General features: G+C 45.1%; 2 protein-coding genes across 2 annotated transcripts in view; both read right to left on the bottom strand.

Moving 5' to 3' along the window:
• STK33 (serine/threonine kinase 33) overlaps positions 1-3,554 on the bottom strand; it is a 217,579-nt gene extending 214,025 nt beyond the window's left edge. The window contains exon 1 of the mRNA XM_026454003.1: positions 3,347-3,554. The gene's annotated coding sequence lies outside the window, so the exon portion shown is untranslated. The remainder of the gene's footprint in view (positions 1-3,346) is intronic.
• An 18,740-nt stretch (positions 3,555-22,294) lies between these two features.
• TRIM66 (tripartite motif containing 66) lies at positions 22,295-69,236 on the bottom strand. Its single transcript, XM_023189810.1, has 20 exons — positions 69,137-69,236; positions 62,485-62,588; positions 60,398-60,545; positions 59,076-59,208; positions 58,630-58,746; positions 57,136-57,250; positions 56,444-56,590; positions 53,730-53,847; positions 50,657-51,561; positions 48,860-49,021; positions 34,964-35,483; positions 34,614-34,709; positions 33,084-33,144; positions 32,011-32,185; positions 31,397-31,686; positions 30,813-30,939; positions 30,205-30,279; positions 29,638-29,790; positions 28,997-29,215; positions 22,295-28,251 (listed from the first exon to the last, which is right to left on the bottom strand). Exons 2-20 carry the CDS (start codon positions 62,491-62,493, stop codon positions 28,192-28,194), a joined length of 3,630 nt encoding a protein of 1,209 aa, XP_023045578.1. The 5' UTR covers positions 62,494-62,588; positions 69,137-69,236; the 3' UTR covers positions 22,295-28,191.
• Between the last annotated feature and the right edge of the window lie 2,689 nt (positions 69,237-71,925).

Genomic DNA, 71,925 nt, shown 5'->3' with positions numbered 1-71,925 from the left:
CCACACCTGGCTAATTTTTTGTATTTTTAGTAGAGACGGGGTTTCACCGTGTTAGCCAGGATGGTCTTGATCTCCTGATCTTGTGATCTGCCCACCTCGGCCTCCCAGAGTGTTGGGATTACAGGTGTGAGCCACCACGCCCAGCCAGGATGTGCCATTTTTATCTGTGAAATTAGCAAAGTTTTTAAAATAATAATGCTAATATGGATGTCATAAAACTGACGGTGGCAATGCAAATTGGCATAATCTTTCTGAAAAACAGTATGGCAATGTTTCGATGTTTTGAGAGCATTCACAATGTCCCTGCCCTTTGACCTCCCTATAATTTCATTTTTGGGAACTGATTTTTTTTTTTTTTTTTTTTAGACAGGGTCTCACTCCCTTGTCCAGGCTGGAATGCAGTGGCAAGTTCACTGTAGCCTCAGACTCCTGGGTCAAAGAGATCCTCCCACCTCAGCCTCCTGAGCATTAGGGGCTGGCTACAGGTGCATGCCACCACACCTGGCTAATTTTTTTTTTTAGAGATAGGGTCTTGCTATGTTGCCCAGACTGGTCTCAAACTCCTGGCCTCAGTGATCCTCCCACCTCAGCCTCCAAAAGTGCTGGTTTTACATGCATGTGTCCCCATGCCCAGCCTAGGAACTGACCTGAAGTAATCAAAAATGTAGCAAAAAGATTTAAGTGTAAAGACATCCATTATTACATTTTGTACCTGAAGTCTAAAAATTCAACAATAAGTAAATTGCAAATAAATTATGTTTCATCCATACTGTGGGTTACTACTGAGCTAATAAAAATGATATGAGAACTGACCTTTTTATAGTACTGATGAAGGACCATTCCCTGTTCTACACAGTTAACATGTACTAACTCATTTACTTCTCAAAAGAGCATGACATGGAGCCTGTGACATAGGCAGGTACTAGTATCATCTCCATTTTACAGCTGAGGAATCTGAGGCCAGAGGAGTTAAATGATTGGCTCAAGGTTACACTAAAGCAGAATCACATCTGAAATTCTCATCCTCATCTGAAATTCTAAAACCCAAAAATCTCAGAAAATCAAGTGTTTTCTTTTTTTTTTTTTTCTTTTTTTTTTTTCCTTTTTTTCAGAGACAGGGTCTCACTCTGTCACCCAGACTGGACTGCAGTGGTGCAATCATAGCTCACTGCAGCCTGGGGTTTGCTCTGGGGCTCAAGAGATCCTCCCACCTCAGCCTTCTGAGTAGCTGGGACCACAGATGCACACCACCACGCCCGGCTAATTTTTAAAAAGTTTTGTAGAGATGGGTCTTATTATGCTACCAAAGCTGGTATCAAACTCTTAGCCTCAAGCGATCCTCCCACCTAGGCTTCCAACAAGAGTCAAGTGTTTCCATAAACCTGTGGCAAACTCATTTGCAAAACGACATCTAAACTGACAATGAAACAATGTATTATCTCTGTCCTACTTAGGGCGAATTCATTTTACTAAAGAGAAGTTAATGTGTTTGATTACAAGGTGCTGCCCCAGACCCCACTAGACATGATACAGTGTCTATACCATGTCATCTTCCGATAAAGTGAAAATTCTGAATTTTAAAACACAACTAGCATCATAAGTTTTCAGATAAGGAATTGTGACAGAGCTGGGATTCAGATCTAAGCTGTCCGCCTGTGCTCCTAACCACTATGTGACATTTTCAGAGACTGTTTAATGACACAAGAAAAGGCTTATCATTCAAGTATTTACACAGACAAATTTTAAATTGCGATTGTGATTAAGTGCTACTAAGGAAAAATCACTGGTGTCAGAAGAACCTATGTTAAGCAGGTTTGTCCTAGACAGTCAGAAGCAGTTTTCCTGAGGAAATATTTGATCTGAGATGTGAATAAGAGTTAGAAGAGAAGAAGGAAGAGCACATCTGCCAGGGAGACTATCATATGCAACAGCCCTGTGTAGGAGGGAAAGTGGCACAAAAGTCTGAAAAGAAGCCAATATAGAATAACCATTTGCCTCAGTTTGCCTGACAGAGACCCAGGTTAGACTTTTTGTCCTAGTATAAATAATAACTTTTTTTTTTTTTTTTTTTTTTGAGACAAAGTCTCACTCTGTTGCCCAGGCTGGAGTGCAGTGGCATGATCTCGGCTCGCTGCAACCTCTGCCTCCCGGGTTCAAGCGATTCTCAGACTGCCTCAGCCTCCTGGGAAGCTGGGATTACAGGCCTGCGCCACCACACCCAGCTAATTTTTGTATTTTTTAGTAGGGACAGAGTTTCACCATGTTGGTCAGGCTGGTACTTTCTATTACTCTCAAAAATATCTTGGTCTGGATGGTCATGTACATGGTCACCCAACTTCTAGGCCACATTAAGAGTTTTGTCTTCATCCTAAGAATAACGAGAAGCCATGATGGATTTTGAGCTAGAGGAGCGGTGGAGGTAGCATAATCAAATTTTAGTTGTTAAAACACTACTGCTGCTGCAGGGCAAAGAATGGATGGGAATATTGAAAGGAAAGGGTAAATACCTTTAGATTAGTTAAGAGGCTACTACTGGACAACAGATAACGGTAGACTGGTCTAGGGTGATAGTAGCAGAGACACAGATACTCAGATAGACTTGAGATTTGGTTTGAAGATAAAATGAATAGAACTTGACGATTGTTTAGATATGGAAAGGAAGAAAGTACAAGGTATCAAGGATGAGGCCAAGATTTCTGATTTGCAAACTAGATAGAGGTTGGTATGACTCATTGAGAGTGCAACTGAGATTTACACAAGCTAAAAATTTCAATGTGCGATATATCTGCATATCCATCACAGCCTAAAGGCATGGGCCTGGAGAACAAGGAACGAGTTTGGGTTCAAAACTTCTTGATGTTCCTTTCCATTCACAGAGCCCTCTTCCAAGGCAGGACCATCCTATTTTCTGGTTGGATATTGGAGTCATTTGGTGGTCAAAAAAGAAGGTCCTCCTTAGCTGGTGATATGGGACGGGGAGCACCAGACCACTTTTAGCATGCAAATATCCCTTACAACTAATGCTCAAGTGCTTTTTACATGTACGGTTCACAAAAGAGCGTCACATATAGGTTCACTGAAACCCACGACCTTATGAGAAATTATAATCTACATTTAGGAAGCTGAGGGAGAGTGCTTAAATTACCTGTCCACACAGCCAGTACGGGACCGCTTTATGTCATCCTATCACCTCCTATGTGCATCCTCTAGGTGTAAGAGACTATCTTAAGGGCAACAAGAAACCTACCATATAATGAGGTCCTACTTAGGTACCAGGCTCTAGGAGATTTAAAAAAAGAAAGAAACACACCTTCAGAAGTTCTAAGGATGTTTCCCACACACTTACCCTACAGTAAGTTCGCTTTATACTTTCAAAAAGTTTCACGTCCCAAGATGGGGTGGAGGTGAGACGGTGGAGATGAACTGGGGCAGAGACCACCCCAAATACCGGACCCGGGGGAAATGGGGTCCCAACGGCTGGGTCCCGGGAGACACTCGGAGGGGTCCGCGGGTTCAGCCCGGTCCGACCGCTGGGAGGTCGCCAGCCGACCGGCAGCGAGAGACCCTGAGGCCCGTTTGCCCACCACGTTGCCATAGCAACGGCCTGGGCCGGCTGCGCCCCGGGCCACCCGCCCCATCCCTCGGGCCCGCCCTAAGCTGGGACTCCAGGGACCACTCACCGCGGCCGGCGGACGGGCGGGTCTCCTACAGGTGCGCACACTTGGCGCAGGCTGTCGCTGAGCCCGGAATTCTGCACCGGGAGAAACTTTTCGGTCCGCAGAGCAGCCGCAGGCCGGTGGACGGGGGCCGCGCGGGGACAAAGAGCGGCGGCGTGTGCAAAGCCCCTTCTCCAAGCCGCGGGGCTGGCCCAGAGGTGCCGGCTGCACAACGGCGCCCACGTGCCCCGAGTGCAGCCCCAGGCGCGCCCAAGGGCAGCTCCCCTTGGAAACGGACCTAATATCCCGTCTGGGGCACAGAGGAGCAGCCATATGTTACGTAAAATAAAGCTTTGTAGTAGGAACATCACGGTACTGAGGTGATTGATGCTCAGGCCACTCTTCTCACTCGGGGTCAAGCCCTCAACCCCCAGCCCGTTGGAGCTAGGGCTGCAAACCTTGAACTGCAGTGGGTGGGGAGCTGGCCTAAAAAGACGGGAAAATGCTGGGGGGAGGATGTTTGTCCCCACGCAGGGGCTGAGAAGACTCCTGACAGATCAAATGACGATTCTCAGGGATATGTTTTAGCTACAAACCTATGAGAATTATCTGAATGCCTGCCCCTTGCAACAGAGGGGCCAGCTGTATGCTAATGCATTTATCGGCCTGAACTAGGAATGGCTTCTGTGGTCCTGGGTCCTACTCTCTAGCAGCTGTGGGGAAGAAATTCAACTCTCCTAATACTAGCCTAGTTATTTGAGGCAGATGTTCTCTAAAATTAGACTGATTGGTAGCAAGTAACTTAATACGGCAGGTGGATTCCTTGTATTGTTTGCGGGGAGGGTACATTTGGCAACTAGTTCATCCAGTCCTTTTCATCAAAAAACTCAAAATGGTCATAATAGGTGACTGGTAACTTCAAACTTCAAACTTCAAACCACTGGACTAGGCCGGGCACAGTGGCTCACACCGATAATCTCAGCACTTTGGGAGGCCGAAGCAGGAAGATTGCTAGAACCCAGAACTTCAAGACCAGCCTGGGTAACACTGGGGGACCCCCGTCTCTACAAAATTAGAAACTACCTGGCCACCAAAGGGCTGCAAGAAACCTACCATATAATGACGTACTACTAGGTACTAGGCTCTAGGAGATTAAAAAAGATCTTCTAGGACAGCCTCCCCCATCTTAAGGGCATTAGTCACATCTGTAAAGTGCCCTTTGTATATAAGGTAACATATTCACAGGTTCCAGCCTGGGTGACATAGCCAGCCCTGACTCTAACAGCAAAAACAACCACTGGACTATGTTTTGCCCTGGATTAAACCAAACCATCAAAAAACTGTATATTTGTACCACTTTGTCTTCACCATTGCAACATTGCCTGCACCAAGTCATGTTTAGCACTATGCCATTTGCTTATATTAAGAGATGCTGTTTAAAAAATATTCATGATACCTCTACATTTGCTAGAGGGATTACTTGAAGAATGTTATTTATTACATCTCTGTAGCAGAATCCTACCAGCTTGTCCAGTCCAGAGCTTTTCAAACTTTTTTGAGCACAATCCATCAAAATAAATATGTTTTACATTATCACTCAATATACATGTACTCATATATTTAATAACTGAAACAAGTTTTATAAAACATTACCTGCATCACATGCTATGCACCCTGATACTTTTAATCTCTTTTGAAGACTAGTGTCTACCCACTGATGGTTTCTTGACCTTCAATGCAAGTTGCATTTTAAAAACAGCAGTATAACCAGATGTGTTTTTCTGGAAACTAGCCCTGGATCCTCAGACAAGGTAACCAGGCCACCTGGCTACAGTTGATTGCTCCAATAGTAGGGACCTGACTCAAGATAAGGCAATCATATCCCTCTCTCCCAGGAATTTGGAATTAGGATGGAGAGATTTCAGTCTTTCTCTAGGAAGCTAATGTGGAAACATAGAAACATTTTTAAAATAGAAAATCAGAGGCTGTCAACAGACTTACTTTCCCGCCATGTGGCCAAAAGAAATGCAGAAAACCAGGCTGCGGGGAAAATGAGAAATGAACAGGAAGGTTGAAAAAGATATACAGAGAGAAGAGACCAAAAGAGTTCTCACAGCTTTCTATTCCTAGTCATGGTATTTTCTGAAATGAATTGTATTCCTGCCTTTGAATTCCACATAGTATTTCCAAGTCTTTGGAGTTGGGAGGAGGGGCCTACCACACTAATGTAATCACCTATATGCCCTGTTTAAGAGGGTCAATGCAAGAAATATATTTCAATCCTGAGTGCCAGAAAACGATACTTTCCCTAGAGACACTGACATGACTTTTCTTTATAAAGAAAGCAGACCATGAGATTGATCACATTTCCCTTTCACCTTGACTTCTAGAAAGATAGTACCCAAATTTGCAACTCAATTTTAATAACTTTGTCAAACTACGGTTTGCATATCTGCATCACAACTTTCTCCTGTTCTCTTTCATTTCCCCTCATTCCTACTTTTATCTTTTTGTATGTTTTTGTTGTATTGACTATTATTTTAAACTGCTTCAAATATTTGTACTAGCTGTTTCCTCTTTCTGTAAGGCTCTGCCCCTGTAGCTCCTCAAGCCTGGTTCCTTCTCATCATTCAGATCTCAGCTCACTTGCCACCTCCTCAGAGAAGCCTTCCTTGATCTTCCTACCTAAAATAGCCCCACACCACAGTCTATCACATCACCCTGCTTTGTTATCTTAGAGGACTTAACACCATCTAAATCAAGCTGCTTATTTTCTTTGTTTCCTCACCAGAAGCTAAGTTCCAAGACAGCAGGGACCTGGCCTCTTTGTTTATTGCTTGTTCCTAGTGCCTGGGAACAATGCCTGGAACTTAGTAGCTAGTTAGTAAACATTATGGAATTAATAAATAAAAGAATTAATAGAAGAAAGGAAGGGAGGGAAGAAGGAAGGGAAGGAAGGAGGGAGGGGGAGGAGAGAGGAGGGAAAGGGAGGGGAGGGGTGAAGGAAAGAGACTTTGTTGAACATGGTAAGATATAGATGGATAGGTAAATAGGTGGATAGATAGACTGACAAATAGACAAATATTCATTTCCAGTGTGCAAATGTCACTATTATTTATAGAGAGGAACCAGAGGAACTATACAAGAAAGTAAAATGTACTTGATTCCCTAAAATATATACACGAAGATCCTCAGTTTCCTTGGGTAACTCTTGACATAATGCCTTAGACCATTTTTTTAAGCATTCAAGTTGCTCAAGGCAGCTGCATTAAATATTAGGGCTAGTAACCATAGCTGAAGTCATCAATTCTCGTTGAGATAATAGATTGCAACACCGTGACCATTAACATGACAAATTCTTAACACTGCCAAGGAACTCAGTCTATTCTAGGGGTCATTACTACACAACAATCTGCTCTCATTCTATTCCTGTAATTATTAATGTCACCACTAGCAACAAGTGTTATTTATATGTTATTTACTTAAACACGCTATGGTAACATTATTGTTACAATGCAATATCAAACTGCTTGACATTTAAGGAAGAGAAGCCAGAATTGAAGTTTGTCAATAAAACAAAATACAGAAGCAATTAGCACAGTTTATCTCAGGGTTTGCTGACCCTGTTGTAAAAATACCAGAATTTGTGGGGTGAGTGGAGGATTTCAGTTTTCTTAAGTCAAGAAGCAGTGGATTTATACATGTAATAAGGTTATCTCTGCTATTCAAAAAATTTTAAGAGACTCTATATAAGAAAAAAAACCCTATAATTTTTTCGTTCCCTAAAACAAATTAAGAGATGCTTAGATTATTATGTGTTATATTAAGATTTCTCCCTTCCTTCCCTCTCTCCCTCCCTTTCTCTCTCTCTCTCTCTCTCTCTTCCTTTCTTTCTTTCTCTTTCTTTTTCTTTCTTTTCTTTGAGACAGGATCTCACTCTGTCACCCAGGCTAGAGTGCAGTGGCACGATCTCAGCTCACTACAGCCTCAACCTCCCGGGCTCAAGCAATCCTCCCACCTCAGTCTCCCAAGTAGCTGGGACCACAGTTATGCACCACCACGATTGGCTAATGTTTGTATTTTCTATAGAGACAGGGTTTCTTCATGTTGCCCAGGCTGGTCTTGAATGCCTGAACTCATGCAATCCACCCACCTCTGCCTCCCAAAGTGCTGGGATTACAGGTGTGACCCACCGTTCCTGGCAAGATTTCTTAAATGGGAACATATCTTTGAGAAGTATATATTACAAAGTGTAACTTTTTCCTGTTGAGATCTTTCTCTGATTACTGATAGGCTCTATGAATTTATATGTCTTTCCATTTGTTCTCTTCCCCTACTTTGACAAAATAAAACTATACCTTATCCATACAGCTCAAAAATGAAATAGACATTTGGCAATTAACTCGGTGTGTCTCATCAATTTTGGATATCTGAACTAGCTTTTTTTGTTAGATAATAATTAGAGTTCAAGTTAGTGCACGCCAAATGTTCATGGATTGGAAGACTTATATTGTTAAGACAGCAGTGTTCCCCAAACTGATCCACAAGTTCATTACAGTCCTTATCAAATTTTCAGTGGTCTTTTTTGCAGAAATTGACAATCTGATCTTAAAATTTATATAGAAATGAAAGGGACCCAGAACAGGCAAAGCAATCTTAAAAATAGAAGCAAAGTTGGAAGATTCACACTTCCTGATTTCAAAACTTACTACAAAGCTATAGTCATCAAGACTAGATCATTCAGCACTGTAAGACAGGGCAAGAAAAAAAAAAGGCTGGGTCATACCTGTATAAGAATAGACATAAAGATCAGTGAAGTAGAATTGAGATTCCAGAAATAAACCCACTTACCTGTGGTCAATTGGCAAAGATGCCAAGGCAATTCAATGAGGGAAAGAGTAGTCTTTTCAACAAATAGTGCTGGGAAAACTGAATATCCACATGCAAAGAAATAAATTTAGACTATACCTCACATCAAATATAGAAGTTAACTCAAAGTGAGTCAAAGACCTAAATATAAGAGCTAAAACTGTAAAACTGTTAGAAGAAACATAAGTATAAATTTTCGTGACCTTGGATTAAGCAACGGTTTCTTAGATACGAACCTAAAGCAAAAGCAACCAAAAGAAAGAAAAAAAAAAACCAGATACATTGAACTTCATCAAAATTAAAATTTTCATATTTCAAAGAACACTATCAAGAGAGTTAGAAGACAACCCACAGAAAAGAAGAAAATATTTGCAAGTCATATATCTGCTAATGGTCTAGTATCTCAATTGCATTTTGTAAAGTACTCCTACAGTTGAGCAGTAAGAAAGACAACCCAGTGTTAAAGTGAGCGAACGATCTGAGTAGACATTTTTCCAAAGAAGGTATACTAATGGATGGCCAATAAGCACATGAAAAGATGCTCAGCAACATTAATCATCAGAGGAAGGCAAATCAAAACCATAATGAGATACCAGCTGGCATACTGGTATATGCTAGCCCAGCTACTTGGGAGGCTGAGACAGAAGGATCGATCAAGCCCAGGAGTGTTGGAGTCCAGCCTGGGCAACATTGCAAGACTCCCATCTCTAAAAATATAAATAAATAAAATTAAAACCATAATGAGATATCACATCACACCCACTAGGAGGGCTATAATAAAAAATCTGGAGAATAACAAGTGTTGGTGAGGATGTGGAGAAATTGGAAGCTTCCTACATTGCTGATGGGAATGTAAAACAGTATAGCTGCTTTGGAAAACACTCTGGCAGTTCATTAAATGATTAAACATAGAGTTATTATATGACTACTCCTGGGTATATGACCAAAAGAATAAAAAAAAAAAAAGTCCACACAAAAACTTATACATGAATGTTCACAGCAGCATGGCAGTTCATTAAATGATTAAACATAGCGTTATTATATATCCACTTCTGGGTATATGAACAAAAGAATAAAACACATGTCCACACAAAACTTATACATGAATGTTCACAGCAGCATTATTCATAATAGTCAAAAAGAGGAAACAACCCAATGTCTAACAATTAATGAATAAAATAAGCAAAGACAGTATATCCATACAATGGAATGTTATTTGACCATAAAAAAAAATGAAGTACTGACACATACTACAATATGGATGCCCCTGACAACATTATGCTAAATGAAAGAAGCCAGATGCAAAGGGCCATATACGGTATAATTCCATTTATATGAAATGCCCACAATAGGCAAATTTATATATATAGAAAATAAATTAGCAGTTGCCAGGACGGGGAAAATGGGGAATTAGGGAAGACTGCTAACAGTTATGTAGTTTCTTTTTGGGGTGATGAAAATATTCTAAAATCAGACCATGTTGATGGCTGTTCACCTTGTAATATTCTAAAAGCCACTGAACCGTGCTCTTTAAAAAGGTAAATTCTGTTCAGGTGCAATGGCTCACACCTGTAATCCCAGAGCTTTGGGAGATCGAGGTGGGAGGATCGCTTGAGGCCAGGAGTTTCAGACCAGCCTGGGCAACAGAGCAAGACTCTATCTCTACAAAAAAAACATTCAAAATTAGCTGATGCACATGCAGATGATGGTGTGCATCTGTAGGCCCAGCTACCTGAGAGGCTGACGTGGGAGGATCATTTGAGCTCAGGAGTTTGAGGCTGCAGTGAGCTATGATCGCACCACTGCACTCCAGCCTGAGCAACAGAGCAAGACCCTGTCTCTCTCTAAAAATAAAAAATAAATAAAAAATAAAGATGAATTGTATAGTATATTAGTGACATCTTAATTTAAAAAGTAAAAACTAAATAATGTTTCATATTTTACAGATTCTAAAACCACATTTTTTTTCACTTTTTAACTTCTTGGAAATTGGGTTGCCTCTGATTACATATTACTATTGCTGTTAGCCAGGTAGCAGTCCTGATATTGTGGCATAAAAACCTTTTGTTTACACTTTCCTGAAGAACGAAGAAAGTACCTACATTTATGTGCCTTAGTTTTAATAAAATACTAGGTACTACTAACCTACCTAATAATATCACTAATTCTGTGCCTAGGCACTGTCCCAAATGCTTTATGTATTTTAATTTAATTCTTACAATAACTCCATGAGGTGGGTACTGATGAAGAAACAGAAGTACAGTCTGCAGGATCGACTTGTCCAACACCACATGGCTAGTATGTGTGAGTCTCATCCAGGCTGTCTGTTCCAGGGGCTGTGCTCCTGACCATTTGGCATCACTGCCTCCCTTACCTGTAACATGCTATGAGTGCAAGTCAGCCTTAAACAGCCTTTAAGGTCCCCGGAGACAAAGTTGGCCAAGAGAGTAACTAAAGCTAATAGTCTTGCAATTATCTCATGATAAAAACACCATTCACTTGGAAGTTTGATTCATGCATAGAAACATTGTTTGGCTATGTCTACGGAATTTCATGGTCAAGAACTTTGTTTACTGAGCACAGATAAAAGGGAGTAATTTTTTTCTGCTTTGCTAACACGTGAGTAAAGGGAGCTGGAGCCTTAGTCTAGACCCTCACCAATTTTCCACCAGGTGACTGCAGAGATTGATCGTCTTGTCCTGTGAGAAGAGCTGAGTGAGGGGCAAGCCCAGCCAGGCTCAAGCATGGGAATGGATGGACAAAGTCCCTTTTACCCACATGTGAAGGATATAGACACAGAGGGAAAGCCACCAGAAGTCATCCCAGGAAAGAATGCAGGGTCAGATCTGGGGCACACTTTCTACCACCGTGTCACTGATATCCAATGTTGATAATTTAATGCAAAGTAGATCATAGGAAGACTGGAAGGACTCCTGAGGTTTCCGGGTGTCTGGCATGCCCCGGCTCTTGAAAGAAGATGGGTTGTGCCACCTCCAAGAAACTGTAAGCAGAGGGAAAAGATAGCGAAGCCCTTCCTGTCCCCATACTGCCAAGGCTCTTAACACACCCAGTCCTGCTCAGTCCCCTCAGATACCAGATGCCTGTTCAGAATGGTCAGAGAAACCAGCTGGAGCCTGACTGCTTCCAGTGGCCTTAGTTCCTTGAGGGCAGAGTAGGGGTGAAGTCTGGACTCAGAGGCCTCCACTGCCTCTGCGCATCCTCTTACGAAACCTTCAGTGGCATTTTCCAGCCATAGACAAAAGTGGCTCCTCCCCTCCAGCCTATCAGAAGAGAAATGATGGAAGCAAAGGAGACAGCAGAAGACACACTCTAATGAGGCAGGACACAGGCTCTGAATTGTGCAACAGAAAGAGGGGTGGGCAGAGGAGCTACCTGGGATCACTATCATTTAATTCTTTTTTTCTTCTTAAATTTTTGTTTGAAAATAACTTCAAACTTTTATAGAAAAGTTATGAAAATTAAAATAGTTTTTTAAAATGCCCATATAGGCCGGGCGTGGTGGCTCAAGCCTGTAATCCCAGCACTTTGGGAGGCCGAGACGGGCGGATCAGGAGGTCAGGAGATCGAGACCATCCTGGCCTACACGGTGAAACCCCGTCTCTATTAAAAAATACAAAAAACTAGCCGGGCGAGATGGCGGGCGCCTGTAGTCCCAGCTACTCAGGAGGCTGAGGCAGGAGAATGGCGTAAACCCGGGAGGCAGAGCTTGCAGTGAGCCGAGATTGCGCCACTGCACTCCAGCCTGGGCGGCGAGACTCCGTCTCAAAAAAATAAATAAATAAATAAATAAAATGCCCATATATCTTTTGTTTTTTGCTTTGTTTTGTTTTGAGACGGAGTCTCACTCTGTCATCCAGGCTGGAGTGCAGTGGCACAATCTCTGCTCACTGCAACCTCTGCCTCTCAGGTTCGAGTAATTCTCCTGCCTCAGCCTCCCGAGTAGCTGGGACTACATGTGCCCGCCACTATGCCCAGTCAATTTTTTATACTTTTAGTAGAGACGGGAGTTCACCATGATGGCCAGGCTGGTCTCAAACTCCTGACTTCATGATTTGCCCTCCTCGGCCTCCCAAAGTGCTGGGATTACAGGTGTGAGCCACCACGCCCAGCCTGTTTTTTTGTTTTTTGTTTTTAATAGAGAATCTTGCTCTGTCATCCAGGCTGGAGTACAGTGGCATGATCATGGCTCACTGTAGCCTCAACCTCCTGGGTTCAAGCATGGAGTCCTGCTTTGTTGCCTATGCTGGTCTCAAACTCCTGGGCTAGAGTGAGCCTCCCACCTTGGCCTCCCAAAGCTGTGGGATTAAAAGTGTGAGCCACCCAGGTGGGAACTAAACATGTGTACACATGGACATGTTGAGTGAAATAATAGATACTAGGGAATACAAAAGGTGGGAGGGGTTGAGGGTTGAAAAACTTATTGGGTGCAATATTCACTATTCAGGTGATGGCTACACCAAAAGCCCAGACTTCAGCACCACACAATACATGCATGTAAGAAACCTGCCCTTGTATCCCCTCAATATATTTGAATCAATAATTTTAAAAGAAAAAAAAATGTGAGCCACCGTGTCTGGCCCCATATGTCCTTCCCCCAGACTCACCTGTTAAGATTTTACACCAGCTGGGCATGGTGGCTCACGCTTGTAATCCCAACACTTTGGGAGGCCGAGGTGGGCGGATCACAAGGTCAAGAGATTGAGACCTTCCTGGCCAACATGGTGAAACGCTGTGTCTACTAAAAATTAGCTGGGTGTGGTGGTGCGTGCCTGTAGTCCCAGCTACTCAGGAGGCTGAGGCAAAAGAATTGCTTGAACCCGGGAGGCGGAGGTTACAGTGAGCCAAGATCACACTACTGCACTCCAGCCTGGCCACAGAGCAAGACTCCGTCTCAAAAAAAAAAAAAAAAAAAGATGTTACACCATTTGCTTTTTTTATAGCTCTCTCTCTCTCTTTATGTGTGTTTAATTAAAAAAAGATACACATCTACAGTTTTGTTCTGTACTATTTGTGGGTGAGTTACATACACGAAGGCCTTTGACTTCTAAATACTCCAGTGCGTATTTTCTAAAAATGAGAATATTCAATTATATAACCACGGTTCAGTTATCAACTTTAGTACATTTAACATTGATACAATAATCTCATCTACTCTCTATATCCCATTTTTTCAGTTGACCCAAGAATGTCCTTTCTATACATTTTCCTCACTCCACTACAGGACCCAATATAGGGTCAGGAATTGCATTTAGCTGTCATGTCTCTTTAGTCTCCTTGAACCTGAACATTTTCCTAGCTTTTCTTTGTCTTTAACGACAAGGACATTTTTAAAGAATCCAGTCCCCTATCCCCTGCCTTTACTTGATATAACGTCTTTCATTTTGGGTTTGCCTGATATTTCTCTGTGATGAGATTCAGGTTCTGCATCCTTGGCAGCAATCCTGTATCATGGGTGACATCGTGTCTTTCTCACGGCATTACATCTGGGTGCACAGTATGTCCACCTGCCCCTTTTTGGTGATGTTATTTTAAGCACACAATCAAGATCGTATCTGATTTCTCCACTGTGTAGTACTCCAATTGCTGTATATGTTTTCCTCCCTCACAACTTTTCCTGCACAACAATGAGCAGTCAATGGAGAGACAATTTAAGACTATGCAACTATGCTGCTCCTCATCAAAATTTCCCCCTAGGGGTTAACCGTTAACAACTTTTCTGACGTTCCCTGAAGCTAAATGAGTGCCACTGGCGCCACCTATGGGGCTTCCAGCACACTGCAACATGGGGAACGAACCTTGGACCTCTCTCACTCTGCCAACGGTCTGGAGTCCAGGAACTACTTCAGCCCTAGACATTTTGAAAGATCCGATAGATACCTGAGTCGCAAGCCTGAGTTCTAGTCCGGACACCACCAATGACTCATGAGGAATCTTGGACGAGTCTTCTTAAGACTTATGTTCCTAGTGAAATGGGGAGTTGGCTGACGGAGACCTGAGTTATACATTCAAGTGATACTTGAGCAACTACAGGCTCTGTTCCAGGATCCGAGCAAGATTTCTGCTGTCAGGGAAGCTTACGCCTTCTGTGACTCGGACAGTGAGCAAGAACACAAGACGAGGAAAAAGATAAACATACATCATAGTAAGTGCTATGATGACAAATGGAAAAAGAAACATACATCATAGTAAGTGCTGTGATGACAATAAAACAGGAATGTGAGAGAGAATGCCTGGGTCCGCTTCAGATTGTGTGGTTAGGAAAAGCTCTCTGAGGAGGGGTGTAAGCTAAGATCTAAAGGGTGACTGGGGCCAACCCCAACCTTAAGTTTTGGCGGTAGAGCCTTCCAGGCAGAGGGAAAAAAGTCGAGGATGACTAGGGGTTTGGTACTTCTTCTATATCTATGACTTTCTGGGGGTGTGGGGGCAGGGACAGGAGACTCCCAGGTGTCCCTGAAGCAGAGCAAGAGAAGGATAAGAGAGAGTTGTGTTCTCCAGAATAACAGGGAGAAATTCTAGAGGTGGTGACAAATGATGTGACTTTTAAAAGATGAGTAAAGATTTTGAAAGGTAGATCATAGAACAGAAAAAGACATTCCATGTAGGAAAGGGGAAGAATGGGAAGCACACAGGAGTCATTGGCTATGGCAATTCTGAAATCCAACTGGGCAAATATTTTGAGGGCCTCCTAGTCTGGTCGGGAATTATTCATTATTTTCTGATTCAGGTCCCTGGAAGTAGCTCCCTTGTCTGTTGTTCTCCTTATCCCTTGGTTCTGCCCTCTAAGAGGTTCTTCCCGTTTTAGTGTCCCTGCTGACATGGGGCTTGGGGCATAAACCTCTTTGGGGGTTGAGCAGCCTTCTCAACTCTTAGGCATGTTAAGAGCCTGGGCATTCTCTATTATAGATGATTGAAAGCCCAAGAGCCATTTAATGTCTTCAGCAGTTATTGTTTTCTGTTAGTCTAGGCTCATAATTCCCCTGGCAGTAAAACACTCTAAAAACCTCATCATGGGCCGGGCACGGTGGCTCACACCTGTAATCCCAGCACTTTGAGAGACCTCAGGTGGATCATCTGAGGTCAGGAGTTCGAGAGCAACCTGGCCAACATGGTGAAAACCCATCTCTACTAAAAATACAAAAATCAGCCAGGCATGGTGGCGGGGGCCTGTAATCCCAGCTACTCAGGAGGATGAGGCAGGAGAATTGCTTGAGCCCAGGAGGCAGAGGCTGCAGTGAACTGAGAGCTTGCTACTGTACTACATACAGCCTAGGCCACAGAGCAAGACTCCATCTCAAAACAAAAAAACAAACAAACAAACACACCTCATTATGTGTCTATCTATTTAAATGCAGGCAGCATCACTGGCCGAAAGCTATACCCACAATTATTTTTGAGAACTACAGTAATTCTACCTTATCCACAGGGGATAGGTGCCAAGATCTTCAGTGGATGCCTAAACCATGGATGGTTCTGAACCCAACATACTGTATACTGTTGTTTCCCATACAAACATACCTATGATGAAGTTTAATATACAAATTAGGCACAGCCAGAAACTAACAATAACTAATAATAAAATAGAAAAAGTATAACAATCTACTGTAATACAAGTTATGTGAATGTGGTCTCTCTCTCAAAAATCTTACTGTACTGTACTCGCCCTTCTTCTTATGATCTGTTGAGCTAATAACCGAGAAGGCTACTAAGTGACTAAGGGTGGGTAGTATATATGGTGGATACACCAGGCAAAAGTGATGATTCATGTCCCTGGCAGGACAGGGTGGGATGGAGTGGGGGTAAGAGATCTCATCATACTACTCAGAATAGTGTGCAATTTAAACCTCATGAATTATTTATTTCTGGAATTTTCTATTTAATATTTTCAGATTGCCATTGACCACAGGCAACTGAAATCACAGAAAGCAAAGCCAAGGATAAGGGGAGTTCACATGCCCATGCCTCGTTCTCTCTCTCTCTCTCTCTCTCTGTCTCTCTCTATCTCTCTCCTCCTCCTCCCTCCACACAGGCTTTGGTGGAAAACCCACGTCCTTAGAATTTTTTTCCTGAATGTTATCCAGCTAAAAGATTTTACCACACACTATATTCTTAATTTGTTATTTTCCCTGAAGTACTTCGATCCATTCAAAGGTTTTAACAATGAATATTATGCCAATATTTTTAATATGATCCTTACCTCAAGGCTGAATTTTAATGGGCTTTCAATTCTAAATTTTATCTTAGTCTTCAGTGTCAAGAAGCAATTACCTCTTCAAAAACCTAAGTCCTTGGATTTTTGTATACTATGTATTTTCTTTCACTCCTTAAAAACAGGGCAATTCTTTTCTGAACTCATGTCTTTCTTGAAATAGCTTGATAAACAAAATATCAACCAATGTACGCTACCAATGTTGTTTTCCAATCTCTTCCCCTGTGTTGAAATTCATTAAGTACGTGATATGCCTCCCAAATTATCTCAGACTATAGTTTTATCCAATGTTTTTCCACTGCATAACATGAATCACTATCCTTCTAGTCACCAATATCAGTTTCCTTGCTACCTGCTTGCTAGGCCAGTGCCTTGGATCTTAGTGTTTTGTTATTGATTTTTTTCCCCAAGAAAACCCAAGCTTCTTTGTACTATAGGCCAGCTTATTCTGCAGTAATGAATAACACACAATTCTCACTGACTTACAACAAAAGTCATCATTCATGCAAAATTTGCTGCAGATATGGAAAATATTGCAAAGCATATATTATCCGTGTAATAGCACAGCACGCCAGACTGGTTCAGATATAAGCATCTTCATATCAGTGCATGCTTTCAGAATCACCTCAGTAAGGGAAGAGAGAAAATAAACAGAGAATCAAGCACTGGTTCTATTCAACATAGCAATGACTTATATCACTGCTACTCTCATTGGCCAATTCAAGTCTCATAAATACACCTGAAATAAGTAAGTGGTGTGCAGTAGTGCAATCTTCCCATGCACTCAGAAGGAGAAGAGTGCTAGAACCATTGGAAGGTAACATTTACATCTTCCCCTCTGCTGTTGGTAGGATCTTCTCTGTCATGGGTGTTCTACAGTTTCACTGCAATATGTTTCAAGTTTCTTTTTATTTTTCAAGTGTATTTTGTTCAACAGCTTATAGCTATGAATTCATGTCATTCATCACTTCTGGACAGTTCTCAGCCATCATCTCTTCAAATGTTTTCAATTGTCTCATGACATTTTTAGTGTGTTTAAACCGAGACACAAATAAGTTCTATATATTGCAATTGGTTTATATGCTTTTTAAGGCTTTTTAAGGTTTCCCCTCCATCTCCCTTTTTTCCCTTTGTAATGTAAACCAAGTTGTTTGTTCCGTCGTCCTCAGAAACTGGATTTTGCTGAGTGGATCCTTGTGAAGTCATTTAAGGTGTTCCTCTATTTTCTTCATTTCCTGTCAATTGGAAATTAATCTGTAAATTGGTAGATGTAGAGACTTGATTAGGTTCGGATTCTATTTGTTTATAAATTCTTTATAGATGATGTTGTGTTCTTCAATCGGGAGACACACAATGTCTGATGGTCTCTTTTTTGGTGATGTGAGCAGCCATAGATGATCATTGCCTAGATTCATTCATTCATTGAGGGCTAAAAAAATGGTGATATTTTAAATGTATCAGTCCCTCTTCAATTACTGTGAAAACTTTTTAAAAGAGAAACTTTCCCTCGTAAATTATTTGGTTACCAGAGATTCAGTTTATGTAGGAAAGAGAGGATGAATGCTTTATTAAGCTAATTAATAAAATTTACTTTTTATGTTTTCATTGAGACAGGGTCTCGCTCTATCACCCAGGATGTAGTACAGTAGGACAATCGTGGCTCCCTCCCTGCAGCCTCAACCTCTTGGGCTCTAACGATCCTCCCGCATCAGCCTCCCAAAGTGCTAAGATTACAGGTGTGAGCCACCATGCCTGGCCCTAGTTAATAAATTTCAAAAGTCACAGAGGCACTGCCTTGGCAGAATCTTTAATATAAAGCAACATTGTCAGTGGGCCACACCACAAATGGGAACCACTGGAACAAATGAGGAGCCCTAGATACAAACAATTGCTTCCTCCAGCATCAGGTCTTAGCCCATAGGCTGGGGCAAGACTGAGGCTGTGGTGTTCCTGTTTACAAGCAAGAAGCAGATCTTTATTTTCTCCATGAGTGTGGAGCTTGGCTTCAGCAGGTCTTACGTCTCTGACATAGCTGGAAACCAAGGGTACATCAATTTCCAAAAAAGCTTAGGAATATCCTCCCAGCCCGGTGAGCAGATAAAGCACTGTTTTTGGAATACTGGTTACAATATAGAGTCAGCTGCTGTAAAAAAACAAAACAAAAATAAACAAAAAACACCCCAGACTGGATGCCTACACCTATAATCACAGCACTTTGGGAAGCCAAGGCAGGAGGATCGCTTAAGCCCAGGAGTTCATGGCTGCAGTGAGCCATGATCATGCCACTGCACTCCAGCCTGGGTGACAGAGCAAGATCTTGTCAAAAAAAAAAAAAAGAAAAGAAAAAAGAAAAAGAAAATAGACACTGGCAACAATTAGCACTCTCTGTTACAATTGCAGAGCTGTCTCTAAGGATTGGTTACGCCCTCTCATTCCCCAAAGCATATTCTGGGCAAGGCCTTCGGGAGTGATGTCTGTTAAGACAAGGGGTCTCCCTCTCCAACCTGGGCACAACTCCAAGGCCCATGGATGAGAGTTCTTCCCAGAGAACAGGCATTCTTATTCTAGGAAGCCCTACATCAAACATGAAGCTGCACCTACAGCCTGTGGTAAATATAGTTTTTACTGCAAATTTTTGAAATTATTTTTATAATTTTGCTTTTTAATTATTTGGCTACGAGTAACTCATTTAATTTACGTTGGGCTCAGGTTTCTTGGCAATTATCTTGTATATATAGAATTTCTTATGAAGTGAGAAACTCTAACTTACAAATTGTTTTCAGGTATAACAATTTTTATGAAGCTTTATAAAATTGTTATAAAATTAACAACTATAGCTTTAACCTGATATATAGACATTTATGTATAGACATTTATGTATAATTAGACATTTATGTATAATTTGCCATCTTTTATTTTATATTGTTTCAGGACTTTTTTCTTGAGACGGAGTTTTGCTCTTGTTCCCCAGGCTGCAGTGCAGTGGCGCAATCTCGGCTCACCGCAACCTCCGCCTCCCAGGTTCAAGCAATTCTCCTGCCTTAGCCCCCGAGCAGCTGGGATTACAGGCATGCACCACCAGGCCCAGCTAATTTTGTATTTTTAGTAGAGACGGCGTTTCTCCATGTTGGTCAGGCTGGTCTTGAACTCCTGACCTCAGGTGTTCCACCTGCCTCGGCCCCTCAAAGTGCTGGGATTACAGGCATTAGCCACTGCACCCGGCCAGGACTTTTTTTTTCTTTTCTTTTCTTTTCTTTTCTTTTTTTTTTTGAGACAGGGTCTCACTCCGTTACCCAGGCTGGAGTGCAGTGGCACGATCATGGCTCACTTCAGCCTCAACCCCCAGGCTCAAAGTGATCCTCCCACTTCAACCTCCTGAATAGCTGGGACTACAGGTGTGTGCCACCACATCTGGCTAATTTTTTTTAAGAGACAGGGTCTTGCTATGTTGCCCAGGCTGGTCTCGAACTCCTAGGCTCAAGCGATCTTCCCACCTTGGCCTCCCAAAGTGCTAGGGTTATAGGTGTGAGCCACAGTACCTGGCCAGGACTTATTTTTATAGGCCTTTGAAAAGCTCCTAGACCCTGGATACTATGCCTCTACTCCCTAGTGGATAAAATAATCCATAGGTCAGGTGTGGAGGAAGAGGAGGTCAAATGCTGCACTACCTATGAGAGCAAGACTTGCTCCAGGGAGCTGGCCTGACTAGCAGCTTGCCATGGAACCCAAGGTGTGGGGAGTAGAAGGGCTGTGTCCCTGGAACCTAGAGAAGGACTAGTACTGAAAAAATTAGTAAGGCAAGTCAGTGTGGTGGTACATGCCTGTATCTCAGCTACTCAGGAGGCTGAGGCAGGAAGATCACAGAGTAAGCAGAGAAACGGTTCATGTACTTGGGCCAGTCTGGAGAGGGGTGAGAGGTCAGAGAAAATTTTTCAGGTCTCATCTTAACCATGAAAACTGATGATTATCCTTCCTTGAAACACAAACTTCCTTGGTTTCTCGGATACCACATCCCTCTAGTTTTCTTCCCACGTCCTGGCTGCTAAGATGGAGGATATGAGAGGAAGAATCTGTGAAGGGGGTGGCTAGTGTGTCAGGTAACACTGAGACATCCAAGGGGAGCTGTCCAATAGACCACAGGATCGGTGAGTCTGGAGCTCAGAAGAGTGGGCCCATGACTTTTATCACCAAACATCGGTTACAGTGTTGAGTTGCAAGTACCAGAAACCATTTCTGGCTGATGTACACAGAAAAAAATGAATTTATTATAAGGCTTTTTAGGTGGTTCACAGAATTGTAAGGAAGGCTAGAGAATTATACTCAGAGCTGTGCAGCCAGGAACAATTCCTGAAATCATGTGCAAAATTGGTCTGCTGAAGAAACTAGCAATGCCATCGAGCCCCACGTGCTTCACCTTGTACCGCTGCTGCTGCTACTGCCGCCGTGGAAACCACACCTGCCTGCAGCCAACACTGTCACCGGAAAGGAGGCTCTGGGCTTTTTTTTTTTTTTTTTTTTTTGTAAATCACTACCACTAGGCCTGTAACCTGACTTCAACGGATGCTGGGAAATCAATAGTATATTTAGCTTCTGCAGGGAAGAATGAGCTGTGTCTCCCAAGACTCCTGAGGCAGGAAATTCACCAAAGATAGGAAAGGGGTTCAGACTTTATGCAGCCTCATAATTGAATGACAAATATTCATAACAATGCCCTTGACCCCCCAAAAATGGCTAGAAACCACTAGCGTGGAGAAAGCAGAGAGGACAGCTAAAGATATGTAACTGGGGACCATTACTATATAAAGAACATTCTTGAAGTGTTTAGCGCTTGGAGGTGCTAAAGGCATTCACATGATGCCTTTTCCCTAACTCCACCTCAGAATTGTTGCCTGTGTTTTGAGAAACAGGTTGTGTTAACACAGTAAGAAGCAGAGACATGGTGGCACGTCCCTGTAGTCTCAGCTACTCAGGAGGCTGAGGTGGGAGGAAAACTTGAGCCCAGGAGTTTGAGACCAATGTGGGCAACACAGCAAGACCTTGTCTCTAAAGAAAACTAAAAATAATAAAAATAAGAAGCAGGCTGGGCGCGGTGGCTCACGCCTGTAATTCCAGCACTTTAGGAGGCTGAGGTGGGCAGATCAGGAGGTCAAGATATTGAGACCATCCTGGCCAGCATGGTGAAACCCCGCCTCTACTAAAAATACAAAAAAAATAGCTGAGCGTGGTGGTGTGCACCTGTAGTCCCAGCTACTTGGGAGGCTGAGGCAGGAGGATTGCTTGAACCTGGGAGGCGGAGGTTGCAGTGAGCCGAGATCGCGCCACTGCACTCCAGCCTGGCGACAGGGTGAGACTCCATCTCAAAAAGCAAAACAAAAAATAAGAAGAAGAAGAAAAAGCAGAGAGGTGAGTTCTTCCCTAGAGAGAAAGGTCTCCCAGGCTATTCTTCCCCACCTTGAGTTCTTATGATGTAGAGATCTAGGGGCAAGAAGGCCATGCGATAGGTTCAACTGTCTTCGCTGAAAAACACTCCAGGACACAATTCTTGGTAAAGAAAAGTGCTATTTTTTATTTGTTCTTGAATGTATAGGTCCTTTTAAGATCAGTGATACTACTTTCCTTTAAAATATCCTCCCTCATGCCCCTACCGCTTTGGATCCAATAGCCACTCCTAACAAGGGTCTAGGAGGAACTCATCCTACATAGCCAAGAAAGGGGGTACAGCTTGAGGAATGGGCATATGGCTCACGAAGCAGCACCAGCTGATAAGAACTTTCCTCAAAGCAGCTCTGTTTGGCTTGTGAGTCCCCTTTCCCTGCCCTGGTCTGGACTCCCCCAGCTGTGTCCTACCCCCGGAATTCCCCTGTTCCTTATGTGGCCTGATCTTTAGAGTCAAAATCATAATTAACATTTTTACAGCTCGAGAGCTGAGAGATCATGTTCTCAGCCATTCTTCCACCACAACCTTATAGATGAGGAAACTGTATCCAAGGTCACACAGTTCATAATGGAAAGAGCCAAAAATTTTGGTGTTCAGACTCTCAAATCAGGTGTCTTTCTAGTATGTACCTCCTTACCTCCAAGAAAGCAACCAATAGCTGCCTCCAACTCCAGAAACAACTGGAGCAAGCAGCTGGTGGTGATCAGCACAGGTGGAAAAGGCCCTGATATAGGGAGTCATGCTGACTCCATCTGAGCCCCAGCAAGGGAGGAACCACCGCACTCCCTATTCTCCCTCCATCCCAGTGGTAGCAGCAGGCACCCACCCTGCCAGGTTCTCCTCCTGGTTAGCAGCACTGACATGCATGGAAACATGTCTTACCACAATCCCAGACTCCTTCTCAATGGCAGCAGGCTCTAACTGGTGCAGGATCATGGCGAGGAGCTGCCCACCAGCATGGTAATCCAGTTTAGCCAGACTGCGCCCTGGATGCTGTAAAACCTAATCCACACCCTCGGGCTGACTTAGATGGGGTCTCTTAGCAAACATGGCTAAAATATCTGTGTTGTCTGGGAGAGACAGAGGGAAGGACTCACAGATGCTGTCCTCCCAGCAGGAGCTCATAAACATGCTTGGCATGAGGAGAACTGAGTTCAGGAAAAGGAAGGGACGCAGGAAATAGACAGAGGAAGCAGGAGCAGCTGTAATTCTTCCTGCCTACCCAACTCCTGAAAAGAAGAGACCACAGACAGCCACAGATATTTCCCCCTGTCTAGGTTTCAAGGATGGCTCAGCCTGTGTGGGCTGAGAGGTAAGAGGAGAGAATCCAGAGACTTGTCTTTTTGGATTCTCTGAGAATCCAGAGACTTGGGGTGTCATAAAAGCTAAGGGAGGAGGTTGTTTCATCAAGGGTTGGTGGGTGGGGTGAAATGCTGCAGAGAGGTCAAGACAGCTGAGCACTGAAAGGTGTTCATTCTATTTGGCAACCGGGCAGTCACTGGTGACTTTTATGAAAAAGTATAGAGGGCTGAAGAAAAGCTGAGGAAGAATCAGTTTAAAAAGCTTCTTTTTTAAAGTAACTTGGCTAACAAGGAAAATGTGTAAGGGGTAACAGACTCTGAGAAATGCTGTTTTAATCTTGGGGAGAACTTGTTTGCAGGCTGTGTGTAGGTAACCAATGGAGACAGACTCCAGGGAGTGGGAGCAGTGAACTAAGCGAGGGAGCAGTCTTGGAGGACATACAACAGTATTCAAGACAGAGAGAACTAAATAGGAGCAAGAACGGAGGGGATGGGGAGAGTTACAGACACAGATGAATGAGAGGGGAGAGAGGAGCAGCGGGCAAGGAAGCTCTTGCTTTAGGGACTCTCTTCTGTGAAGTAGACAGTGAGCTCAGTCATTTGCGGAGGGCCAAGATGGAGGCTTGGGTGGGGAAAAAAAAGGGTCACAACAAATTGAACTTCCAGTCAATACTGAGAGCTCAACTAAGGCTGCCAACTGTGAATGTCATGCTTAGCAGCCCAGGAGATGGAAGCAGCAAATAGGGTGACGACGAAAATGGAGAATGGCTTATAGTTTTAGCAAAAATTGAAGGGGATAGGACTGGCGCAGTGGCTCATGCCTGTAATCCCAGCACTTTGGGAGGCCAAGGGAGGCAGATCGCATGAGCCCAGGAGTGTTGATACCAGCTTGAGCAATATGGCGAAACTCCATCTCTACCTAAAGTAGAAAAATCAGCCAGGCATGATGGCACGCACCTGTGGTCCCAGCTACTCAGGGGGCTGAGATGGGAGGATCACCTGAGCCCAGGAGGCAGAGGTTGCAATGAGCCGAGATCATGCCACTGCAATCCAGCCTGGGTGACAGAGCGACACTCTTTCTAAAAAAAAAAAGAAAAGAAAAGTTGAAGGGCATGAGAAAGTTCAGGATGCTGATAAAAACATCAGTGTGTGATAGGGTTTGATAGGCTCTGAGTTCATGCTGGCGAGAGGAAGAAATCCAGGAGAAAGCTAAAAGACAAGAAGAGGAGAGAGAGGGCTGAGGTCATGGAAATGGACTGAAGATGCAGGGCAATGTTGGCAGTACTGAGGGAGGGAGAAGAAGCCCAGGAGGTGGCGATCCAGAAGGAACAAAGGCTCAGTTCAGGAGTTCAGAAAGGAAGACTATAAGTGACTCCATGGAGTGAGAGAGGGAGCAGAGCAGAGCCCAGGAACAAACAAGGAGGCGCCTCGGTCTTAGGAGCCAGGCTGTTGCTAGAAATGGGTACAGGGAGGGAGCCAGAGTCCGCCGGGCTGGATGACAAGGACTGCCATGGAACAGAGCCTATGGAGGGTCTGGTGGCTGCCACTCAGGTAGGGGTACTAGAGGCAGGCAAGGTGTGTGGTTAGCAATTGCTAGAAGTCAGGCAGGGCTAACCTACCCATGTTCTGTGGAAGAGTGCTCTGCAAGTTCATCATGAACCAATTTTTTTTTTTTTTTTTTTTTTTTTTTTGAGACGCAGTCTCGTTCTGTTGCCCAGGTTGGAGTGCAATGGCACATCTCAGCTCACTGCAACATCCACCTCCCGGATTCAAGCAATTCTCCTGCCTCAGCCTCCCAAGTAGCTGGGATTACAGGCACATGCCATCACACCTGGCTGATATTTGTATTTTTAGTAGAAACAAGGTTTCACTACGTTGGCCAGGCTGGTCTCAAACTCCTGTCCTTAGGTGATCCACCCACCTCAGCCTCCCAAAGTGCTGGGATTACAGGCAAGAGCCACCGCGCCTGGCCAAAAAATAAAATAAAAATTTAAAATCCTGAACCAATTTTTAACTAAAATCCCCTTCGCATCAACTGAAGCCACTTTACTGTCTTATTTCTCAGCAGACCCAAGAAGCCAATTTTTCCTCTAGAACCGCATGCTGTCCCATAAGAATCTAGAACTCACCATATTTTCACTGCACGATGTTGTCAAGAACAAAAGGACTTGGCAGACTTCAAAACTGGGCCATTATGGGAATAATTCAAAAGCAGGATCAGCCCAAATGTTAATGAAGAGCCCCTGCAGACAGTCACTTGGCTAGCAGGACTTTTTTTTTTTTTCTTTTCTAATTTCTAAGTCATGTTCTGGTTTTTCATGAAAAAACAAAACAAAACCGTGACTCAAAACTCTGGTGGCTACGTCTAAGGGAAAAGCCAGGGAGAGGCAGGTTTCTCAAGGGAGCCTCTCAGCATGCAGGCTCTCTATGACGAGAAGGGAGCATGTGTCTCTCCAGCACATTACTAAGATGCCCCTGGCCCAGCAAGCTGATCCTTGAGCCCAGGAGGCCACACCGAAGCTGGAAGCCTCACTGATATAAGGAAAGCCAAGTTTTTAACAGGCATTTCTGCTTTAAATTTGTGGTCTCCAGTTGGTCCTGAGGAAGGATCAGGTCTGAGCCTGTCACAACACTCACCAGCTGCCCAACACCAAGTACAACAAAGCTCACAGGGATGGTGGGAATGTGGGCTGCACAAAGGAAAGATGACCTAGAGCAGGAATTAGTGACACGAGAACAGAGGGTACTTTGCCAAGCTAACTGAACAAAGAAGAAGATTCAAAAATTTAAAGGGAAATGACCAGATCCCAAACCAGAAAGTCATGTGAGTCTCAAAGGGCAGAAGCCTAGGTCCAAAGACTGTCGGACTAGTAAAGCATTGACGACTTAGTTACCCCAAACTAGAAAATGGGATCACGGAAGCCCATCTGCTTAGGAGAACGTGGCATGTGCTGCTGAAAGAGTGGCAAGCCAAGGGGCATGGTTTGCTTTAAAGTGAAGATGATCTCTGAGGTTGGGTAGAGAAGGAAATGAGCAATACCATCAACTCACAAAGAGAGAAGAAATGTTTTCTAATTTTTAAAAAAATTGCTCATTAGCGAAGGCCCTGCAAACAAGAACATCCTTGAACTTTATCTCTTAGCAGAAACAAAGCCATGACTTGAGACTCCCCTGAAATTAGCCATGCAATGACAGGACCAGGGAGAGCCATCTCAGTCCTGGCCACTGACATGTCAGGTTCATAACTCCCCCAACAATATGAACAATGGGTTCCCTCTCAACCAAGCCCTTGCTTGGGAGGTAGCCTGACCTCCAGTATCCTCACAAACACCCTGCGAGGACCATGCAGATCCATCCAGGATGCAGCCTTGAGTGCCTGTTCCCATGGCTTCCAGAATGCTTCTCTTTGCATTCCAGGAGAACTAAGGCTCTGAGGTTGCTTCATGGTCACCAAAGCACACTGGCTTTTTGCCTCTTGATTTTTCCCCCTGTCCACCTTAGACAAACTTCCCCAGAAATGTCTAGATCTAGCCCCTGTTGGTCCCTGAGGCCTTCTCTAACCTCCAACAAAAAGGGCTGCCAGTAAAGTGTTGGCTTTTGGGGGGCTGTAGACAGCCTCGAGGTGGGCTAGTCAGAAGACTCACTTCTGATCTTTGGCTCATGAACTCGGAGAGGTTGAGAACTAGAATCTCTAAGCAGGAGGAGAGGCCCAGGGGAATGAGCTGGTTGTGGGTTACTCTCTCCACCCATGGAACTCTGGACCTGAAGCAGACAGCAGCTGCCTCACAGTATTTACAAGCAGAACTCAAGATCCAGACCTCTGAATGAGGATGATAAAGGGTATGGCCACTGACAAGCACCAACAGTCACTTCTAGGAAGGCAGGTTCTCACCCTAAAGAAGTGCGATTAACCCAGAGTAAGTAGCACAGCGGGCGGGCTCTCAAGTGGACATCTTTCTAAGTCCGAAAGTGAAATCTGAACCAGAAGTTGTAAGTGGTCTCTGCAGAGCCACCCAGCTCAATCAAGAATGTCACACCATCCACAGCATTTTCACAGCAGCCACCTAAGTCAACATCAGGAAAGTGAGTATGCAAAACAAATACCCTGAAAACCGTTAGAACCCAAATAGGCACAAATTGAGACCTACGGCCTCTAGAAGCCTCCACTAGTGTGCACATGGCAGGTGCCTCTGTCCAGACAGGACAAGCAAAGGCAAAAAGTGATAGTCTTTGGCTGTGCTGGGCCAGGGATCACAGTCCTACCATATGTCTAAACCTCTCTCCCTTCTTTTACCCACTTCTGAGCCCAGGAGGAGTTCAGATACATACATGGCTCCTGAGCCCTGGACACTAAAAGGTGAGACAGGTCTGCTTTCCTAGGCAGAAAAAAATTCACCAAGGAAAGTAGGTCCTCCCAAGCCTAACCAGGTGTGGTCCTGTCAAGTGCAGCCTATACATCTGATTACTCTGGTAATAATAAATACCCTCCTCTTTCCTGTTTATTACTGAAATTTTCTCTGTAGTGGATGCACTATGGCTCCCAAACAAATGCTGTAGATGCAAATGGCAAAGAAGAGCACTATACAGTTCAATGAGACTCATCTACCATCCACATTCTGAAGAGGATAAACTGCGAGATGGGGAGGAATGGTCGACAGGATGGGACAACAGCTGCCAGAGTGCCCAGTCTCCTTTTGGCTGTCACACCTGAGAGATACTGTTGGCCAGGCGAAATGACATTCTCTTTGCTCTTTCATTCTCCTGAAAGAAAAATACATATTTGGAATTAAAGTAGCCAAATGTAGGATTTATTAACATGAAAAGGCTATGTCAAGATTGCAGTTCTGCAGAGTCAAAGTATTTTATTCTACCCAGGAACGCAGCAGTAAAACTTACTGAAGCCACTAACCATTGTATGCTAAGTATGGTAAACAACTGGGGATGGCTGGTCAGACCCTGGCACACAGTAGGCAGGCAAAACATTTCGGTGGAATTAAACAGCACTGAATGGACGTTTCTGGTCTACACAGGTGGGACCAGCCCAAAGATCAGAGGAGCTCTCTCTGCTGCAAGCAATACCTTTCCTTCCTTAGCTACACCAAGGGGCTAAGAAAGATCCCTTCCTTTCTCCCTCAAACCCAAATAGAAACCAGGCACTAAGACCAGGTAATTCCCTCCTTAGGGGCATCACAATCACAGTGTAGTGTAGCTAGCACCAAACTGGGAATCAGGACAACTGGTTTCTCAGCCCAGGTCTGCTGCTAAATGCTGGGTTACCCTGGGCAGGGACAGGTACCTTTCTGAATTTCAAGTCTCGTGAGTAACTGGCATTGATGAGCCCTGTACTGCCCTGCCTTCCTTAGGGGTTAAGGGGCTGGAAGTGGGGGTTCATTGTCACCACTATTTTTTGCGCCACCCGAACAGCTTTGCCTTAGGTTGCTGCTTGGGTGCCCCTCTGCTTGCCTGATCACCACCCACCTGCTGCCGGCTGGCAGTAACTCTTTACCATGTGTCGTCGCCGCCTCTTGGGTTGGATGCCCTCCTGCACGTAGGGAGGCCACGGGAAGCCCTGGGGAGTGGAACATCCACTCTCGCTAGACACCTCCTCAGAGTCTGAGTCCTCCTGCCTTGGCTGGGCAAACCGTTTCTCCGGGTAGATCTCCTTCAACCAGCCCTCAAAGAACACTTCCAGGCAGCGGCCAGCCTCTGCAACCTCGGAGTCAGGCTGATGGGGGGAGGAGAGCAGTGATGTTCTGATGGTCTAGCCCTTTTCTACTAGTCCATCTCTTCCAGGTCCCCCAAGAGCTACACAGAGCACAAAGCCTGGCGCGGTCTCCTGAGGTGTCTGGAACTTGACATTTTTCTCCGAGGACTCAGGAAAACTAGTTTGGTAGCAGCTTTTAAGGCAGAAGTGACCCCAATAGGTATCCACAGATGGCCAGTCACTAGTACCTCCCCTTTTTCCTGAGTCCATGCTGAGGCCTGAGTGTGGGAGAGAGCTTTTAAACACTCACCACAGCAGGCCCCCAGAATCTGCTCCCCAGTCCTCATGGCAGCCCAGACCAAACCTAACTCCCACCGCTACCCACCCATGACAGTCCTGGGATTGCAGGGAAATATGAGATAGGGAAAACAGGCAAGACATACATAATTGAACTTAGCACAGTTCCAGAACATGAGGCGCACATCTGATACCACCTCCTCTGGGGTGGTATAGTGAGCCGGGTCCTTCTTTTGCAGCTTCCTCCGGATGATTGACAGGTCCATGGGCCTCTTGATAATCTGGTAATAATGCCGGGCCTTGAGGGAGGAGACATGAGGAGAAGGAGGCAAAGGGGGTAAGACAAGAAATGGAGGTGTGGATAAGAAGGAAGAAGAAATGGAGAATGAGTTGGAATATAAGTGAAAGAATAGGAGGAGGAATGATGAGAAACAGGAAGAAAAGGATGGAGAAAGAAGACAAAGAGAAAGGGAAAAGGAGGAATGTGTCACCTGTCAAGTCAGATCTGATACAGTAGCAGTTGCCGTGGGGGAGGCTGGAATGGCCATGTAGGACCTCCTATGGTCCCCTGGACTATCCACAGTTAATATTGTCACTATTTCCAGTGGCCATGCTCTGAGCCCAACCTGGGAACTATGATGCTCCTGCCCCAAGGCCTGGGCCCTCTGAGCAGAAAAGACAATAGCAGGCAGAAACAGCATGGCCTTCCTTACCAGGGGGCTGACAGGTTCATGGAAGGGCAGGCTGAGGTTATTGCAGCACAAGGACAATACCAGCTTCTCACACTTCTGCAAAATCAGAATTGGCAACAGAGTTACTTTGTTCTGGTCTCACCTCAGTATGAACTAAAGATGCTGACCCTCTCCGTCTCTACTAAAAATACAAAAATTAGCCAGGCGTGGTGGTGGGCGCCTGTAGTCCTAGCTACAGGGGAGGCTGAGGCAGGAGAATGGCGTGAACCCGGGAGGCGGAGCTTGCAGTGAGTGGAGATCGCGCCACTGCACTCCAGCCTGGGCGACAGAGCGAGACTCCGTCTCAAAAAAAAAAAAAAAAAAAAAAAAAAGATGCTGACCCTGATAACTCCCTAGCTCTGTCCCACAGGGTGCCAGCTGCCATACTAAGGTGCAATTCAGGTTCCCAAGCCAGAGGAAAACTGCTGGGAGAAGGAAAATCATCCAAACACCCCTGGGCCAAGTTGTCAGGTATAGCACAAAGAAAGGTATCCAGAAAAGCCCCTCATCCCCTCTGAAAGCCCTCAGACCCTGTAGGCAGAGGGGGCTGCTAAAGGCAGGGAACCTTGCTTCCAAAGACTCCTCCCTACCTTCTGGTCATACATGCTTAGGCCAGGAGATGCCCGCATTCCAGGCTGGTTATAGCGGGCATTCTCACAGTCGTACTCCATCTCGGGCTGGGTCAGGCTGCGGCACAAGGTACACACCCACTCTCCCCTGCAGGGGCAGGTGAGGCCATGTTAGGCCTCAGCACATTGCCCAGAGCACCCTTCCCTCTCCCTCTGCCCTATGGCAGGCATGGGAAACTGAGTCCCTGGTCTTTCTATGTAAGAAATGGCTTCCTAGCCACAGGCTTGGAAGAAATTCAGTAACTCAGAGTTTAGTGAATTTAGAAAAACAGGGGTTAGGGGAGACTGGGGTTAGTAGTATAGGCACAAATCCACATGCAAGAAGAAGGTGAGAAAAGAGGTGGAAAGGAAGTCAACCAAATGTCAAACATCCACCTATCTGTGTGCAGAAGATACCCAGGCCCATTAACTCACAGACTGCAAAAAGCAGGTCCAGAAGAGGGGAGTAAGCCCATCCTGGGAACTCTGTGGGCCTGGCCTGGAATAATCATCCCTGGAAGGTAACCCTACTAGCCAGGCGATGGTCCTGGACTGGCATGACTCACCCTGGGAAGCTGAGCAAGGCTGGCACATGGCAGGATAGGTGGAACACTTTGGGGCAGTGGTCACAGCACAGCAACTCTCCACCATTGAGGCAAACAGCACAGAAGTCCTCATTCTCTATTGGAGCTGGGGGGCCCTTCTTGGCTCCTGGGGTTCGAGGAATGAGTCTGTGTTCTTCAGGAGATGTGCCCTCCACTTCTGATGGCCGCTGCCCAGCCAGAGAAGTGACAGTGACCTTTCTTCCCCCCAGACCTGGGGCCTGGGTGGCCTCAGACAGTCTGTCCTGGCTGACCTTGGGGAAGAAGTAAGTCTGGGCAGCCAGAGCACAGAACCAACAAGCTCTTGAGGGAGGGGAGGGAGGGACTGGCAGGCCCTGCGTGCCTACATGAGAGCCACTTATTCCAGGACCCCAAGCAAGCAAGCCCCATGAATGCTGGGACATCTCACTCCTAATATGCATCTCACAGGCCCCTTGCAGCAGGGGACAACGTCTGGCCGAGCTGCAGCCCCATCAGAGACTCAGGAAAGGTCCCAGAGTCAGAATTCTGGCAGTAACAGAAAGAATAAGCTCTTAGGCTGGGACAGCGTTTAAGGCCAAGGCAGAGCAAAGTGGTACCTTAATGGACATGCTGGAGGACTCAGTACCACACTCGGTGATCAGCAGGAAGCTTCCATCCTGATCATTCTTCTGTGGCTTCAGCTTGAACACAGGCATCTCTCCTGAGGAGGCAGCACAGATCTTGAGTCGCTCCAGTCGCACATAGGGAATCTTATGCTCGCTATTGAAGGCTCTGCAGCAAGATAGACACCCCAGGGTCTTGGTGGGATCCTCCTCTGTTCCCAACCTCTAAGTCAGAAACATCCATGATCCCTGTGATGATTAATACTGAGTGTCAACTTGATTGGATTGAAGGATACAAAGTATTGATCCTGGGTATGTCTGTGAGGGCATTGCCAAAGGAGATTAACATTTGAGTCAGTGGGCTGGGGAAAGCAGACCCACCCTTAATTGGGTGGGTACCATCTAATCAGCTGCCAGCAAATATAGAGCAGGCAGAAAAACATGAAAAGGAGAGATCAGCCTAGCCTCCCGGCTATATCTTTCTCCTGTGCTAGACACTTCCTGCCCTTGAACATCAGACTCCAAGTTCTTCAGTTTTGAGACTCAGACTGGGTCTCCTTGCTCCTCAAGCTTGCAGACAGCCTATTGTGGGACCTTGTGATCATGTAAATTAATACTTAATAAAGTTATATATATATCCTACTAGTTCTATGCCTCTAGAGAACCCTGACTAATACAATTCCCAGCTGAATTGCTACTCCAGATCCTCTCAGATCTGGACTCTGAATGTGGACTCTGCAGGTCCACATTCTGTCCCCTCCTGGCCCAGCTCTGCATGGCCAGGCCCTGTCAGCCACTGGGAAGCCCTTTGGTGTAGTCCTGGTCAAAGACAGGAGCTCCCTGAAGTGCAAGGACTGCACCCAGAGCACATGCCTCATGGTGCAGGAACCAGGACATCCTCCCACAACCATCCCAGACATCCACTTGAAGGTTGAGGGGTTGAAGAAGACAGTTGCAGGCAAATTTCTTCCACTTGTAGTTAATTCATCAAGGATGCTTCCTCCCTGTGCCAACATCTCAGGATGTGAAATCATGGATGGGAGGGAGATTAGTCAGGAGGCTGTTACCTGATGCTCTGGTTCTCCTTTGCATCCAGCTCTAGGGCTCCTTGTTCAAAATTCTCATACTCTAAGGCAAAAGACAGATAAATACCTGTGACACACATTTGTGGCAACAAACCCTGTCATGCATATCTTCCACTTATATCTGCTATTCATACCTTTGGCCACACATCTGTCATACAGTAGTTATCTACACTATAGTTATTCATAGTGGTAACAAGTTTGCCATGGATCTCCTTCTTGAGGGGAGGAAGCCACCTTCTTTTAAAAAGATGAACACAAGTAACACTCACAGGCTGCCTATGGGTGAGTGTTGGGTCAGGCACTGATGGGCCAGTTTCTCACCTTCAAGATGAGCTCAGAAATCACTTGTTCTCAGTACACCAGTGTTGCCTCCTCTGAGGAGTCTTTTTGTCCAGCCTATGCCCTGTCAGCCAAGTGCTGGGATTCCAGCAGTGCTTAAGAATCCAGCTCACACTCCATGGAAAAGAGGCTCCCAGGGAGTTCTCCCCTGAGTAGGCAGTCTATGGAGGCAGTCACGGGGCAAAAGGATGGAACTAGCATCCATTCAGCACCAGGCACGGTTCTAGGCACTGTACATGGGCAACCAGGGACTAAAATGTTTAACTGCATAAAACACAGAGTTACATTATTGTGTGTAATAAGAACCAATAATTTTTCAGTTGGCCTTTCAGTCAGTGTGAAAAAAAAAAAGGAGAAAAATTATGTCTTTCATTTTCATTTATTACACGTATAGGAAACAGACTAATCATTACAGATTAAACATGCATCATACATTGAACAAAAAAAGTTCCAAATGATCATCAGGGAGTCACTTCCTGACTTCCCAACTAGCCCTCACCTTCCACAGAAGAACAAACTTAGCCTAGCCTGGTTGGAGAAAGGGCATGGGAAGCTGAGAAGTGAATCAGAACCAATCTCCAATGGTCCAAATTACCTTCACTATGAGGCACAACACAAATTCACATTACTGTCAGGTACCAGGAAAATCCTTACTACTCAGAGTAAGTTATCAAATGATTTCACTATAGTTATTGGTCCCAGTAGCCTATGAAGTAGGTGCGATTAGCCCCATTTAGAGAGAAAGAAATCAGTTGAGGGAGGTTGGGTATCTTACCAAGAATCAGAGGGGAGAGAACTGGTTTCCTAACTTCCATCTATCGGACTCCAAAGTCAGACATGCTCTTTTCCCTATAACATTTTGTCAAGGCTAGCCCTCCTGGGCTGAGTTCTGTTTCCCCCTAGGTATAAAGCAGACCCCCAGGACTCTTTGCATGGGGAGTGTTACAAAGAGAATAAGTCCTGGCCATCCCTAGATCAGCCATGGCCATGGTGAGGGAAGCAGAACAGGTGTTACTAAGACAGTTCTGGAGGAGAGAAGTAAATTCAACCTCAGAGAGACGCACTGTTTCCCCAGCTTAGAGCTTGTCTGCTGGCCTCTATCTCACCTAGAAGTGCTGAGTCCATCTGCTCAACTCTGTGGCCAACACGAAGGGCAGGCTGCTTGAGTCTCACCTTTTGGGTTCCGGTACTGCTGCAGAGCTGTAGATGTGCTGACCACTGGCACCAGTGGAGGTTTCTTCACAGAGAGGTTAATTGGCTCCTCCAGTTCTGAGGGGATGGCCAAGTCCTTGGAAGCATCCAGACCAGGGGCTATGGGACCCTGTCCCAGTGAGTCAGTGAAGCGAGTGGAATCCTCACTTTCCATCTTTCAAAAGAGAAATATCAACAAGAATCAAAGAACTCAGACATGGTTGTCATTAGTGGTCTCAGAACTGTTAAGCTAAGGTCAGAATAAGGGTCCCAGTGGCCAATCTTTTGCCCATTGATGAGCAAAGGAAGTTTGAATAGCATTTCCCCAGGACTTACCTTACACAGAGCATTCCCCAGGGAGGGATCAGCCCCATCTCCGGGGCACAGGCTCCCTGAAGTTCGGCCAGAACTGGAGCTGGACCCAGTTTCTGGCTGCATGTCAGAAACTGGAGGAATGCTCTGCAGAGGACAAGTTGCCAGACTTGGCACAGCCTGGGTGTGACCAGACATTAGGCTGGGCCCAGCCTGAGTGTGATCACTTGCCAGGCTTGCCATAGCCTGAGGGGAGTCACTCATCAGGTTGGGCACGGACTGGAATGTGGTACGCACAAGACTGGGCACAGTCTGTAGGTGACTGGTTGTCAGGCTGGGCATGGCCTGGTTTTGAACACTTGTCAGGCTGGACACCGTTTTGGGGGAATCACTCAGCAGGCTTGGTACTGCCAGGGGGGTGCCAGATGTCAGGCTGCTCACACTCTGGATCTGTGGCTCTAGGGGCCTCTCCAACCTGGTAGATGACAACTCCATCTCCACAGTGTTGGAAATGCCCATGATGCTCACCGAGGTGGAGTGCTGTGGGAACAGAGACAAGAGGTAGAGTCAGGCTGCTAGCTGGAGGGAGAAAGAAGGGGGACCCAATCCACAGGAGCTCCCATGCTCCAATTCCACTCTGGCTTCAGAGTCTGGTAGCTTCCAGGAACTCAGGCAATGCATGAAGCCCTGTTCCTCTTCCTGAAACCAAGGAGGCTGCTAGGCTATGACACACAGAGAGAGGCATAAGCGGAGGACTGTGTGTGTGTGTGTGTGTGAGCAAGAGTGAGAAAGAGAACTTATTGCCTGACCTGAGGCATGTACACACACACGCGCACACACACACGCACACACACACACAGTCAGCCACATCCCTCACCCTAGTCCTGTACCTAAGCAAAGGGTCAGGTTGTGGGACTGCCCTCTAATTTCAAATTCCCCTCTGACTATACCACCAGTGGCTTCTCTTCCCGTCAAGGGGTGCTATAGAATAGTTTCTGCTATACAAAAGTAGCAGGGGATTGAGAAGGTTCAAACTCTTATCAGCCTCAGATCTTCTTTGAGAGAATGCCAAGGCTCAGGAAGTTCCAATCAGTCCTGGGGAACCTGGGTCAATTCCGGGGCTTTCTTATGGGCTTGTTCAGATCAACTCCAAGCACTACTAGCATTTGATGTAGGCTTTAACCAAGATATTTGGAGGTCTTTTCTGGCCCTAGTATACCTTCCAAACCAGAGGCAGAGAACTTCAAAGCACCTAAATCTTAATATCACCCAGTCCGTACGATCATTGGATAAGGCAGTAATGTTCTGACTCCAAAATTATTTTCCTACATCTGAGGAGAAGAGATGTAAAAGGCTTATAAAAAGAAGTTGAAGATATAGATTTCTGTACTGAATCCATTCCATTTTTCAGATTGAAGAGACAGATTCGGGGAAAATGAGGGAGACTGGCTCTAAACATAACCTTCAGGAATGTATAAGTTTCATATTCCTGCCCTTTAAAAAAAGACTAAATATATAACAATTTCACATCTTTTGAAAAACAAAGAGAAAATGGGGATTAGGCATATCTATCTAAGTTTCCAAAATCAGTGTCTTGAATCTGTCATTTCTTTTCCCATTCAAATTTTCACAGGAAAATAAATACTTCAAATACATTCTCAAGTCTCAATATAGTTACTAAAGCTGTTTTGCCATGAAGACTGTCCTCATCTCAGTGAAAGCCACTGCTAGTCATCCAGATCTGCAAGTCAGATCCTATGAGGGAGGCATCAGTGAAGCACCCCTCCTGCCACACCCAAGCTAATACCAAGCCCCATCAATTCTACCCCTTAAACATCTCTCAAATATACCCACGAATTCTTCCCTCTGCTGATGGTGCCCTAGCCTAACCTACCTTCACATCTCCCTAGACAACAGTAGTAGCCTCCTCAATGGAGAAATATTTTCAAAACACGGATCCGATCACATCATTTCTTTTCATAAAACCCCACAGTGCACTCCATTCTTCTTAGAATAACTGCAAAAATTCTTAACAAGACTCCCGAGGCCCTGACGACCTGTCCCTCTGTCCTCCTTTGTAGCCATAGCTCATTCAATAACCCTCTCCTCATTCTCTGAACTCGTCACTCATTTTTTCCAGTTCCTGAAACATACCAAGCTCTCCCTCCACCCACTATCCTCACCCGCTTCAGAGGAACTGCTTTCTCTGCATAGAGGATTCTCTTAGCCCTGCCCTGTTCCACTTATCCTTCAGAACTCAGCTCAACTGACATTTTTTGCCAGAAAGCCTTCTTTCATTCTCTAGTACAGACCAGGTTCCCGCTTTTATGCTCTCATATGCCTTGTACTTATACTTTCAGCCTCATACCACAATCCGTGATATCATTTGATTAATGTCTGTTTCCCCTACTAAAGTGGAAACTCCATTAGGGTATGGATTTTTATCTATTTTGCTTACCCACTGTATTCCTAGACCCAAGAGCAGTGTCTGGATGAATAAATGAATTAATGAGCTATTTAAAATTTCAAAACAACACTGATACAGGACTGTTTATTCTACAAATCTTTAGCCAAATGAACAGCAGCTTAGATCTGCTGACAACTTAGTCAATGAGTCTCTCTAAAATAATGATTATTTTTATACAGCCAAAGTTTATTAAGAATTTATTATATGCAAGGCAATTTGCTAAATGTTTTACATACATTACTTTATTTAATCCTCACAATAACCATTAAAGGTTAAAAGAAACAATCCATGTGAACATTTAGAACAATGTCTGGCATACTGTAGATGCTCAATAAACCCCAGTTGTTTTTACTGCCGCTGCTATTATTTTTATTGTTATTATTGTTGCTGCAGACCTAATTTTACACTTGACAAAGATGAGGCTCAGAAGGGCATCTTAAGTTTTTTCATATTATTGTAAAACATAATTTTATAGATTTCCATTTCTCTTTATTGTTTGTGTATTGTATATAGAAATACAATTAATTTTTGAATATTGACTTTGTATAGACCTTGCTGAAGTCATTCTGGGATTTTGTTTTGGATTTTCTGTGTACACAAATCATGCCCATCCATGAATAAGTTTTTGTTTTGTTTTTCCCGGCAGAGTCTTGCTGTGTCACCCAGGCTGGAGTGCAGTGGCACAACCACAGCTCACTGCAGCCTTGACCTCCCAAGCTCAAGTAAGCAATCCTCCCACCTCAGCCTCTGGAGTAGCTGGGACTACAGGCGCATAACACCACACCCAGCTAACTTTTATTTTTTATTTCTGTAGAGACAGGGTCTTGCTATGTTGCCCAGGCTGGTCTTGAACTCCCAGGCTTAAGCCATCTTCCCACCTTAGGTTCCCAAAGTGCTGGGATTACAGGCATGAATCACCACGCCCATCCTGAATGGTAAATCTATTTTCTTTTTTTCTTTACATTTGTTTTTCTTGCCTCACTCCACTAGCTAAGACCTCCAGTACAATATTGAATAGAAGCAGTGATAGTAGCCATCCTAGTCTCATTCCTGATCTCAGAGGATCCTTTCAATATTTTAACATTAAATAAATTTGATGTAGATTTTTTATAGATTTAGAATCCAGATCTTGGTCGGGCATCGTGGCTCACACCTGCAATCCCAGCACTTTGGGAGGCCGAGGCAGGCAGATTGCTTGAGCCCAGGAGTTCAAGACCAGCCTAGGCAATATGGTGAAACCCCATCTCCACAAATGACAGAAAAATTAGCCAGGCATGGTGGCATGGGCCTGTGATCCCAGATTCTCTGGAGGCTAAGGTGGGAGGATTGCTTGAGCCCAGGAGGTTGAGGCTGCAGTGAGCCAAGATTGTGCCACTACACTCCAGCCTGGGCAACAGAGCAAGACCCTGTCTCAAAAATAATAATAATAATAATAACAATAATAAATACATAAATAAATAAAAAGAATCCAGATCTTCGGTACCAAAGCTACAACTTAATTTTGACTTGTCTCCCTCTATACGTCTCTGGGCTTACTCCCCTTCACTATCTGTCATATTCTGTTCTATTTCTTTTCCTTCCCCCTCTTCTCCTCTCTCCCCCTCTCTCTCATGAGCTCCTTCTCTCTCTTTCTGTCCTGCTTTCTTTTATCATCTCTTTCTCCTCTTTCCCTACCTCTTTCCCTTATTATTTAACTGCTTTAGTAAGGCTTATAGTTTCTATTCTTAATTTTAAAAACAGATGAGTTAAATATCTTTTGTTTATCTCTCCAAAGTATGCTTTTTATATTTTCCTTAGTAGTTTAATAGTGTTCAAGTTTTTAAAAACCTTCAATTTCCTCCACAGTCTAAGTGCCAAGATAAGAAAGGTTGAAGAGAAGCAAGGTGGAAAGAATATTTAAACCAAATTGGGCAAACTGGGAATGAAGCCCAGCTTAAGGGACCAAGGCCAAAAATCAATGGCTATCTCAAACATGCCCAGGCCTGCATTCCTTAATGTCTCCTTGTTGTCTCTAATATTCTATATTTTCTTATCTATGAACAAGAATACCCAGTGACTATTTCATTCCGTTTTGCAATATATGACAGCCTAATCCTTTGCTCTGGATTCTTTCCCCTTTCCCCTATTTGACATGTATGTTTAGTGCGGTTGTGGCGTTCATTTAATCTACCCATGCTGGACATTGAGAATTATATAGATGTCTCTTCTTAGTGAGATCCTTGTTGCCAAGCATTAAGAGCACTAAAATCCACATGAGACCACCCAAATAATAATGGTCAGGTGCCATATCTCACAAGATATGCACAAGATAAAATCCCCAAGGACAAAACTTCCCAGATTAGGGGTAGAGATCATATTCGTGGGAAATCAGCTCACCTGTCCTAATTACCTATTGCATATGTGAGTTAACATAATGATAGAGGAGAAGAAAACATGCAGACTGAACTGTGGAAAAATTGCGGAAACTCCATGGCAGTTTATTCTGAGGTGAACCTGATGAACCTGGTCCTGTAATACCCAGAAGACAATACGAGGTCAGCAATACATCCCAAGATATTGCATACTTGACTGATTTCTTTCCTTCTCACAACCACAGCCAATCTCAAGGAGGCCAATGCTATCAGGAGATGGGGTGAAGCTCTGGTAGTAGTAACAAGAATCTGGAAAACTTCCACGGAGGAAGGGACTCAGAGAAAGTGCTGTGAGAAAGCCAGCCCAACCCCATTTTTACAGGCTATACAGACACAATGGCATTTCCAAAACCTATATATGCTATGTGTTCGTTATTTTTATACTACATCAGCTCTCTAGAGTGAAGGATTGTAAAATATTAAAACAAAAGGTTCTTATTTCATGTACAAAAAGAAAAAGAAGATTTGAGAATTTCCATCCTAGTCTGTTGCCAGTGCTACAAGACGGGTTGCGGGCAAGGGTAGGGCCAACTTTCAGAGCAAGGAAAGCAGGCTGAGTCTCCAGGGCCTGGGAGGAGAGGAAGCATTTCTCAAGAGCATGATGGGATTGGAAAAGGGTTTGAGAACATGGCCAGGTTGTCTGACACTTGGTGTCTCCCATGCAGAAGGGAGCTCACTTATCAACGGAGATGATACCACCCACCCTCTAGACCCCAGGATTGTTCAGAGTCAAATGACAGGAGCAAACATGTATTTCTAGCTATAAAGTATGCAGAGGGTATCACTGAGGTTTCTAGGCTGTCAACCATGTAACTGACACCTTGACTTCATCTTCACATACAAACCTCCAGATTTCATGAAGGAAAAGGTGTATTTTGAGATTCACAACTGAAAATAAACTATTTTCTAGTTCAGAGAGGAAGAGTCAAAATGCCAAAACACATTCACTCTGATAGTCAGCTCAGGTCTTCTTTGGAGGATGAAGAGAGACACCCCTGATCCTACAGAGCTCCGTCTTACCTCCCTTAACTAGCATCTCGTCTCGTTCCTCGTTTCCCTTCCCCCAAACTGTGTGTTCCCATCCCTGTCCCTTTCCTCTTCTTGCCTGTTTTTTTGTCTCATCTTTGTCTGCCACCTGCCTGACTTATCTGAAATTACCTCACCTATTAATTTAATGGATTCAGTTAACCTATTTAACCTACCTGTCTTTACCACCTGACTTGACAACTTGCCTGACCTATGACCTCCCTGAATTGTCTGACTTTCAACCTCTGCTACTAGTCACCTATGTGACCTTGCACCTATCTAACCTGAACTCTGCTTGACCTGTGCTCTGTTACTTGCTGCCCTCTCTCTCTCCTCACTCTTAACACTCAGATGTGTTTCTAGAGTTCAATGTGTTGACATTATTATTCTAATGATTGCCACATGGTATTGTCAAAATTCAGAGAAAACATTGCTCTTTCATTGAGACACAGAGTGGTTACCCAGATTTCCCAAGCTCCTACAGGTCCAAGACTAGGAATCTGGGACCAGCCTTGAAAACAGGCTGGCTGGTCTTGATTCTGTGCCAGTAGCTAGAAAGCTAGTGCCCTAGAAAGAAATGATTGAGAAATCAATAAACAGACACTTAGTGCACATGCCCTGAGTTTAATATAAATTTCAGGTTCTCACAGCAAGATAATATTGCTGGGGATAAAGTAGTGCAGATAGGGTGGTGTTCCACATGAATTTTCCAGTTATCTGACACATACCTCTTTCAACAACAAAATGCAATTGGCTTAAAAATATTATTTCGAATGGGAATACTTCTAAAACACTTTACACACTCTTCTGTCTTATTAAACAGAGCATAAGAAGCCTAAGGAGACCATTTCTTAGTGATATCAAGAAATTTTGATGAACCAATAAGTAATTCAGTGATGCTTTCGGGAACTTCTAAGAACGTAGGGCTTAGCTTGTTCTTTCAGTGAATGACCTCATACCGTGGCACTTTTCCAAGTGATGTTTCTTGTCTTCTTCCTTGTTATCTGCCCTCACAGAAATCTTGACTCTCCGCTTCTACTCTGCTTACTACTATAATGTAGTTAAACTAAAATTTTCCCAAGAAAACCATATATTTAAGCTTGCTAGATCAAGAACACTGGCTAGATACCCACATAAGAGTTTGTGATCTCCTACAGAATATAATGCATGAGTTTTGTGATGGCTGTTTTTCCTGCTGTTCCAAAGCTTTGCCTGGTCACTTCTGGCTTCAGATTTTTGTTCTGACGGTTAAATTCATCAGAAACTGACCACTGTGTAAATATGCAATAGAAAAAGGGACCAAAGATTTGGGAGTTGTATCTTGGAAACACACTGAAGGCCTTCACTCTAGCTAAGGAAACAAGAGAGAGGGAAACAGATTTGTGAATTAAATCTTCAAAATACGTGAATGTGCCAGGCATATCACCTGAGATCAGGAGTTTGAGACCAGCCTGCACATGGTGAAACCCCATCTCTACCAAAAATACAAAAATTAGCCGGGTGTGGTGGCACATGCCGGTAGTCTCAGCTACTCAGGAGGCTGAGGCAGGAGAATTGCTTGAACCCGGGAGGCGGAGGTTGCAGTGAGCTGAGATCATGCCACTGCACTCCAGCCTGGGTGACAGAGTGAGACTTCATCTCAAAAAAAGAAAAGAAAAAAAAAAAGGAATGCTTCAACAACTTCAAGATTAAGTAAACTGGTTTAACAGTAGCAGATCTTGAAACAACAGAATCAGATGGCTGAGGAAGGGAGTAACTTTTCTAGTAAGCAATTTCACTTGTTGATTTTTATTTTTATTTTTTATTTATTTTTTTGAGACGGATTCTTGCTCTGTGGGCCAGGCTGCAGTGCAGTCAGGCGATCTCAGCTCACTGTAACCTCTCAGCCTCCTAAGTTCAAGTGATTCTCCTGCCTCAGCCTCCCAAGTAGCTGGGATTACAGGTGCCTGACACCATACCCAGCTAATTTTTGTATTTTTAGTAGAGATGGGGTTTCACCATATTGGCCAGGCTGCTGGTCTTGAAATCCTGACCTCAAGTGATCCACCTGCCTCGGCCTCTCAAAATGTGGGATTACAAGCATAAGCCACTGTGCCTGGCCCTCACATGTTGATTTTTAATGGCAAAGTTGTTGCCCTTGTTGACAATGAGTGTTCCTCCACCTCAACAGAAAGCTCTTGTACTTATTAAGGCTGTCACTATGGATGTAACCATGCAGATATATGATAACTTAGTGAAGTCAAATGAGAAAAGGTTCATGGGTGGTGAAGAGAGAAGTGAAAAGTGCCCAATGCCCTGATAATCCAGGGAGGACAGAAAAAGCAAAGAGGATCCCAGAATCTGAGGTAGAAGAAAGAGAAAAGGAGTAAGCGGATTCTAGTAAGTCTGAAGTGAAAGGCAAATGAGTAGAACCCTCAAACCCCAAGCCTTGGAGACTCAGGAGAATTTGGTCAAAGGTATTTTGCCCAGGCCAGTGTAGGAAACTGACTTAAAAACATTATTTTGAATACAAAATTAGCCAGGCATGGTGGCACATGCCTGTAATCCCAGCTACTCAGGAGGCTGAGGCAGGAGAATCACTTGAATCTGGGAGGCAGAGGTTGTGGTGAGCCGAGATCACACCATTGCACTCCAGCCTGGGCAACAAGAGTGAAACTCCATCTCAAAAAAAAAAAAAAAAAAATCATTTTGAATGGGAGTACTTATAAAACACTTTATACACTATTCTGTCTTATTAAACAGATAGGAGCAAGGACCTGTTTTCTCATGGGCCAGGAGACCTAGACAAAAATCTTAGGTTTGGATGGTGAATGAAATCAGGATAGAACTAAGGAGACAAGCTTCTTAGAGTGTGCTAAGTTCAGGAGCCAGACTTGGGGAGTGTTTGGTCTGACTCCTGAGTAGAAAGAGCATACAATTCTGCAGATGCTGACCAGGACGCAGGCTGCGCCCTAAGAAAGCTTCACCAGGTCCCAGGAACATTCTGAGTAAATGCTGCTGTCCTGGCTAGGCTATGAGGAAAAGATTGTCCCTGAGGTTAAGGACTCACAATCTGATCCATAGCAGTAGCTTTGGAGACTATGGAGGCAGGATGCCTAGTATTTACTCACAGTTACCAGGGTTTAATGAGTTTAAGCAAGTCATTGTCCAGCTGTAGGTTTTAATTTCCTCCTACACAGGTTAATGTAAATCTCACTGAGTTTTTATAAGACTCATATTAAGAGATCGGGCATCAAAATGCTTTGATAATGGTATAAATACTATCTGCCTGATCATTATCCTTTACTCCTCTGTATCACTCGTAATAATCTGCATCACAGGAATGCCTACTGCTTCTGTATCATTTACTGGAAATACATCTCAGGCTCCTAAGCCATGAATAGCATGCTGGTGGCCTCGAAGTCCTCTCTTGAAGATCAGGGGCTATGTTACGAGCAGCAGAAGAAAGGTCCCTCTTACAGGTGAACTGGGACTTGGATAGGGCTTTCTGTGATGCCCGCAGCTTTGACTCCATGAGAGCTTTTCATTTTTTGAGACAATCTCGCTGTGTTGCCCAAGTTGGAATGCAGTGTCGCTATCTCGGTTCACTACAACTTCTGCCTCCCAGGCTCAAGCAATTCTCATGCCTTAACCTCCTTAGTAGCTGGGACCACAGGCATGCACCACCATGCCTGGCTAATTTTCTTGTGCTTTTTTTTTTTGTAGAAATGGGGTTTCACCATGTTGCCCAGGCTGGTCTCAAGCTGTTGAGCTCAAACAATCTGCCTGTCTCAGCCTCCCAAAGTGCTGGGATTATAGGCATGAGCCACCGCACCCAGCCGACTCCCTTGAAGAAAGGATTGTGTGTATTTTTCAGCAGTTGACTGGTTCAGAAGCATAAAATGAAGGCATCAGAATGTCTCCCAGCTTCACCTGAGATGTAAGGGTTGCTGTGGTAGGGTTGTAGCCATGGTTTTTCTTTCAGAGTGACTGAACCAAGATTAGGAAGCTTAGGCAACAGCTGGTACCAGACAAATACCAAAATTCATTCAAAAGGGGTTGCAGAGCTCAAGCCACTAGAAAACCCATTCCAGAACTTTCACATCTCATTTTCAGCAGCAATCTGTTTCCACCATTGGCTCACGAAGCACCAACTCCAAGGTACTTGTACACAGATGTTCTGCTTCACCAAAAGTCCTCTTTTGGTGATATACAGTCAGTGTGGAACTCACAGAAAGGTGCATGGTGCCACAGGTTCTTCTGGTCCTTGACCTTCAGATAGATTCTTTTGACTTTCCTGCCACTCACAGGCCAGCACAGGCTTGGAGTGGGCTGGAGGACAATACACCTTTACCAGATAAAACAACCAATATCAAACTAGGCTGGTCCTAAGACCTCTCCTCAGCAAAGCCTCAGGCTACTTCAAGGATTGTAAAGATAGGAAAATTCAGCAGGTAAGACGCCACACTGCAGTACAGAAAGAGAAGCAATTTAACCTAGTCATTGAACACAGAGCTGTCAAGGACCTGTGGTCTGGTCCTAACATTGCCCAATGGGTTGGCTGTATAACTCTTAGGTGGGTCACTTAACCTCTCTGTGTCTCAGTTTCCACTGAGGGGAATAAGAAAGTGGGAATAAAGGGGAATAAGAAAGTGGCTTCCTTTCAAAGGGGAATAAGAAAGTGGCTTCCTCATAGTATTGCTAGGATAAAAAGATAAAATGAAATAATCCATGTAAAAACCTATGAAAAAATTAGAACGATACTATACAAAATATTATCACTCAATGGTAAAAGGCTCAGAATGTTGTTTGCTATCCTTGAGCTTCACACCCTCCACCCTGCCCAACCCCAGCTCCAAGACAACAAATTTCCTCAAAAAAGAAAATCCTTTTCCTTATTGCAGTAGTTTTGTAGACAACCAGTGGCTCTCACTGTCAGGGTTGATCTCTCTCTGGTGATCCAAAGGTTCCTCTAAGCCAGGATGACAAATTTGAGGGTCCTTTTTCTGGGAGTTCAAGCCATGAAAAGTCTATGAAACATGTGAAGAATGCCAGGCCATCTGTCCCTCCAAACCTCTACAGGAGCCCCTTTTAATAAGGGGCAGGAGAAGCTCAAAATGAGAAGTTAGAGTTTCTAGGACCTTTGCTAACCCCACTGCCAACTTGCAGCCACACAAGAGGGCAGCACCCCTTGCTGCTCAGGGAACCCTGTGGGCCACTCACACAGGCAGCACTGACACCATGCATGTATATGGCTCAGCTCCTTTCCTCTGTTCTGTGTATAGGAACAGAACTGAACCTCAGCAAATGAGAAGCAGCATTTTCTGCATGGCTTCCACTACAACTGAGCACTGGCAATGAAACCACCTTTGCAAAAATTATATCAATGAGCAAATTATGACAGTGAAAAAGATCTGATCTAACCTACCCACCCCCACCTCTTGCCTTTCCCCTAATCATTCCTGGGCCTGTTGTAGATTGGCTTTTTGAGATATCTTTTCAAGTTTTCTGCATGTCTGACATCCATGGCTTCACCTAAATCCATCAATCCCACTCCTATGGCCCCATCCAGAAGCAACTCAGCTCAAGTGAACAGCTTTAACCCATGATTTCATTTCCATCCCAACCAATCAGCAGCAAGCATCCATTTCTAGCCACCCCCACCCCTTCCCCAAACTGCCTTTGAAAAATCCCAGCCTCACATTAACTAAACTTTTTCTCTACTGCAATGCCATGGTCTTCATTTGTGCAGCAGGCAAGAAGAACCCTTCGGGCAGTTACAGCAATTCTCGTGCTTGCTTCTGAACTACTGACATCTAGAGCTAGCTGCCTTCAGGTCATCTTGTAATGTGTCTTCCACAAAAGAATATCAATAATTCAAAACTTAACTTCTTCCCCTAAATATGCTCTTTTTCCCATGCTCCCATTCCAGTGGGTCAAGACAGATCTGCTGGGATGGGAGCATGGGAAAACACCTGGGTGTTAAGCCAAAGGGTTTTCTCTGCCTTACCTATCATCAATCAGACACTGAGGCTAAAACTCCTGTGATCTGATATCTCTTGAAATCTTTGCTTCCTCTTCATTCCTGTTGCTATTGATTTCATTCAGCCTCCTGTTTCTCCTCTGTACTATTCTGGTCTCCCTTACCACAGCTAAAGTGATCTTTCAAACTTAATTCAAACCATACTCCTTTGAGTCCTTCCTTTCTGGAAGTCCTTCACTTACTCCTCACATCCCCCAAGACTGAATCCCAACCCCAAAGCATAATTTACAAGGCCTTACAGCCCCTCTGGTCTCAATCCATCCCATTTCCCAGTGTGTCTCATGATCGTATCAACCAAATTACGAATTATCTGAAGCCCCCCTAACTGCCCCAGGCTTTCTCTCACTTCTGAAGCTTCCTAGTTGCCATTCCTTTGGACTATTTGTTCTACCCCTCTACGCTTCACTAGCCCAACTTCTCCTCTTCGAAATTTCAACTTAAAATAATGTCCTCTAAGAAGTCGTCTGTCAACAGCCCCCTCTCCCAGAGCTAGGTACTCCATTGGGGTGTACCCCAATGACTATTATAGCACTTTACCACAATTTATTATTGTTGCTTAACTGTCTCTTCCACCAGACTGTACTCTCCAGCATGGGACTGACTATCTTATTCACCAATGTATGCCTGGCACCTAGTAGAATATGGGGCACATACTTGGAGATTAATGTGTGTGTATGTGTGTGTATGTATGCATTAAATGATTAAATAAATGGATGAATGGTTAGGTGGCTGGCCCAAATACAAGAAGTTAAACATCTAAGAGCCACAAAGGGCCAATATACAGTACCTCAAGAGCCTCTACGCCAAGCCATTTTCAACAGGGTAGGACAGGCACAGACAAAAAGCCTCAAGAGTCACTAGCAATTTCCAAGTTGACATTTCATTTTTGCCATCCCTTCTTTTTTCTAAACTGTCCTCAAGTGTCACTGAGACTGACTGATCTAAGACATGCACTGTGATGGTACAGCTAGGGAAAGTTGGTGAAGGGTAGGTACACCGAGCAGCCAGCATAGCTGGGCTGCAGGGCCAGAGGGATGCTACAGGGCCAAGGGTACAGGCTGGGAGAGTTCAGAACACCTGACAGAGCTTCAAGTCCAGGACTGGGTGGAGGCACTGGAGAGTCGAGGGCACCAGGCCAGAGAAGGCAATAGGCTAAGTGAAACAGGGCCAAGGGACACTAGGAGGAATGGGTGGAGGACACGGCACAGCACTGAGGCTCCTGCTAGAGGTATGACAGGGGTTGGGGGTGAAGGGGCAGAGGTGAGAATAGATAGTTGAGGATTTGTGGGGTTCTGGGTTATGCCCAGGGTAAGCAAACACTTTCAGTAAGCTAGTAGGTGGGTGGACAGAAAGGCCTCCAAGATCTCTTGAAGATCTCTGTGTCTCAGCTGCTCATCTACCTCTGCAGAACATCCCTGCAGACCACTCACCCAACAAATTCCATTGATTCATATCCTAAGGTAGCCAACTCTGGGTTGTGGCAGCCACATAAAATATTTCCCCCATCTTCATTGCAGAGAGAAAAGTTCAAGCTTTGGATTCTAACTGATCTCATTTTAAATAAACCTCAGCTGTCTCTTCTACTAGCTGTACGGCCCTGGACTTCAGTTTCTTTAGTTATACAATGGGGATGCTCACTTCCACAACTGTTGGAGGCGAGGTGAGATAATGCTGGTGAAGCAGCACACATGGTTCTAAGCACAGAGGACAGAGGACATGTTCAATAAATTGGCTTTCTTTCCCTTCCCCCTTCCACTCTTCATTAAGCCCAGGAGGCCCCATTTTAAGTGTGAGTGGGGGAGTGGAAATGGGGAGGAGGAAGATCTACATTGCTCACTTACTAGGGCAGAAGGCATGAATCAGGGCTGTGTAGCGTCCAGGGATGGAATAGGGATGCTCCTCCCCCCACCCTATCCTCCTCCTCCAAGTGCCTGGGGTCTTGGCTGGCAGTGCGTCCCATGTGGTCAGGGAAAACAGGCTCCTTTAGTACCTTTCTCACCACATTTGGAGAGGAGTGCTGGATGGTGCTGTCCACTGGGGGGACACCAAGAGGAGTTTCTTCCCCAGACGCCTGGGGCAAGGCAGCAGCAGTATTCTTGTCAAGAGGGAGAGCCAGCTTTGAGCCCTCAGATGCTGGGGGCTCATCTGTAGCCTGGAGAAGAAAATAAGAACTTGGGTGGGTTTGACTGCAGAGAGTGTAGCAGCAGCAGCAGCAGCAGCAGCAGTGGCAGCAAAGGCTAGTGCTCACCCTGCCCTGCCCATCGTCACCACCTACACATTGTGTACTGCTTAAATGTTTTCCAAAAAGAAAAATACTCTTATCCCAACTCTTCCAAAGACTATATGCTAATGTGAAAGTCTTAGGATGGAACCCAAACCAAGAATTCTGAGCTAATTTTGTGATATTCACTTTAGCAGTCATAACCTAATTTTGACTTACATTTTAGCTTGTGGCCCTCTACGAACCCTAGACCCTTCTCTGCCATCACATGGATTATTCTATATCTCCTCAAAAGAACTGGGCCTCAGGGGAAGACATTGAAGCATGATCTGAAGTTGTCAGTACTGAAGCATAAATGTGAGGCCTTAGATTCTATAATAAAGTAAAAATCTGTAAAGCTGCTTTGAAGATATAAATGTGATTACAGATTTAAAGGGGACACCACTATAGAAAAAGTGAGAGAAGGGTAGAGAGAAGAGGATAGAACAGGAGGTTTTGGGGGAAAAAGAGAAAATCAAGAGCTAAGAATGAAGATGTGAAATGCAGCAAAGATCCCAGGGGTCCAGACTGCACCTCTTCAACTGTCTTTTAGCTGAGAAAAAAGAGGAGCAGCATCCAATATCCTCCTATGGAAAGAAAAAGACTTCTGTGGCATTACAGAAATGTCAGCAGACCAGAATCCAAGTCTTAGCTCTACCTCTCGACGTTGTATGATATGTAGACAAACTGCTAGGCTTCTCTAACTCCCACTTACATACCTATAAAGCACAGATGGTAACGCCTACCAAACAACATTGTCAATAGGATAAATGATATGGTGCATATAAAACATACCCAGCTTAGTAGAAGTAAAAAAGTTTAAGTCTATATCTGTGCAATATTATAAAAGGGCTGCCTGCCAGCATCTAACATGGACCCTCACTCTGCTCCTTAAGCTCTGCCCTTCCCCCTGTCTGGGATTCATAAGGTCCAGCAACGGAGCTAGGCAGATGACAAGATAAGAGACAGCCTCTCTTCTGCTCTGGCACTGGTAGGAGTTTAGCACAGCTCAGAAGGTACCATCGGTGGGCAGGGTCCCTACTGTCATCCAGGAAGACAGGGCTAAGCCAAGCTACTCTGGAGAGTACTGAGCCTAGATCTAAGTTGGGACTCGGTACTACGCTCTCTGGAGCTTTTCTGAGGTGGGAGGTTGAGTCCAGGGTAGTCCTGAAATGTGAGGGCTGAGCTCAAGGCAGCCCTAAGGTGCAGAAACTGTATTCCTGTGCTGCCTTGTTTCAGTAAGCTAGTGGGTGGGTGGACAGAAAGGCCTCCAAGAGCTCATCTTCAAGAGATCTCTGTGTCTCAGCTGCTCATCTACCTCTGCAGAACATCCCTGCAGACCACTCACCCAACAAATTCCATTGATTCATATCCCAAGGTAGCCAACTCTGGGTTGTGGCAGCCACATAAATATTTTCCCATCTTCATTGTAGAGAGAGGGCCACAAGCTGAAATGTGGGGAGGCTGTGTTCTGTGAGTGATCCTAGGATGGGCAGAATATGCATGCCAAGCCACCCTGACGCTTACCTGCAGGGTCTCCTCCTGGCTCTGGGACTGAACAGGTGCTGGCTGCCTCACGATGTAGTTGATCTGCCCCACAATGGTTTGCTGAAGATGCTGAGGAGATTTGGTCTGACTCAGTTGCAGGCTGGGCTGTTGAGCCTGGAGAAGAAGCTCCAAGTCCTTCTGCATTTCCTCCAGCTCAAACTTGTGGTGCATTATGTCCACATTCTGAGAACAGGCAGGCCCAGGAGGGCTCTCGTGCTGACTAGAAGCCAGATGCTGGGATGGAGGTAGAGGTGGGTGTGGCTGCTGTAGGGGAGCGGGGAGGGGAGGTGGTGGAGGTGGTAACTGCTGCTGTGGCTGCTGCTGAAAGTGACTGAGCTTCAGCTTCTGGTGGTGGCCAAACTGGACTTGGATAGAGGGTGTCTGTAAGGTGGGCTGGGCATGGGTTCCTTGCTGAACATCCTGTGGGGGGACAATGCACACGGGCTGGGAAGTCAGCTGCTGCCCCAGCCGCTGGGATGTGCTCTCCTGCTCCACAGGGGGCTGGGTTTCCAGCCAGGGCTGCAGCAGCTTTGGTGGATGAGGGCTGCAGGCCAGCTCTTTCTCCCTGGGCAGCAGGGCAGAGCACTGCAGAGACCCCAGCTGCTGGGGCACCATCTCAGAGGGCTGCCTAAAGTTGTGGGCTGGGTGCATGCTGGGTGGGGGGACATGGCCTTTGAGGGAAGGCGAGACTGAGGAGCAGTGGGAGCAGCACACGGATGAGGAGCACACTGCTGGAGACTGGAACTTGTGAGAGGGGTGGCTAAGAGCCTCTTGCTGAGCCACTGGAGACTGGTGGCTTTGATAAAAGGGTGATGGCCCCTGTAAGACTCCATAAGCAGGAGCATCTGCCCGGGACACTTGTCCACCTTCAGTAGTTATGCAGCCTGAAAATGCAGAATAGAGAGTTTTTCAAGTTTTTCAAGTTGCTCCCACCTTGCTACTTCCTGCTCCTGGGACAAAAGAACCTCATTCAACAATCCTGTACCAGGCACAGAGACTAGGAAATTCAACCCTTGATATCCTAGACTCAGTCTAGAATGCTGCCAGTAATAGCACCTGTATGGACCTGCTTTGGGGGTCTAGGATATTTGAGAAATTAGCTCAGCTTTTACCAGATGCTCAGCCCTGACTCTGTTTCTGTCCCACTAGGGAAACCATAAGCTCTCTCAAGTAGCACTTACTCATTTTTTTTTTTCAACAGAACAGCCCAATCAGACTCTGACAAAAAGAATCAACTTTGGGGTGGGGAGGAAGTATGCTAGAAAGTAGCAAAGGGTAGAAAGTCATGCCTGGGACCAATGAACAAGTTCCCAGATACAGGCGTGGGGAACTGTGTGTTGAGCAAGCAGGATGGAAGAGAGTGGGGAAGCTCTAATACCAGGTAATATGGTTTGGAGCTGTGTCCCCACCCAAATCTCATGTTGAATTGTAATCTCCAGTGTTGGAAGTGGTGACTGGTAAGAGATGACTGGATCATGGGGGCAGATCCCTCATGAATGGTTTAGCACCAACCCTTTGGTGCTGTTCTTGTGATAGAGTTCTCATGAGATCTGATTGTTTAAAAGTGTGTAACACCTCCCCCCTTGCTCTGTTTCTTGCTGCTCTGTCCATGTGATGGGCCTCTTCACCTTCTGCCATGACTGTAAGTTTCCTGAGGCCTCCCCAGAAGCCAAGCAGATTCCAGGATCATACTTCCTGTACCTCCTGCAGAATCATGAGCCAATTAAACCTCTTTTCTTTATAAAGTACCCAGTCTCAGGTATTTCTTCACAGTAATACGAGAATGGACTAATACGCCAGGTCAGTGCCAGGTACCAGCACTGCCCCCTGAGGTCTCTAGGTCCCTTGTGCACAAGTAGGTCTATGGCTAACTCAGTCTAATGACTCCTTCATCTCATTATTTTGATGAGGCTTACTTAGAGGAAGTCTGAGCTCCTTAAGGAAAATGTGTTTTATTCACCATTGGTTCTTTGGTACTCAGCATGGGGCCTAAACAAGAGTAGGTGCCTATCAAAGGTCTGCTGAGTTAAATCAAAGGAAAGAGGGAAGAAAAGAAATAAACCTACATATCATTTGTCACTTTGCGAAGTTCAACAAATTTTCAATAAGATTAACAGCCTCAAATGAAGCAGCTGGCCATCAGTTTAACAAACTCGTTAGGCTGTCAACACAGGCACAACTTCAAGCTGTCTACATTCTGCCTAAAGACTGAATGCCAGCAAATGTTTGCAGCAGGGAGGAAAAATGCACAAGGCCATGAATTATCTGCTTACATCTCAACTCAAAATGGTATGTCTGGCCGGGCACGGTGGCTCAAGCCTGTAATCCCAGCACTTTGGGAGGCCAAGACGGGCGGATCACGAGGTCAGGAGATCGAGACCATCCTGGCTAACACGGTGAAACCCCGTCTCTACTAAAAAATACAAAAAAAACTAGCTGGGCGAGGTGGCGGCGCCTGTAGTCCCAGCTACCTGGGAGGCTGAGGCAGGAGAATGGTGTGAACCCGGGAGGCAGAGCTTGCAGTGAGCTGAGATCCGGCCACAGCACTCCAGCCTGGGTGACAGAGCGAGACTCTGTCTCAAAAAAAAAAAAAAAAAAAAAAAAAATGATATGTCTGTGTAACACAAACATGCACACGCAATTTCACTGTTGCTGAGATACCCCTGCTTGTGCCCACACATGTAGACCTTTGTGTGACCACAGAGACACACATTCATCTGTACTGCCATACAGCATTCTAGAGAGCAGGGTGACTGTCTTGTCTCCTTCTCAGCAATAAAACCAAGGTAACAGGACATTTACACAGAATGGTAAACTCAGATTTCAGCTGGTCCCGATACAAAGTCCTATATTGCCTCTGTTATTTAAATTCCTCATTCTCTCCTCTTCCCCCTCAGAAAAAAAAAAAAAAAAGTTTGCTGAATGATTCCAAGACCACTGGCAGTCCCAGGGAGTGCTTTTTCTTGGGCATATGCTGACCTACCCAGTAAGGTAAGTAACTAGGTCAAAGCCCAAAGGGTGGGTAGGCCTGGGTGGGTGGGTCCAAGCTCACCAAGAGAAGCTAGCTGCTTGGTCCAGAAGTTAGGCTCCCAGGTGAATCTGATACTCCAAGGGGAGCCAGGATCTGTGTTACAACTTGTCTCCAGCAATCGCTGCATCTGAAACACAATCTGACAACAGCACCAAAGGTCATTTATTTGGGCATCTTGCACCTAAATGACAACTCCCCTTCCCTTACTCTTTGGACAACCTGAAAGGCTCAAAGTCATGGCCCTTTAATCTCTGGTCATCCTCCATATTCTCATTCTCTTGCACCTTAGCACCTGCCCATCCTCCCAGCTGATCCCTTTCCTCTTATCAAGACTTCTGGAACCTACAGTCTTTTTTCTTTTTTTTTTTTTTTTTTTTTTAATTGAGACCGAGTCTCACTCTGTTGCCCAGGCTGGAGTGCAGTGGCACGATCTCAGCTCACTGCAAGCTTTGCCTCCCAGGTTCACTCCATTCTCCAGCCTCAGCCTCCTGAGTCGCTGGGACTACAGGCGCTCGCCACCACACCCAGCTAATTTTTTGTATTTTGTTTAGTAGAGACGGGGTTTCACCGTGTTAGCCAGGATCGTCTCAATCTCCTGACCTCGTGATCGGCCCACCTCAGCCTCCCAAAATGCTGGAATTACAGGTGTGAGCCACTGCACCCGGCCTGGAACCCCTACATTCTTATCTTTTCAGGCCTCAAGTGATTTGTCATTCTCACTCATGACATCATTGACTGGTGCTCCATTCATTCTACCATCACCTCAATTTAAGAGCCTAGTGGGGGCAGGCATTTTCTGAGCTCCCCATTGCTGTACTTCCATTTGCAGGTAAAACACCCTTCTGTCCTACACAATAGCCCTCTTCCTCTCCCATCACTTTCATCTATTTCTCATCACTAACTCTCCTATTTATCCAGGGCTTTGGCAAGTGTCCAACTTACCCTGCCATCCTCTAGTTAACTAATGTCCCAACTAACATCTTAGCCTCTTATTTCGTTGATCTCTTGCATAGCAACCACCTTGTTTTCAGTTTAGTCACCATATCTAGACCCTATTAATCATTTACATCCGTTCTACCTATGAGACCTTTAAACTCCAACAACCCACCCTGGTCATAACAAGTTCATGCTCTTTCAGAGTATGTTCTTCAACCTCTCCAAGCCCTGCTCCTTCAGTCCACAGGACTCCCCAGCTTCCTGTCATTTACAGTAATGATATCACTACTGTCCTAATTCCCTCCCCATCGCCAACTCCTACTCTTAGGTAATGCAGTCATACCAAAGCCATGTTACCTGGGGCCACTTCAGTGATTATTAATTTCAGCAGCACCCCTCAGCCCTTTCTCTTGTCACTTCTTGTCATCTTTCTCTTCCACTGCACTCAATGACCATTTAAAATCTTCACTTTGGTGCTACTTACCAATGTTTTAACCCTCTTATTATCACCTCCTATTTCACAGAGAAAAAAAAAGACACCATAAAGGATAAATTACCCCAAACTTGTATCCCTTCTATCCTCAAACTTAACTACAGCATTGTCCCCTTCCTGTCCTCCCATCTCAGAAGGGACTGTCCTTGTGTTTAAGGTCAACCAGTTCACTCTATATCCTTCCTCCTGCTTTCTCAGTGTACTTACCCCACCACACACCCCTCCTCTCTATCTTCAACCTCTTCTCCTACATACATGTGTGCAAATGTTTTCCAAGCTTAAAAAAGTTTCCCCCAACTCTGCCGTTTTCTCAGGCTATGTTTTTATTTTTCTTCTTTTCATTTCTGTCTCTACTTCCTCACCATCCATCCTCAGTCTCCTCATTCTAGCTTTTGACCCTTCTACTTTGCTGGAGCTTCTTTCAGAAGATAGCCTGATTCCCAGATCTCGAGGCTGCTCTTCACTATTCATCTTCTTTCACCCATGCAGCATTGCCAAACGGGTCACTTAAAATTGGAAACTGTTCGTTTCTGTGTACCACACTGTTTTGCTTCCAACTTCTGACCAGTGCGTCTCACTCTCCTCCACTCATCAACTTCCTCTGTCTATGCTGAAAACGATGGTATTCCCTGGGTTCCCAACTTTCTCTCTTCTTGCTCCACACACTCTTGCAAGGTGATACCACTGATTTCCTGGTGACTCCTACATTTCCTTCTCCAAAACCAACTTTTCTTCTGACTTCCACACCCATATATTAGAACAGCTTTTTAATGGTAGGTGGCTTGGAGTTGGTTTTGGATGCACTATAGGCACCTTAGACTCAAAGTATTCAAATATAAACTCCATCAACTTTTCTCAAAATTCTTGCTCCCTCTCCTGGGTGCTGCCGTCCTCTCAAGCCTAATACTTCAAACTTATCTCCAAATCCTTTTCTCTCAGACCCCCATGTAAACCCCAGTAACTTTCTATGAGATGCCTAGCACACTACTCATGTCCAGGGTAATGTCTGAACCAGTGACCTATGACAAAAAGCTATAGACTTTCCCAATTGAGCTACCACTGGGAGGGCAGGACCATTTCAGCACCTGTGTCCTCTTTGCACTATGGGATTTGGTGAAAGATGGTGTTTACTTACTAACCCAAAAGCAGTGATTGAATTTGAAGGATGGATGGAGCTGCTATTTTATTCCTCCTTCCATCCTAAAAAGAAAAGGCACTTCCAAGGACCACCTCATTGCCCCTGTGACAAAGGGGATGCTCTGATAAGCTTCAAGAACAGGCTGAGGAGTTGGGAGATTCCTCTTACCAGCTCTTTGCTGAAAAGAAAAGGGACACTGGTTTTGCTGCAGACAGCCCAGTTGATGAAATTCTGCACATGCTCAAACTGACGGTTGAGAACCATGATGCTCTGTAACTGCTGTTCCAGCTTCCGCTTTCTCTCATTAGTAATCCCCTGGGTACAGAGAGAAGACAGTTATTGGACTGTAATCCACCTGCTTGGGAAGTCTGGTGGCCTGTGTATGTCACTGATGGAATCAGATGAGACTACCCTTCTGAGAGGACAGCAGGGCAGAGTGTTGCCATGGGATGCTGGCCGATGGAAAAGGGGAGGGGGAGATGGTGGGAGATTTTATAGTGCAAATATGGAATGGATAGTAAATGAAAGAGGAAATGAATAAATGTCTATATCTCTTGGACATAGATTGGTGAAGAAGGTAGTTTGTTTCATGACTTTCTCTTCCAAGATTATAACCCTGTGTAATTAAGGATGGAAGCTGTTTAAGAGACAGAGCATCAAAGATCAGCTTGAACTGATTTTCTAGTCCTTCATGAGCCACCCTCCCAAAATTAGGCTGACATTTTAAAATGCAGGGAGCAGGAGAGAGCTATGGAAGCTGCATATCTGAATTACAGCCTAGGCTTCCCTCAGTCCTGGGACTAGCTTGATCTGTGGATGGTTTCTGAACCTATCCATCTGATCCATCTGTCTATACATACCTCTAATTCCTCTATTAGCCCATTGGCCTGTTTGTTCAGCTCATTCATCAGAACCATCTTGGCCATTTTGATCTGGTTTTCCACCTTCCTATGCTGATGCTTCACTTCAAAAATCCTGTAAACACAATGGGACAAACCATGGTAAGCTTTCCTCATGGACTATATGAAGACCAGGAGACAGCAAACATAAGAAGCAACTTGGAGGCTGCCTACTGATATCAGGGCCTAGCAGACACCAAATACAAAAAAAAAAGAGCCTTCCTCCACCACCGCACCTTTTGTACACCTGAGCCCCACTTGACCAAAGTTCAGCTTGGTTTTCTCTAGGTAAACCTCAAGTCTACACCCAGATCAACCCAGTAGCCCCCAGTTGACACAGCACTAGAGGTAGGACCAAAAGAGAAAGTATGGGAATGATTTATTGTAATTTGTTGTCTTTAAAAGGAGGATGCTCCAATAAATGTCGCCATGAGGCAAAAATAGGCAGAAAGCAGACTAGTGGTTTCTGAGGGCTGGGAGGTGTTGGGGGAATGGAGAGTGACTAATAATGTTTACACTATTGGCATAATAATATATTATATAATAAACAATAATAAACATTATATAATTATATAATAAATAAACATGTTTATTATAAACATATAATAATGTTTATATTAATGTGGCTTCTTTTTGGGGGGATGAAAATGTTTTAAAAGTAGACAGTAATTATGTACAGTTGCACAATTCTGTGAATATACTAAAGGCCACTGAATTATACATTTAAAAAGAATAATTTTATGATATGTACATTATATCTCAGTAAAGCTATTTTAAAAAATTTAAAAAGCATGGGCTTTGAAGTCACCACAGCCCCAGCGTCTAAACCCAGCACAGTCACTGGCTAGTTGTGTGATCTCAGAGAAGTTACCTAACCTCTATGAACCTCAGTCTCCTCATCAGTAAAATGGAGATAATCCCTGACTGAAAGAATGGCAAGAACTGAATAAAATAATGCATACATGATACCCAACGCAGTGCCTGCCACATGAGGTGCTCTCAGCACCTACCACTTCCTCTTCCTATGTAAAATACCAATGATTTCATGTGATTTGTAGATTTATAGAGAACACACAGGGAAAGGGGTGATAAAGCGCAGATTGCTCCTGGTTTGTTCCACCCTCATAAAAAGCAGCACTCTCGTCCCTACTGTCTGCTTGGTGCCCTTGTTCTCAAGCATCAACTTCTGGCTAGTTCATAAGGTGTATGCTCTGACCCAGACTCACTCTGATCATCCTGACCTAGCTTGGTCTCAGTTACCAAGTGATGACTTAATGATCCCTCCTTGGCCCCGAGACCTCTAAGGCCAAGACATATGCCTTCTAGGACATATGCCCACATCTGCTTAACCACAGTTCTTCTTCACAGGCACTACATCTGACGGCCTGGTGTCGGAATCCCGGGTGTGCAGGAACACAGCATTTCCAGCACCGGCAAGGCACTAGCCTGTGCTACCTGTCCTCAATTTGCTTTGCAGATGTCTGTAGACTGGATTTCTTATGTGCCACCTGTGTAGTCACACTTTCCAGAAGCATCCTCTGGTTTTGCAAAACTTCTTCAACATGTCTGCACCTGGGGGATGAGACAGAGAAAAAGCTGAGAAGGGCTGAGTCCTACTTTGAGCATGCCAACCAAGCGGGAATCTCCACAGGGGATTGTCTCAGCCAGACCCATGGAAGCTGTGATGACTTCTAGTGAAAGCCTAAGGCACCACAGGCCCTTAGCCCATTAGGCCTTTTCCAGGAAAGTACCACAACAGGAGCAGGGAAAAACTTCAGCCCAGGGGCTGTAGGTTGGCTTGGGCAGGGAGAAGATTTTGATGCATGGGGAGCCCCAGAGTTCTCACAAGTAAGAAATCCAGAGCCCTCCCCAGCCCATTTCAGGCAGTCTGTCAGCCCTACCTGTGTTCTTTGTGTTCCACCATTAGGCAGCTATGGCAAGTGAGCATATCACATGTCTCGCAGAATAGCTTGAGTACTTCCTGTGTGTGTAGAGGACAATACAAGGTGAAGTCTCCGGGACCACCACTCACTCCTGCCAGAGAAGACAGAGAAAGTGGGCTTCTGTTGCTCAGTTAGACAGACCTCTCAGTTAAGATCTGCTGCACAGCCCTCAGCCTTCAGAGGACACTGCAGAAACACAGAGCTTGGGGGAAGTGGTACAAACAGGAGATGACTCTCCAGGGGCACAAGGAGGATTTTGGGCTTAGCTTGGCTGGATTTGCCCAGTTGTCCAGAAATAGCACACCATCAAGCCTGAGCATCCCACTACCTGCTACAGGCTGAGGAAGGCACTTGCTACTACTCCACATAGATCTCCTGCAAAATAATGAATCCTTCACAATTAACCTCAACCTGTTCATTAATCAGGATTCTGTTTTTAACAGAGCTGAAACCAGCTACCCAGCCTTGCCAGACTCCAGGCTGGATCTCATGGATCATGAACTGTGGTTCCTGTGGATTTGACAGATGTAGAACCCCTGTCACAATTCAAGGGCCTTGAGAAAAGACTTTCAAGAAGAGTGTCATTTAAAACAGATGGTGGCCGGGCGCAGTGGCTCACGCCTGTAATCCCAGCACTTTGGGAGGCCAAGGTGGGCAGATCACCTGAGGTCAGGGGTCCAAGACCAGGCTGGCCAACATGGCAAAACCCCATCTCTACTAAAAATACAAACATTAGCTGGGCGTGGTGGCACATGCCTGTAATCCCAGCTACTCGGGAGGCTGAAGCAGGAGAATCGCTTGAACCCAAGAGGTGGAGGTTGCAGTGAGCCGAGATCGTGCCACTGCACCCCAGCCTGGGCGACAGAATGAGACTCCATCTCAAAAAAAATAAAAATAAAAATAAAATAAAACAGATGGTGCTGGATAGACAAACGAATAAGCCTTGCTCCAGACTAAGTTAATCAAGTAAATAAATTAGAAGGGTGGCATGATTGCTCTAGAGGTGAAAGGCAGGGAGCTCAGCTAGCTTCCACAATAATCCAACACCTTCCTCCCTGTACCATTTCATCCACACTCATCCACCCCCACCCCCCACAGGGAGGGACAGGAGTGAGTCACCCCTTTGACTCTGAAGGAGACTTCCTTTGGGAAAGGTTCTGAGACTGTCCCTACCTTCTCCCCCAGCAAGGAAACAAGATCGAAGAGCTATTCCCTAGGGATCTTAGGGTTCAGCCCTGCTTTAGGGCACGGGAGTGGGCGGGGAGAGGTAGAATTGGTACCTGGAGATCCCTTCTGGGCCCGAGGAAAGAACGGGCCCCCAGAGACAGGGCTGTGTCGGTGTTCCTCTGTGCAAGAGCTGCATAGCCAGCGATTGCAGTAGGTGCAGAGGATATGTGCTGCCCTCTTCTCCTTGCACTCGGAGCAGTTCTGGAAGCAGAGAGTTCTGGAGTTACTGACATGATCCTCATTTGGGTCTGCCTCCACAAGTGGCAAATACTCTAAAGACAGGGGTCCTGCAGGCCTATTCCTCCACTATTTTGGAGTGTAGTCTATTTTGCAGAGCTGTCTGGGAGTAACATGCCAGGGCTTGTGAAAGGAAGCATCCTTTGTGACCAAAAGAACAGTGGCTATGTCAGGCATGGTGGCTCACACCTGTAACCCCAATACTTTGGGAGGCCAAGGCAGGAGGATTGCTTGAGCCCAGGAGTTTCAGACCAGCTTGGGCAACATAGTGAGACCCCATCTCTACAAAAAGTACAAAAATTAGCCAGGAGTGGTGGCACATGCCTGTAGTCCCAGCTACTAGGGAGACTGAGGTGGGAAGATCACTTGAGCTCAGGAGGTCAAGACTGCAGTGAGCCAAGATCATACCACTACACTCCAGCCTGGGCAACAGAGGAAGACCCTGTCTCAAAAAAGGAGGAGAAGGAAGGAGGAGAAGGAGAAGGAAGAAGGAGAAGGAGCAGGAGGAGGAGGAGGAGGAGGAAGAGGAAGAGGAGGAGGAGAGGAGGAGGGGAAGGAGGAGAAGGAAGAGGAGGAAGGAAAGGAGGGAAGGAAGGAGGGAGGGAGGGAGGAGGAAGAGCAGCAGCAGCAGCTGTCTCAGGGGCTGTTCACATGAGTCCTGTCCTGAAGCTAAGGATACCCAGATACATAAGCCAAGGATCTGACTTCACGCTATCCATAGCACACAGGATGGTACGCATTAACTGAGTAATGCTGTAATAAAAAGGATGCAACATATGCAAAGGAAGCAAAGGAAGCCTTCCAAGAACTCAGTCTAGGAGTGGCTAGGAAAAGTTTTACAAAAAGGAAACATTAGAGCTGGATACTGAATGACAAGTAGGTTCGCCAGGCAGACAAGGGAGGAAAATGTTAGAGGGAGAGCACTGGCAAAAGCAGGAAATTCAGAGAGGAGTGCTTCAGAGAGGAGAAGGCCCACATATGGGATTACACAGCAAGATGGTCAAATGCAGCCAAGAAAGGGCAAGTACAGAACAGCGTTCAGAGTTGTGCTCCCACACCTGGGTTCTGCCTGATCTGAGGGTATCTAGGCCTCTCCCAGTCCAAATGTTCATTCATTTGGTAAGCAAATATCTTGCCAGGGCTGATATAAAACATCAAGAGAAGGGGAGATTTGGAAAAGTTGGCCTATCTGTGCCTGAATCACAGAGGCCACCAAACTTATGTGAATTCTGAAAGTTTTACTAATTAAACTATGAATTCCTTGAAGGTAGAGTATATGGGTCTATCTCCCTAATATCCAGCACAGGGCCTGGCACATGTGAGACATTCAGCACAAATCAGTCACAGGAACAAGTAAATTAGTAAATTAGCAATTTACTAATTTAGATGACAAGGATACCCTAGTGGAAAGAGGAACAGAAGGGCTGCCAGCCAGTAAGTGATAAAAAATTTAAGAAATTCAGGAAAAAGGTGATAGTTGGTAAATACAGGCAAGATTAATAAACCCATTTAATCTAGGCTGGTATATGAATTTCAACTCAGGATAATAAAAAAAATAAAACAAAAGCCCAGTACTGGTATTTTTCAGTAAGAGCTGTAAGAGAGAAAAAAATAATTATATATACAGTAAGCAACTCTTAATATACCTTAACTTACACTCACCTTCTGCTAAAGGGATTGATACTAAAAAAAGTCAGTAATTTTCACTTAATAGAAAACCCCCTCATTGTTTTCCCCAACTCATGCATTTTTATTTTCTTCTAGATGGATGGATGGATGATTAGTAAAACTGAAAGAGAAGTAACAAATCATATAGAGTGATAGATAGATAGACAGACTTATGGACAGGGGTCTCACAGATTTCAGAAAAAGATCAGCTGCTTCTTTCCTTGCCCTGACTTACCCTGGCCATCTTGGGTTGCTCAGTAGGAACACACTGCAGAAAAAAATGTTCAGTTACATCCCTGGTAAGATATACTTGTTCACACCCAGGACAGGAGATGAGCTCTGTGCAAGAAAGAAAGATAGCAGAGTCAGAGCAACATGGCTGATTATACCTAAGGCCTGGACATGGGGCTTTCTAATACACAACGCCAAGATACGTGGCAATACCCATGTCTGCCAAAATGAACTACATTTGATGCCATGGCCTGCATTTACTATGTGGGTACCCTGAACATCACCATCCCATTGGGGCCTTCCCTACAGACCAACTGGTCTCCTCACATTCTTGTCTTTACCTGGTCCTACCTTCCTCCCCACCCCATAAGCCATGCTACTACAGGCCCAACCCTGCTTTGGTTCTGACAATCAGGTGCCTTCTTGCTGCTCCCATTCCTCATTCCACATCCCTGAGAGCACAGCTCCCATCACTAGCCAAGATCCAGGGAGTCAGTTTAGTTAGAGGCACAGCTCCAGGTCATTACAGTTACCACATAGCAGGATGATTTGGAAGATCTCAAAGCTACAGCTTCCAAGGCTTTAGTCAGAGAAAGGCAAGCCCTCTCTGCCTGCTCATCTAGGAGGTATTTTTCTCTTAGGACAGCATATACCAGTCAGCCTGCCTCTGAGGCTCAGAGGTCTTTTGGAGGGCTCTCTCCCCATAGTACATGTTGGATGCAACATATATATGTATATTTTACCTACGAACAGCTTGACCTACAATCTCTCCCCAGAGAAATATATCAGTCTCTAACACATTCTTTAGCGTAGTAGGCTTCTGGACTATAAAAGTAGCAAAAGACTCCCACCCTGGAGACCACAGTGATTCTGCCGGCCCACCCCAAGAGCAGTCAACCTACTGGGAACAAGAAAATGAGCCTCTGGAGTAGGGCAAGGTACCTGCGTCCAGGGATGAGGGTGATCTGGAAAGGGGTTGGCTATGGCAGTGAATGCAGCAGTCCCGCTACAATCTCCTCTGTCTCATCTCTTCAAAATACAGAAGATGGATATAATGGCAGTTGCTCCAGACTTACAGTCAGACAAATGTAAGCCCAAATACCAGGCTTACCAGCCAATGACCTTGGGCAAAACAATCTCACTTAATTGCTCTGTGCCCCACTTTCTTCATATGTAAAATAGGGAAAACAAGAGTTGCTGTGCAGATTAAATTAGATAAAACTTCAGAAATTACATGGTCCTCCATGAATGTTGACTTTGGATTCAAAAGATTCCTCATATCCTATTCACAGTAATGCAATAAACTCAATTATCAACTATCTCTGGTGATGAAAGTTAGTTTGACTGGTAGATTCAAAAAATGGCCACAAATTCTTCCTCTCCCTGCATCCATACCCTGCAATCCTACCATCAAAAGGTAAGACTCTCCACGAGCTTCAAGTCAGTGATGAGTTTTTAATTTTTAAAAGAGGTAGGACCCTTCGCCCTTTGAATCTAAGCTTACCTCGTGACTTTCTTTGGCCAACAGAATGCAGCAAAAGTGACAAGTTCTCCAAGCCTAGGCCTCAGTGGCCTTATATAATTCTGCTCTTGTTCTTAGAACTCTAAGACTGCCATGTGAAAAATCTAACCTGGCATTGAGATCGCTGGAAGATGAGAGAGCATGCAGAGAGAGAGAGATCTCAGTTGTCTCGGGCATCCTACCTGAGGCCATCATAGACCAGCTAGCCCCAACTAACACACTAGCTGAACACAGACGCAAGAGTGAACATAGTCATAATTATCTAAGCCCAGGCCAAACCAGAAGAATTACCCAGAGAATCCCAGCCCAAACAGCCAAACTGTAGAATCATAAACTAAATGAAGTTTAGTTGTTTTAACCACCAAGTTTAGAGGTGACTTGTTATGCAGTAAAAGCTAACTGATACATCCCGGGAAAATCAAAATCCACAAAATCATGAAAAATAATAGTTTAATACTCCCTCACCCCACCAAAAAAAAAAAACAAAAAGGAAGAAAGAAAAACTTTCTGAGTCTTTGCAGAGCCATGAGTGTTAATGACAGGACTGCATCTGGAATGTCCTGCATATTCTCCCGCCTGTCAAGAACAATGGCCAGAGGTGGAGAAGGATGCTCTCCACAGGTGACATCATCCAGGGGAATAAGGCTACCGTCCCTCCCTTCCGCTTGGTTCAACCTAGGGAGGCCTCCTCATCTACGCCCAGGACAGAAATGCTGCTCTAATCGTTGAAAACAACATCCACAAGACTTCCCTGGTACCAGATGCCCAAACATCAGTCACTGTAACATGGCCTCATGAGCAGAATGAAAAAAGAGAAAGAACTTAATAGGTCAAAGAAGGCCTCATTACACATCCTTTGCTCCCTTGGCCTTAAAGCGAAAGTCCTCAGCTTGGCATTCAATGCCCTTTGGAAATTGACCTTACCTCTCTCTAATCTCATCTTTAGCTTTGCCTGCCATACACCCTGTGTTTTTGCCATGCCCAATATCTCTGGTATCTCTTGAATACACCAAACTTTTGCCTGACTCTGTGTCTGTGAAAAATGCTGATTCCTCTTCCTGAAATACTCTTTCTTGACCCTCTCCTTTTCAGATAAACTCCCATTCATTTTTTCATACCTGTTCAAATGTTCCACCTTTGAGAAGCAGGGTTAATTTCCCCCAGGATTAGTTAATTAGTCCCTCTTCTGGGTTCCCACAGCACCCTGAACATCCTTCTAGCACAACAAATATCACATTGCCTTTCAAATACCTGTTCATATGTCTGTATACAAAAATAAACCACAGTTTGTATTAAAGGATATTACTTGGTTTTTAGCAGATTGAATTATAGAGTAAGTCCTCACTTAACATCACTGATAGGTTCTTGGAAACGTCAACTTTAAGCATGATGACATAAAATGAAACTTTTTTTTTCATCAATGTTATAACAAAAGGATGTTTACTTAAGGACCTGCTGTACATCGTTTTGCTTAAAATCATAGTTTCTAAGAATCTAGTCGATGATGGTAAATGAGGACTGCATTTCTTTTTTTTTTTTTTCTTTTTTTTTTTTGAGATGGAGTCTCGCTCTGTCACCCAAGGTGGACTGCAGTGGCACAATCTCGGCTCACTGCAACCTCTGCAATCCGGGTTCAAGCAATTATCTTACTTTCTACACCATTAAAATGAGGGGAATAGGAATGCAGGGAAGTACAAATTATCCAACCCATTTACCCTGCCTACAGCAGCCAGGCGTTTTTTTCTCCTGGAAGCCAGGCCTGGTGGCTCACGACTGTAATCCCAACACTTTGGGATGCCAAGACAGAAGGATCATCTGAGGTTAGGAGTTTGAGACCAGCTTGGCCAATATAGCAAAACCCAGACTCTACAAAAAACACAAAAATTAGCCAGGCGTGGTGGGGAGCACCCTGTAATCCCAGCCTCAGGAGGCCAAGGCAGGAGAATTGCTTGAAGCTAGGAGGCGGAGCTTGCAGTGAGCCGTGATTGCGCCGCTGCACTCCAGCCTGGGTGACAGAGTGAGACTCTGCCTCAAAAAAAAAAAAAAAAAAAAAAAAAAAAAATTAAAAATTAAAAAAGAAATTGAAGAAAAAGAAATATTATCCTGGGCAAGATGGGAAGGAACAGAGAGCCAAATAGCACCCTGGCTATCATCCTTGTCAGAAAGTCAGGGAACAAGTTTGTAGTTGAAAGGAAGCCTGGATTTAAGAGATTACTAAGAGGGGCTGTGCAGCAAAGAGCAGAGATGGAGAATCATCACAGTGGTGCAGGCACTGTCTCAGGGAGGCTGCGGGCCCCAGAGTGGACCCAGAGGACATGCGCTCTCTTTGTGTCATAACACCTTTGTCCAGAAATTCTTCTCTTCCCTCAGAAGGTCCCTAACCCCATCAAGCTGTGTCAACCTTGACTTTTTATTTTTTTTAAAGAGATTCTCCATCTTTCAATGAAGATATCAAAGTAAAGTTTTACTTTAGACAATTGGAATATATCAACTCTTAGAGCTGCATATAACCAAACATCTACTTAACAATATTTAATATTAATTTAGTTATAAATACATATTTAAATCACATTGTACATAAAATATTATTTAGATATCATGCTTTTTTCCATTTTATTTGGTTAATTATTATTCAAACGACTGCCCTACTCTTGTGTTTCACATACAAAAACACTGATTCTGAGAAATATAGAGACAGGGCCCCAAGTCCACATGATTATCCCCCATGAGATGTGGGGCTTCTGCCTCCAGAATGAGGAAGTCACAGACACCAGAGGTGCTCCTGAGAACTTAGGAGCCTAGGAGAGCAGCTCTGAAAGTGGAGGACATTTAGTCCATCTGTCACAAGTGCAAACACTTCTGGTCCTTGAGAAGTGTGGGACACATTTTCATCTGTACACCACCACTCTCTGAACCAGGCACTTTACATGTGTAAAAAATTCCCCAGGTGAAAACAATGTACAACCAAGTTTGAGACACAGCACCTATGAGAGAGCACCCCCTTCCCCTGTAGCTGAGCCTGATAGCTGTCTCCTATATCATGCAACTGAGAAAGGCACGCTCGCTCAACTGCACCCATTAACTTGTCATTTACCTAATGTAAATGACGAGTTTTAATAATGGGTGCAGCACACCAACATGTCACATGTATACATATGTAACAAACCTGCATGGTACCCTAGAACTTAGAGTATAATAATAATAATAATAAAAAGAGACTAAGAAGTTAAGAAAGACTCTGAATTCAGCTGTGATGTAGTTCCCCTCTGGCAGAGAAAAGGGCAGATTCCCAACAGACAAGTAGTGACCTGATACTCCTGTATCTGGGGATTGGCACTGAGTTGGGAGCCAGACTCCCAGCTCAACTGCAGGACCCATAAGCAGACCTAGAGTGCAGCCTGAGGTTTGGCACTACAAGGACTGCTGCTGGGACCTAGAACATGCGCTGAGCGTAGGCCTTAGTGAGGCAGCAAGGAAGTTGGGCCCACACTGGGTAGTCTACCTTTCAGACATGAACAGCAGGGCCAAGGCAACATGGACACCAGGGAGGTAGGGGAGGAGAGAAATCCCAAAGAGGTCTCAGAAAGCTGGTATCGGGTCAGCTTAGGTCACCAAGCGAGAACACATACGTCACATAAGGCTGAGACCAATGCTAAGCAATCCTCTGAGCATTAGGAAGCCCTTCATTCCACAGCTCTTGTCCAGGGCTCCAGGCAACTAGAAGCTGGGGTCCAAGCTCTGATCCCAACAGAGCAATAGCATCCACTGGAGGAGCCTGATGCTCCTCTGCTAGTTCCAACCTGTAGACCCAAAGCTGGACAGAGCTTCACTGTTCATCCAGGCAATTCCCCACCAGAGATGATGACATGGAGGCCCAGAGACAGGGAGGGGCTTAGCTAAAATCACACGGCCCTTGTATAACATAGCTGATACTGTGAACCACTAAGCAGTCCCTGATTACCTCTGTAGCCACAGGTAAGATTCTCTACCTCCCTATGCCTCTGTCAGATGCTAAGCAATGAGAAAAAATGCTCTAGTTGTACCTTCTGGCAGGCTGGACATCCTCACTAACAGTTCTGCCCTCCCACCGCTGGGCAGCCCCAGTCTACCTAGCACCAGCTAAGGCCCCCACCACACAGCCCCTGAAGGCTTCCTCCAACCCACCACTCAGAGCAGCACCACCTTCAAGAAACATGTTGCACCCCATCCCCAAATACCCAGTCCCGACTAGAAAGACAAATTTTTATCCAAGTCACCCCTAAAGTGACTGCTGCTTCTGCCCCAGCTGCCAGCAGGCTTACCTGTGGCCCTGATGCCGTGATTAGAGCAACACCTGGGATAGACGTCAGAGGAGCGACAGGTGAGACCACCACAGGTCCAGAGAATGGTGCTTACCAAGCACCCAGGAACACCCACCCTGCATGCTGCAGCCAGCCGGGCTGCAAGGCCTAAGCCTCGGGGAATGGATACTGGATAGGGTAAGGGGAGCAGCCTGGATCCTCTCCTTTCTCTGATGCATCCTCAGCCAGGGCTGCATTTCTCTAGCTCACCTGAGATACTCCTGTAGGAAAGAGCTTGGTTGACTCCTCCTGTTTCTGTTTATCTCGAAGGCTCTGCAGCAGTTTTCCCAAACTGAACAGCGAGAGGGAGACCTCAAAGAGGCGACTCTCTTCCTAGCTGCATCTCCTTCCTAATCCTCTGGGTGCCTTGGAATAGAAGCTCAGAAGGAAGAAAACGACATTTTCAACTTTCAGGAACTAGCTCTGTCGCTCTCTGCACAGCTCGGGAGACAGCACTCTCAGCCTTTTAGGACTCCATCCAAAAATCCATCAGCCCTCCATGTTCCCCAAAATGACAGTGCTCATGTGTGGCTGGAACCTGCCCCGATCCGGCAGCTCATTTAAATAGAGCTCATCACAACAACAGTGTTGGTGGAGAAGTGAGTAGCTGCAGGGCCCTGGGGACCCCCTGTTTATACGTAGGAAGAATGATGCAATCTGGGTATCAAAATAGCAATCCAGAATGGAATAACAGGCTCACGCAGCAGCGGTGCCTGCACAGCCAGAGCTCAAGTTGACACACTCTGTCAGCCCCACACTGCTGCAGCACGCAGATGCCAGGCACACACTCTCACCGCATCATTTTAAAAAATAGCAGGAGCCCAAGATATCCCTCCGTGCCCCCGGCACTGAAGGAGGGTGTGGGGGAGCCTTCAACAGACGTTGAAATCTGTCTCCTACATACTCACCTGCTCCTGCCACTTCACCTGAAGTCCTTATCCTGTGACGTCACAGTCAGTTGCCATAGTGACCAACTGTCCGTCACAAGCAGAGGATTAGGACTTCGGATGGAGAAGACACACATTTATGATGCAAAAAGGTCCTGGGGGGGGTCTCCCTTGGCAGTTAACTCTACCCACCAGGAAGATCCAGTCACATATAAGCAGGGAGGGAAAAAGGGAAGGATGAACAGGGTTGACTGGAGGAGATATTAGGATGGGGCAAGGCTACAAGTACAGCATAATTTCAAAAGCACAGAGCAACCAGATGAGGGGGAGTGGCAGGGATATGCTTGGAAAGACTGGCAGGAGAGTAAGCTCCTAGAGGAAACTGAATGCTAAGCTCGGGAGCTTGACCTTCATCCTAAAATAAAAGGCAGCCCAAAAAGCTTCTGGAGAGTGACTGAGCTGGGCTTTATGATTATCTTGATGGACTGGACACAGGGAGGTCAGGGTAGTTGAACATTAATGGGACCCTGAATGAGGGTAGAAATGGAAAAAAGCAACAGAAGACTCATTTCAAAGAGAACTGACAGGACACAAGCAAATTAGGATGTTGGGGCTAGTGGTAGTGTGTGAAGAACAAAGAGTCAAGTGGAGGGCTGTCATGAACAGAGGTAGGTAACAGGAGGAAGAGAGCAGTGGCCAAATCCCATGTTATCTATGCCTTCCTTTCTCTGGCATCCTTGCCCTCTTAAGATCAGGCCTCATTCTGCCTTGCCTGGACCAGTGATGCCCAAATCTGGAGAGCTTGTTAGAAATCCTGAATCTACCAAACCCAAATCTCTTGTGTGTGGATGTGGGACTGGGAATTTTTAGCAAGCATCACAAACAATTCTTAGGCATTCAGACCAGCACTGGTTCAAAGCCCAGCAATCAGGAACCAATGGCCTGGACAACTGCAGTAGTACAGCAGGTCTTCCTGTATCCAGTCCTATCTCCTCCAGTCGTTCTTCTCACTGGGCCAGCATGAATTTGTTTTTTTCTTGTTTGTTTGTCTTTGGTTTTTTTTGTTGTTGTTTATTTTGAGACAGCATTTCATTCTGTCACTCGGGCTGGAGTGTGGTGGCATGTTCATGGCTCACTGCAGCCTCAGCTTCCCAAGCAGCTAGGACTACAGGTGTGCACCCAGCTAATTTATTTTTCATTTTCTATTTTTTGTAGAGACAGGGCCTTACTCTGTTGCCCAGGCAGGTCTTGAACTCCTGACCTCAAGAGATCCTCCCCTCTTGGCCTCCTCAAGTGCTGCGATTACAAGTGTGAGCCACCACAACCAGTCAGAATGACTTTGATCATATTCCAATGTACAGATGTGACCATATTATACTGATCAAAAACTTTCAATGGCTCCCCTCTGTCCACAGAATAGCTTAATCAAGATCCTTCACAATTTGGCCCTAAGTTTCCTTTCTGAACAGAATCCATACTTCTCTCTTTCAAGCATTCCATATTCCAGCCAAAATTAACTCCCTCCTGTTTCTAATATTTGCCCTCCCCTCCCCTCCATGTGCCTCATCCTAACACTATTCCCTACCTGGGAGTCCCTTGCACATTTTTCTGACTCTGCCTGGTTCCTGCACAGTTATTCCTACTTGGTGTCACCCACAGATTCAAACCACCCAATTTCCCCAGACAGAACCTAAAACAGGGGTCAGAAAGCCATAGACTGCCTGTTCTTGTAAATAAAGAATACAGTAATGCCCATTCATTTCCACATTGTCTATGGCTGCCTTCCGCTTTTCTGCTACAATGGTAGAGCTGAGTAGTTGGAACAGAGACCATATGACCCACAAAGCCTAAAATATTTACTATCTAGCCCTGTGCAGAAAGTTTATGACATCTGGCCTAAAGCAACAGCTCCTTAAATTGTGCTAGCCTCACCCTTTGGGGTTTAATTCTGATTAAGGGGATTTTGCTTGTTTCCAAGCCCATGTCCATCTTTGTGAACTCTAGTTCTGATAACTGGGTTGCATCTGAGCTGGACCTTCAAGTTTGTGTAGGATGTTTCAAGCAAGAAAAGGCATTTCAGAAGGAAGGAACATTATAAACGGAGAATTACAGATATGAAAGTGTGAGGCCTCTTTGGAAAGTCTTGTAAGGCTAGAACATATAAATGACAGATGAGGCTATAACATTAGTTTGGAACCAGATTAAGAAAAGACTTGGAGGCCACGCTAAGTATCCGTTTTAAACTGCAAGCAACTGGAAGCCTTTGGGTAGCTAGAAGTGCAGTCCCAGAGTCAGAGGGAGTGATCAGGGTCAAAGCTAGAGCATAACCACAGTGGCAATAAGTGAAGTGAGGTCAGGAAAAATATCACTATTGGAAAGAATAGGGAATAAGCTGAGGTCAGGCAGATATCCAGGGACTGTGAGGAAGAGCCAGACAGCCGACCTGAGCCAAGAGTCAGAATCTGGCTATGAAAGCCAGGTGACTGGCTGGGGCTGGAGATGGATGCATGATCCACAGCCTTCAGAGCCCATGCTCCTAGGAACCACCTGGCTGTGAAACAGGCTTTCTGTGCCAAGAAAGTACCCACAATATAATGCAAAAAGTATAGGTAGGATGAAGTCTGGGCTCATTTCATTTGATAGACCCTCACTGACCCAGGTAGCACCTCTGTCTATTTTCATCCCAAATCTTAAGA

The sequence above is a fragment of the Piliocolobus tephrosceles genome, chromosome 13 (genome assembly GCF_002776525.5).
Source record: "Piliocolobus tephrosceles isolate RC106 chromosome 13, ASM277652v3, whole genome shotgun sequence".
In the NCBI taxonomy this organism is placed as follows: Eukaryota; Metazoa; Chordata; class Mammalia; order Primates; family Cercopithecidae; genus Piliocolobus; species Piliocolobus tephrosceles.
The sequence above is the reverse complement of the archived record's forward strand: the minus strand, read 5'-3'. Positions and strand labels throughout refer to the sequence as shown.

Coding starts and splice junctions, on each gene's coding strand:
- TRIM66 (XM_023189810.1), bottom strand. Junction 51,562..53,729: donor CAAGCAGCTAGCTTCTCTTG/GTGAGCTTGGAC, acceptor CTGCATTTTCAG/GCTGCATAACTACTGAAGGT. Junction 35,484..48,859: donor CTCCAAATGTGGTGAGAAAG/GTACTAAAGGAG, acceptor CTGTTCCCACAG/CACTCCACCTCGGTGAGCAT.